Source organism: Heteronotia binoei, chromosome 6 (assembly GCF_032191835.1).
Source record: "Heteronotia binoei isolate CCM8104 ecotype False Entrance Well chromosome 6, APGP_CSIRO_Hbin_v1, whole genome shotgun sequence".
NCBI classification, from domain to species: Eukaryota; Metazoa; Chordata; class Lepidosauria; order Squamata; family Gekkonidae; genus Heteronotia; species Heteronotia binoei.
The window spans coordinates 46438154-46510242 of NC_083228.1; the positions used below are offsets into that span (position 1 = coordinate 46438154).

At 41.1% G+C, this 72089-nt stretch overlaps 2 protein-coding genes across 2 annotated transcripts in view; one reads left to right on the forward strand and one right to left on the reverse strand.

The window, feature by feature from the left end:
- Nucleotides 1-27910: 27910 nt before the first annotated feature.
- On the reverse strand, nt 27911-51764 carry GLRX3 (glutaredoxin 3). The gene is made up of 11 exons (XM_060241407.1): nt 51544-51764; nt 48095-48203; nt 41733-41807; nt 40848-41049; nt 33804-33976; nt 33646-33707; nt 31533-31590; nt 31087-31139; nt 30297-30336; nt 30124-30216; nt 27911-28180 (listed from the first exon to the last, which is right to left on the reverse strand). The coding sequence occupies exons 1-11, from the start codon at nt 51618-51620 to the stop codon at nt 28130-28132; spliced, it is 993 nt and encodes a 330-aa protein (XP_060097390.1). The 5' UTR covers nt 51621-51764; the 3' UTR covers nt 27911-28129.
- Nucleotides 51765-66033: 14269 nt separating this feature from the next.
- Nucleotides 66034-72089, forward strand: part of C6H10orf143 (chromosome 6 C10orf143 homolog) — an 18395-nt gene continuing 12339 nt past the window's right edge. Inside the window, exon 1 of the mRNA XM_060240829.1 lies at nt 66034-66203. Within this exon, the coding sequence (XP_060096812.1) occupies nt 66144-66203 (60 nt within the window). The 5' untranslated portion in view covers nt 66034-66143. The remainder of the gene's footprint in view (nt 66204-72089) is intronic.

Consider the following 72089-nt stretch of genomic DNA (forward strand, 5'->3'; position numbering starts at 1 on the left):
GACATCTATAGAAGAAAACTGGGCATCACTAGACCAATTTATAATAAATCTTTCCCTGGAACACCCGGAAGCTCAAATCTTACTGGCAGGGGATTTCAATGCCCTTATGGGAATGAATGATGCCTTCTTAGCAAATAAATTTAATTCCCTACTAAATGAGCAGAAACAAGGCCAGAATGGACTTCCCTTCACAAGAGATTTTAAAGATTGTAAGGCAAACTTTGCCGGCCTATGTTTAGCTAAATTAGCAGGAAGAAGAGAGTTCCATATCCTAAATAGGGCATTCTATGGCGATCATCCAGGCGAATATACTTTTATGTCTGGGAATAGAATGAGCACTATTGATTATATGTTGGTATGCAATTCTCTATTACCTCTGATTAAAAATTTCCAAGTACTCCCATACTTGGAGGGTGACCATCTACCTCTATGTCTGCAGATAGCTCTCCCATTAAATCCTAACCAAAATGAGGTATGTTATACAACAAGGATAGGAATTATGGGGAAAAGAGTAAGGTGGGGTGGGGAATTGGATAAAAAAAGTGAAAGAAATCTTAACCCCAGAAAATTTGCAGAAGCATGTGTTAGTGTTCACAGCTTTAGAGGAAAACCAAGACCCGTTAATAGTTTACCAAGATATAATCCAGGAGATTTACTCTATTATGACTGCCAGCAGGGAATAGACTACATCAGCATTATAGGAAAACAAAACGTTGGTTTGATTCTGAATGTGTCCAAGCAAAAAAAGAACTAAATCGTTTGTATCATCTTGCTATGAGAAGTAGCATAGAAAAAAGGGTAGAGACACAAAGTGCCCTAGTGAGCCATAAAAAAACCTATAAAGGCATTATTCAAAGGAAGAAGAAAGAGTATACTCGGAAACTATGGGAGGAACTTATACAGGCTGTAAAACTAAAAAATTCTGCGCTTTTTTGGAAATTAACAAAGATTGGGGGGTTTAAGATAGCCTCTCCCCTGGACATGTTTATTCCGGCGGAAACATGGACTGTTTTCTTCCAGAATTTATATGATGACAATGTCCAACCCTCTTTTCCAGGTAACATAGAGAACTCCCCTCAGTGGCCACCAGTTAGTACGCAAGAAATAAAAGCCCATATAATGCAACTGGAAAATAGGAAGGCTCCAGGTATAGATGGCATACCAGCTGAGTTGCTTAAAGAGAATGTAAATTGGTGGGCACAATTTCTGGCATCTTTTTTCACTTATGTTGATCAAACAGGCCGAATCCCAAAGCAGTGGGGGACAGCTATAGTTGTCCCTATTTTTAAAAAAGGCAATCGAAATAATCCCGCCAATTATAGGCCCATAAGTCTTTTAAATATAATAAGTAAGATCTATACAAGACATCTTTTAGAAAAACTAGAAATATGGATGGAACAAGAAGAAATTATTCCCCTGGAACAGGCTGGATTTAGGAAAGAAAGGTCGACAATCGAGCACTGCCTGATATTGCAACAGCTAATTGGGAAGTACTCTGCCAGAGGTACAACTGCTCTATATGCTGCTTTTATTGATTTAAAGGCAGCATTTGATTCCATTTCAAGGCAACGATTGTGGCAAAAACTAGCGGCTTCTAACATTGATAAAAGGCTGCTTTTTCTTATTCGTGGACTCCATGAAGAATTATTTCTTAGAGTGAGATGTAATATGCAGGGATTACTTACAGAACCAATAAAAACTCAGAAGGGTGTAAGACAGGGTTGCCTTTTGGCCCCCATCCTATTTAACTACTATATCAGTGATATGGTGGAACATATGACTGATACTAAATTTCACCCCCCAAAGCTGGCTCTTCGCCATCTTCCAGTACTGCTATATGCAGACGATGTGGTACTGTTATCTAGAACACCTATTGGGTTGCGGAGAGCATTAGACAGCTTTGTTAAGTACTGCGAAAATGAACGGTTGGTAATAAACTTTGAAAAAACAAAAGTGATGGCATTTGGCAAAAAAAGCCAAGAAGAGGTATTGGACTATGAAAGGGGAGAAAATAGAACAAGTAACAAAATTTACTTATTTGGGAATGGTAATTCAGAATACAGGTGCCTATACTGAACATTGTAATATGAGGGTGGAGAAAGCTGAGAAAACAATGTACGCTATCCTGAGATTTTTTCGCTCTAAGGGGGCCTTCTATGTTCCGGCAGCACTGAAACTGTTCCAATACAAAGTGTTAACACAATTGCTCTATGGTATTAACCTGGGCATTTCGGCTAAAAAACTGAAGGCTCTCGAGAAAGTGCAATCTAAATTTCTTCGTAACGTTTTGCAGCTCGATCCAGATGCCTCCAGAGGAACTGGAAGCCCCTTGCCCATCTTCAGGTCCAGTTTTGGACCATTTCACCCTGCTCTCCCAGGATGAAGTTGACAAGACCCTGACTGTTGTGAAACCTACCACTTGCCCCCTTGATCCTTGTCTGTCATGGCTGGTTAAAGCCTGCAGTGACAGCATACAAACTCCATTGAGGGAGATCATCAATTTGTCCCTCTCAACAAGGACATTCCCAGGGGCTTTGCAGGAGGCAGTGATCTGTCCTCTCCTGAAGAAACCTTCTTTGGACCCTACAGTCCTAGCAAACTACCGCCCAGTTTTGAACTTGACATTCCTGGGTAAGGTAGTGGAGACGGCGATGGCAACACAGCTTCAGGCTTTCTTGGAGGATGCTGTTGTCCTGGATCCCTTCCAGTCTGGCTTCCACCCTGCCCATGGGATGGAGACGGTGTCGGTCACCTTGGTGGATGATCTCTGGAGGCATCTGGATCGAGGCGGTTTGATGCTGCTGATCCTTCTTGATCTGTCAGCAGCATTTGATATGGTCGACCATGAAGTGTTGGCCCACCGTCTCCCTGATGCAGGGATATGGGGGCTGGCCCTACAATGGCTGGTCTCCTTTCTCCAAGGTCAGGGACAGAGGGTGGAGCTTGGGGATGAATTATCCCAGTGCCACCCATTACAATGTGGTGTGCCACAGGGAGCAATTCTCTCCTCAATGTTATTTAACATCTACATACGCCCCCTTGCCTAGATCATCCGGAGGTATGGGCTGGGGTGTCATCAATATGCAGATGACACCCAGCTCTATCTGCTGATGGATGGTCACCTGGATTCGGCCCCAGAGGAATTGGGTAAAGCATTGGAAGCTGTGGCTGGTTGGTTGCAACAGAGCCGGCTGAAATTGAATCCATCAAAGACGGAGGTGCTGTGCCTAGGTTATAAGGGACTGGGATCAGAGATCAGGCTTCCGTCCTTTGATGGGGCTCCATTGATGCCTGCATCAAGGGTGAAGAGCTTGAGGGTATTTCTGGATGCCTCTCTAACCATGAAGGCCCAGGTTACCACCACTGCCAGATCAGCCTTTTTCCATCTGAGGCGGGTCAGACAGTTGGTCCCGTATCTCAACCTCTGTGATCTGGCCACAGTAACCCATGCAATGGTCACTTCCAGGCTAGATTATTGTAACTCTCTCTACATGGGGCTGCCCTCAACCCTCCTCCGGAAATTCCAGCTGGTGCAGAACGCTGCTGCACGGATGTTGACTTCATTGCCTGTACAGGCATGGATCAATCCTGTGCTGCATGAACTGCACTGGCTACCCATTGAGTACTAGATCCAGTTCAAGGTGTTGGTACTTACCTTTAAAGCCCTATACAGCCAGGGACCGCCTCTCCCTGTATGAGCCCCGTAGATTCTTACGATCAGCAAACCAACAACTTCTGGTAATACCCGGCCCCAGAGACATCCATCTGGCCTCGACGAGGGCTAGGGCCTTTTCAGCCCTGCCTCCTGCCTGGTGGAATGATCTCCCCCTGGAGATCCAGGCCCTGTGGGATCTGCTTCAATTCCGCAGGGCCTGTAAAACAGAACTCTTTCGCCAGGCTTTCAGCTGAGGCAGTGGGCATCACTTGTTATTGGCCTCCCCACTCATTCCATCCCAGCACTACAAGATCTGCTGGACCTGGACAATAGGTCACATCTCTGAGGCAAAATCTGCCATCTTAATCTGTCTAATTTTAGATTTTATATATTTTAAACTGGTCTTTTATTGTTTTTACTGTTGACTGCTTTATGATGTAAGCCGCCCTGAGCCTGTTCGATGGGAAGGGCGGGCTAAAAATCAAATCAAATAAATAAATAAATAAATAAATAAGAGAGGAAATTAATTCTCTCTGCAACACACCCACAACAGTAACAATGGCTTTCAAGAGAGAGCTGAAAACTGTATGATACTAATATCGCCTGCAATGTACACATTTCTTTTGTTCCCCTATTATCTCTGGCCAGATCTTTCAAGTTTAAATCACTGCAAAGCCTGCCTTCCAAAGATGAAAGAGACAGCTTTATCCCATCACCTTCATCACTTTGAAAAACCATCATCTGTCTCTTCTCTTTTACACACACACAAACCAAGGAATTAGTCTTGTAACCACACAGTTACGGGTGATGACAGAAATTGATCCAAGCAAGCAATATGTTGACTTTCCCACATGGCAGTCTGTTGTTCATGAACATATATATGAATGAGCCAGGAGGAGATATTACACACAAAGAAACCTTTTCACCCTGTGAATAATGTCTCCTCTTTCAGTGATTATGTGAAGGACTTCAAAAAGGGGGGAAATATGCAAATAAACCTACATTGGGCATTAGTGATCTCCAGTATCAGTATTCAGAGAGAGTGAGGTTGTCTTCCAGTGCCCAGGGAAGCAGTGGAAACACTCTTAACTCAGGAGGTACTGAGGATAAGTTAGGAATCCTGGTTGCCACCTGGCACCCTAACTGAGCTGATAGAGGTGATCTTAAGAGATTGTGTTGAGAACTCCAAGGATGTCTGTCCATGGAGACGTCAACATACATGACAATGCGATCTTGTTGGGTTATACTCAGGACTTGGCAGCTGCCATAACAGCCATGAATCCATCCTGGGGATAGGCTGATCATATAGCAGGGGATACATGCTGGATCTTTTTTTTTCCTATACTGAGCAGCTTGCTGGTGAGATGATTATCTGCTGAGACACTAAGCTTCTGAATACCAGTGCAAGGAGCCAACACCAGGGAAAGGCCTTGACCTCTATATCCTCTTGGCTAGACCTTCAGAGAACCTGGGTGGCTGGCCATTTTGTGAAATAGGATGCTGGTCTAGATGAAGTACTGGTCTGATGCAGCAGTGTACCTGTTATGTTATACCTGTTATGTTGCAATTGTTTTATGCAAAATCATGGTGTATACCATGTCTTGTTAGCCGCCCTGAGCCTGCTTCGGCGGGGAGGGCGAGATACAAATAAAAATTTATTATTATTATTATTATTATTATTATTATTATTATTATTATTATTATTCTAAGTGGGGGGGTATTTTCATAGTCATCATGTATGAAAATAAAATTATGTGATAAAAATAAATAAAATTATTCAACTCTGACTGACTTCATCTGATTTCTCCAATTTGTATTTTAGAAAGTTGGGGATCATAGATGTAGCCACAACAGAGGCCATTGTATTTCCCATGGAAATGGAGATGTCTGAAGAATTTGCAAATGTTAAAAATGGCCCCTCATGACACTTGCGCTTTGCTTTAGAAAGGAGAAATCACATCATTGCATGCTTATGACAGGCCTTTCCAAGGCTCCAACTGAGCAAGCTTTGCTATAGTGAGTTTTTAAGCTGATTGCTTGCTTTCTTAATGACTATTTCCACTGAAGCCTAAACTAGCAGGCCAGCACATTAGGCAAATCATTTTTTTAAGTCCTTCTGGAATCAGGAAGTTCAGAGGATATGACAGAGGATATTTTTGGCTAAGTTTGGCTGCTTGTTGACAGCAGCCCAGCACAGACATTTCACATTTTATAAGCCAATATTTGTGGTTCTGTGTGACTCTCTATTACGAATACTAATTTTAGGCTTAATGGAGAAAAATAATACAATTTCATCACATCTTTTTATATATTTTCCCCTCTGCATGAGTATCTTTCTGCTGTTTATCAGTATCCTGGATCCATTGCTTTCATGCTACTTAAAATTCCTTAAATGGATTAAGGAAGTAGTTGCACTCCTAATGAAGCTGTCAGTCAGTGTTCCAGACTGTGATCTTGAATGAAGAAGCTGGTCTTATTATTATTATTGGTATTTCTTTATTAACTGTTCTAGTACATGGTGATGATTACATTTATTAACCACTGAATAACAGAAATACTAAATTATCACACAATACATTGTGTCACATCTATTCAGTGGGTTGGATCCAAAGGCACTTTCATATATGCAGAGATGACAACACAATTGTTGCAGATTTCCCACCTGAACTTCCAAACCCTGTACTGCAGCCCACATTGCTCACAACGGTCCCTCAGTCTCAGAAGTTGGGCTTTTTTGATGCTGCAAAAAAACAGAAAGAATCTTTTTGGCTAATGCAGCTGAAATGGCAGTTCTTGGGCTCCAACTCAATATCCACTATTCAGAATCTCTGCATACTCATGCATAGAAATTCCAGCAAAGGAATTCCATAATTATGTTCTACTTATAAGAAGATTTTGTGTGTTATGTGCTGTCAAGTCGCTTCCAGTTCATGGCAACCATATGAATTAATGAACTCCAAAATGTCCTATCATTAACAGGATTTTTTTAAAAAACAAAGAATTGAATCCAATCCACATTGGAAGATAGATGGGGAAGATGCATCCCTAACTACCGTTAGAGGATTACATCTTATTACCTGTATTATTATGGTCACTCTTTATTATTATGGTCACAACTGAATAGCCTTAAGAGACCTTTCCTAGCCTGAGATACCCTATTTCCAGGCAGCTGTCTTGCAAATGATTCTGGAACCCGTAAATGTGTTGAGAACTTTAAACTGTAAGTGACTGTTTCAATAAATGGATGTTTCATAAAGGAGCCAATCTTTATGAAATTTTCCCTTGACAACTATATCTCCAGTAAGAAGGCAGATTATAACAAATACCTTGCATGTAGATTACTATCTGCATCCACACTATGAACGCAGTTTCATATTCAGCAAGAAATCACACGTTATAAATTTCCCTTTCTGGATCAAGGTATGTGTATGCAAAGGAAGGGGCACATGGAGCTGCTTCCAGCATTGAAAGGAATGGGACAACCCTGAAGGGATTCATATATGCACCATAACAAAACATTTTCTTCGGTGTAAGTAATGTACTATCATTTGGGTAAACAACTGGGCTTTCTTGAGCTTGCTTATGTCATGAATAAGTCACAGCTTCAGGTCTTCTTTCTGCAAAGTGGGAGTTACAAGGATCTACCTGACCAGTTTGGTAGATAAATGAGATAAAGACTGCAACCACTGTGAGTGCAGCAGAAATTATTAGTGTTAATAAATAGTTGATATTTGAAATTATTTTTTCATATAGACATAGGGAAACTTTTGGTAATATAATTCTTCCTCTACGTATTTATTTATGGAGAATATGGTTCTAGTATTAGTTTAGCATTCCTCTGAGAACACTCATTTCTTATGTCAGGAACAACCATACACTGGGGGAGTTTTCCCACTGTTTTCCTTCCTAAATGAAAAAAATATATTCATTTCGACAGTTCCAACTAGAGCACAGAAAGCCCCATCTAGTGTTGCTCATATTTATTCTGAATTCAATATAAGCAGAGTGAACAAGTTTAGAATAATTGCTAAAAATGCCATCCATTTTTAATGTCAGGCATAGTAATCTGATTTTTCACTGCACTGTGTCATTTGACAGCTGAGAGACAACAGCCCTGTGCAGACTAACATCTTTAAATCAAAGGCAATTAAACTATGCAAGTATATAGGGACGAATAACTATGCATGCCTACCCTCCACACACACACACAAACACATGATCACATTTTATTACTACTTTTTAATGTTAAATTTAATGGCTTAGGCTAGCACAATCTTGCCAGCTCTTGGAAGCTAAGCAGGGTCTAGCCCTGGTTGGTATTGGGATGGAGGACCATCAAAAAAAGTCCAGGGTTGCTACACAGAGGTAGACAATAGCAAACCACCTCTGACTGTCTCTTGCCTTGAAAACCCTGTGGGGTTGCTACCCAAATTGGTTGCTTATTAATTAACTGGGGAAATAAGCTTGGCAAGAGGCAGGAAAATGGGCAGCCTATGTGTACCAGAATTGTTCCCTCAGGGAACTCTCAAATAAACTAGGCTGATGTTCAACTGGTAAGGTTTTATTGAAAAAATAATAAAGGAGCAAAATACACACAACAACACACAGAACATGCAAGCTAGCTAGGAGGAAAACAAGGGATGAATGGGAACAGAACAGATGTTTAGAGGGGGAATATTTACCAAGCTAGTAGCTTTGGGTCCATGGGGAAGATTGTGAAACAGCCCTCATTTCATGGAAAGAGCTAGACCCACAGAGTAGGGATGTGCTGTTTAGCACTGAGAACACAGAGAGAGAGCTCTGTAGCTGGGTGCTACCTTTATACCCAAAAGTGTCATCTGAGGGCATGCCTACATGTATGATCCTAAAAACAATGACCAAGTGGCTTTTCTGGGGATACCTTTGGTGTGATCATGGGAAATTTTTTAAGTGATGTTGAGAAACCTTTGATGAGTGATCAATACATGTGAACTGATAACCCTTAAATACAGGATGGAATGTTAGCATTTGAGTGCAATTCTTCTTCTTTCCATTGTCCTGATAATGCATCTCCTTTGTAGTGGGGAGGGGGTTGTCAGGTCATTGCAATTCGCCTTCCAAAATAGTTTCCCAGGCTCTTACTTGGCAGCAACCATTTTATGTGTATCAGAACCATTTTGATTCCATTTTAGGCTAAGCAGTGTACTGTACAAATGATTTTGGGATTATATTTATAAGAAGGGCAACTGGGATTGACATCTCTGGGTGTCAAACTGGCCATCTACAGGAGGGGTTACATTAAGTGAGCTATGAAATGATGGAATTTTCCAGTACCAATGTTAAATATAGGACATCCAGAAAGCTCAGTTTTGTATTATAGTTTTGTATTACAGTGGTTGTCACCTCCTGTCTATTTATTGAGGTAACTGGGATGGAAGGGGGAGGATGTTTTAGAACTAGGGTATATGCTAAAAAGATGCAGCTTTTAGTGATTCCAGGAGCATCTTACCCCAGTTGTACAGTCCTGTCAGCTAGCTACCAGTCACACAGAAGATAAACGCCTAAAAAGGAGAGATTCAAGGAGGTTTTGAAACTTTGCAAAGTCAAGAAATAAAGCAGATCTATTCCACCAGGTCACTGTAGCCTCAGAGGCAGTCTTAAATGGTGTCAATTCATCATGTTCAGTGACAGAATAGAAGAAAACATGTTTCACAGGCCAAGGATAACTTAAGTGTAAGGGGGGGGGGGGAGCAGTTCATAGAACCTTACACCAACTTGTTATTTATCAAACATTGTTGTTACTTATTTCAATCACATAGCAAGCCACAAGCAGAGTTACCAGGCGCCCTGAATGATCTCTACCTCCAAAATGTACAGCATTTTCATTTTCAAGCTGCCCCAACATTGACAGCTGATAGATTATAACTAACTCCAGCATAACATAGTCATGATCCTATACTCAACCAACATCAGAAGGAAACAGCACAACATTAGTGATCAGGGCAGGGAAAGCTAACATAGTGACAGTGACATCCTCAAAGCATTCCTCATCAACCATTAATTCCAATTCTGCATTGCCAGTGACAACCCCCCACATTACTCATACAATGAACAAATGCTGATGGCTGCAAAATCACAGTGATTTCATAGTCTACACAGTGGACAATGTCCAGTGATTTCATTGTCCACACAGTGCATAAGCATGCTCCCAGGAGAATATCACAGCACCTCTTCTTGTCAGCCACCAGGGCTTTTTTTGAGCAGAAACGCAGTTCTGGCTGGCTTGGCACAGGGGGTGTGGCCTAATATGAGAATAGGTTCCTGATGGGAAAAGCCCCGTATGGAATATTGGTGATGTCAGGGGGTGTGGCCTAATTTGAAGGGCTTTCTCTACTAAAAAAGCCCTGTCAGCCCCTAGGTAGCAGACAAACAACCTGCAGCCAATGGTTCTCAGGAGGAACTGGTTAATTTGGATGGTGGGATCTACGGCATTGTATCCGTCTGAGGTCCCATCTCTCCTCAAACCCCGCCATCTCCAAGTTCCACCACTCAAATCTCCAAGAATTTTCCAACCTGGCATTGGCAACCCTCTCTCCTTCCCAGCCAGCCATCAGCCAGCCAACCATGGAATGAATGCACTCTCTGAATTTTGGGTTTCTAGGTCCAGGGTTGGACATTGATGAGTCAGTCAGGAAACCTGTTCAACTGTCTGCAGTCTCTATTAACTGATTTTCACCTCAGAACATAGAGCTCCACAGCTGACCAATCAGAGAGAAGTGTTTGCAAGCAGGCAGCAGCCTGCCAGGCACACAGCAAAGCTTTATCCCTTTGTGAAAACACATTTTACCCCTTTTCATCCCCTTCACGGTGGGCACTTACATCATGGAAGGAATTCATTCCCCAGATTTTGGAATTCTAGGTCCAGGGGTTTGGGTTGGGCACTGATGAGTAAGGACACTTGTTTTGATAGACAGATAAACAGATGTGTTTTAACTTTTGTTGTATTTATTTGAATGTTGTAAATTGCTCTGAGCCTGCATCCTGGGGAGGGCAGTCTATAAATAGAATAAATAAATACCAGCCCTCCAATGCTATGACATCACTTCCAACACAGAACTGAAAGTGACACCATTACTTTGAGGTAATGCTGTAGGACTGGACAATATGGAATTGCAATAGAACTTATATGTTGGATCTCTATTTTTTCCATCCACCTTGGCTCATATCTTGCAACAAAAGAAAAGTTCACAATAGAGTGTTATGGCCTTTGCAAATAGAGGTTGCATTTCTCCCCATTGCTCTCATTGTATGTACTGGGAATTGCCTACCTTGGACAACACCTCATCCTAGAAATTAGGAACTTAAATTTCATACCCTAAAAACTTCTGTTTTCCTATTTTACTTTTTATAATTTATGCTTTGGGACTGTTTAGCTTTCTAGTCCTCGGAGAGGTTAATGCTTGGACTCAGGGTTCCATCCAGCACTCACTTGGCCTATTATGAGAGGATTATAAGCTTGAAGGAACTACACAGTAGACTTGATGGTCAAGTAAGAAATAAGCTTATTTCAGAGGTTTGGTCATTTCTCTGTTCTTCTTTTCTCTAGTCCCCTCAGTATTAATATAACAAATCTACTGGAGAGCTGGAAACTCAGAAAGCATAACAGTTACAAAGCAGGTTTTTTCTTTGACTGCTTCAGACTTATAACATGGAACAGGAAGACTTTAAACTGTTTTTGACTGGGACATTGTGCAAACCTTTATAACACAGAACAGATAGGCTTCCTGCCTTTAAATTGTTTTTGACAGTTAAACCCTACCTACCTTTAAATACCTAAAGTCCCTAACGAACTCACTGCCTGAGCAGCAGACCTCCTAACCTTTCCCCCACCAAAATACAACAACTTTCAACTCTGTCCACTGACCAGCAATTAAACTGCCAAATTCCTTCTCCCCCACTCCCTTACCTGTCAACATTCCAATTCACAATTTTAAACTGATTGGCTGAGACGTCTGGAGGGCAGAACTTGAAATTATTCATCACAGTCCCTCACTGAAAACCACCTCTGCCCTGTGTAAAAGACATTATCGCCACCTGCTGTGATTATGATGGAAGATTGCTTAGCCAGGATGCAGCTGTTTCTAACTGCAAGGGAGGAAGACATTCTGTAACTATGGCTGTACTTTGCACACTGTCTGCTTTCTTAACAGGTAGTGGATATGGTGCAGGTGTCCTCTATTCAAGTATGTTCATCCCTATCCTTGGAGAGCACCCTCTTCCTTTCTCACTACTTCTGTGAGAAATTTTGCATTTCAGTCCCCCCTGGAGGTTCCTAGGGTGTGGGTCTGGAACTTTGAAAAAGAGTTGCTATAAGGACTTTGAGAAAGGACTTCATGTTTTTCTTTTTCCTGGATACAGAATCTCTTTACACCAAAATCCAGCCGAAGCTAAAATGTCAGTCACAAAGCGTTCATTTGTTTGCTGAAGACCTGGGGACAGAGTGGTGTGGCTCTTTGTACTGAATCTTAATATCTATGATTGCTTTGCTTTGCTGTGGCTTCTATGCACCTGATAATATTAAATATGACAGGCTGCACAGTTAGCCCTATCCTGCACTTGTAGGTTAAAAGGGGGGGGGCTTTTTGCATCTCCATTTGTTTGACTGGAGAAGTTTTTATTTTGTCTTTTTATTTTGTAGACCAGCACTTGTGTGGACACAAGAATCTGTCCAGCTTCAACTCCGCTCCACACCCTAAAGTCCAGCTCATTTTCCCCTTTCCACAGAGGGAGTTTTGCCAGTGCAGTGGCACACTACACCAGAAAAGATTCTCTGTATGAGCAGCTCTTTGGCCTCTGCTGTCAAAGGAGGTAGTTGGAGCAATCTTTTCCTTTTTTCAAAAGTCAGACATCAATGGTAGAATCACAATTAGTCTATCAAGACTGGTGTTCATGCAGGTTACTGTCCATACTGGCATCAAAATGCCACAGTCCTTGTCATAGAAGGGAAACAAACTATACCCTGACTGAATACATATTAAACTGCTGAATGGAAGAAATGTTAGGGTGAAACTGTAAACACTATTCTATCAAACATTTTTTACAAGAAAATAATGGGGTGATAAGAAAAACCCTGTGGCCTCTACTTCTAAGTACAAATTAAATTGCAACAGATCCATTTGGTGCTGAAAGATGGATTATTGCTCTAAATAAGTGTAATTAATTTTTCTTTTATTTTTTGTCTAAGTGTACATGAAAGTTCACCACTGAGTAGCTCAGTTCCACAAATGTTAAGAGACTTGACATGCAAACTCCCTATTTATTTCATACCCTTACATTGACTGGGTTGTCTTTGTCTTTAATAGAGTCTATGACAAAGTTGTGGAACCACCTTACCACTTTTTATTGATTAGGTGTGTCTCCTATAATTTAATTTAAAAGGAAGAGATAAAGAAGATTGATCTTCAGAAAGTTACGCAGATGCTAATAAGCTTGAATCATAATTTGTAATTGCATATGGACGACTTATGGTTTAGGGCAGTGATATTCACTTAGTGCCTCCAAAGCCATATGTAGCTCTTCTAAGCACCATTCCCCATGTGGTACCAGCTTGATATTCCAGGAAAGTGGGAAATGTTATTGCCTAATGGGAAATAGTTGTCAGGGGCTTCCCCTTTGAAACACTTCCTGCTGGAGAGAAAGCTGCAGACTCCATGCTAGGGATGGAAGTAAAGGGCCTGGAAAATCATACATATGTAACCAGGGTTATATATTTGATAGTTATATTATTATATATGCATGTTCTAATGGGTGGCAAACAGGACATACAGTAGTCATATGGCTCTTTGGGTTTATGGAAATTGAGAGTGTGGGTCTCTGGAAGCCACAGAGTGTGTGCTGCTGGTTTAAGGAAACCATTTTGGAAACTGCAGTTCTAGCCTGCATACTGGTGACCAACTACAGAGCTCAGTTTAAATGGTAATTCATACTCAGGAATTGGCCCCAAAGGCTTTCTAACCTATTGAAAAGAACCGCATATGAAAAGGAGGACAATTTTTGCTGACCCCTCCCCCCAAGCAGCCCTCCAACTCCACACACAGACTCAATGCTGCTGTTGGAGCCTTTCTCCTTCCACTGTAGCGCAAAATACTGCAGGGGTAGCAGGGAGGTCATCATGCCAGTGATGGAATGGGACTTTTCAGCTTCCTTCCTGCTGCAGAGCTCTAAGCTCTCTGAACTGCTGCTTCTGCTGAAAAAGGAACCATCAGGAAGAGCAGGGCAGTCACAGTAGGAGATGCAGCCACCCACCCCCACTTCTGCTGACCTAAGCACCTTCATTTCTCAGGAAACAAGCCTTGGATCCAACCAAGCATCTTTGTAGTTGCACATTGTTTGTGTGTCCACTCATGATGAACAAAGTATATAATCAAAGCCTCCGTAAACAAAGACATGGAAAACTGTCAGAGACAGAGCCACTGTGTTATTTGCTTGGTTGCTAGGCAAAGAGAATATAAGCAGCATCCCTGTTTTAATTATGGTTTGATTTTTCAAGAGAACACAGCAGCTTTTTTTTTTCCCTTGATGATTTCATCATTTGATAGTGAGTATATTTGCCCTGCTGCAGCTCTTCCTCAGCTCTATTGCCTCAGAACTAAATATTCTACAAAGCAGGATTCTCATTTTGTCAAATATACTGCTAATACTTAACTATGATGAGGGGAAAAGAGTTCTATTTGAATAACTAGATTTCTGTTCCTTTACATATATGCATGCATGCATGCATACATAAATACATACATATGATAGCTTAAGTGATAACTTAAGAAGATCTGAACCACTGAGTGAGTTATCGGGAGGAGAAAAACAGCAAACCCACAAGATATTTCATGCTGCTGGAGATCAGCTACAGAAAATAGTAATTTACCACTGGAAGATGTAGTACACATGTTTTCTAAAATAACCTCTAAGCATGTAAGGTGCAAATCTCATGGACATGTGTATTAACCATTCCTTTTGCAAATTTTCCATCACAGGAATGAGAACCTTGAGCTTCAATAGCAGCAAAAATGTAATGTTGGTTAACACCCAGGTAGACTTTGTTTTTTGGATACACTCAGTCCTACACTGACATCTTGTGATGAAAGGTATTTTTGCATGCATCACTATATTTTGCAGAAGCCTGTCTGGAATGGTGGTATGCAGTACCCTCTTGTGGAATAACAGCATAATTACAGTTTTTTGAAACGCTTCCTATAAAAGAAAAAATAGAATAGGTAGAATATGTCAGGGGTGGCCAACGGTAGCTCTCCAAATGTTTTTTGCCTACAACTCCAATCAGCCCCAGCCAGCATGGCCAATGGCTGGGGCTGATGGGAGTTGTAGGCAAAAAACATCTGGAGAGCTACCATTGGCCACCCTGGAATATGTGAATCCCTGTAAATATATATAGAGAGAAAATAATGTTCCACGCAGTCATAGTATGCTTTTATAAAAGCATTATAAATATACAAGATGCATGTTAAAATCATATACGATCCAATTAACACTATCGGTATTCCAGGATTTCATATTTGGCTAGCATGGATTCTTCCTCATCACTTCCTTGCTAGCATTTTCTATTCTCTTCTCTTTTTCAAGTGCGTCCCAACAGACTAGTATTCTTCTTTGGATATGAACTTTCAGGCATTTTTTGCAGGTTCATACACTTCTCTCTCTTCCTCCCCTATGAAGAAATCAGCAATGACTCATGAAAGTTCATAACTTGCCACAAATTTTGTTAGTCTTTAAGGTGCTGCTGGACTCCTGCTCTTTTCTAATGCTACAGACAGATTAACATGGCTACCCATCTTGGTCTCCCCCACCCCTATAATTTCTACAAAGTTATGACTGACTCTTTTCCCCTCTACCAGCACAACTTGTGTGTGCTTTAATTGCTTTGACACAAGAGAAAAAGAGAGCTCTTTCATAACAGGTTTTCCAATAAATACAAAATATGATCGCAATCTCTCTAAATATTTTTTTAAAAAAAACTCAACATACTCCAGTCAGGGACACAAGAGTCATGTAATATACTGGTTGAAATATACACACCAATAAAAAGGTAAAGCCAACTTTTGGAAGCAGCGTTAAGACACTTTAGAGTTATAGAAAAATGAACAAAACCAAAAATTACAGCATGAGATAGATGTGTAGGGAAAGCTCTCCCCAAAGTCACAGAACTGCAAAATGCCAGAGGTGATGGCAGGCTGCCTTTTCAATTTTATTTTAATCTTTCCTTGCCATTGGCTGTCAGACTGTCTCACATTAACAATCAGTTCCTCTAACTACTGATTGTAGGCCAAGTTACTCATTACCCAGTGGTACCATCTCCACAGCTTGTGGAGAGCACATTTGCAATTGCTAGCCACCAAAAGAAACCCACGACTAATGTATGCCCCATGTGCCATCCCACCAGACATACATATACAATAATACAATATAGAACTATAACTATAGCCTTTTAAAAAAATTATACAGTTTGTCATTGCTACAGAGGTTGAAGGGGTGGGGGATCAGCCTGTCAGTGCTCAGACCATACGCCGCACGCTGCATCAAACTGATCTGCAGGGCTATCATCCCAGAAGGAAGCCTCTTCTAAAGATGATGCACAAGAAAGCCCACAAGCGGTTTGCTGCAGACAAGCAGACTAAGGACATGGATTTCTGGAACCATGTCCTGTGGTCCGATGAGACCAAGATAAACTTATTTGGTTCAGATGGTGTCAAGTGTGTGTGGCGGCAACCAGGTGAGGAGTACAAAGACAAGTGTGTCTTGCCTACAGTCAAGCATGGTGGTGGGAATGTCATGGTCTGGGGCTGCATGAGTGCTGCTGGCACTGGGGAGCTACAGTTCATTGAGGGAACCATGAATGCCAACATACACTGTGACATACTGAAGCAGAGCAGGATCCCCTCCCTTCAGAGACTGGGTCATAGGGCAGTATTCCAGCATGATAACGACCCCAAACACACCTCCAAAATGACCACTGCCTTGCTAAAGAAACTGAAGGTAAAAGTGATGGACTGGCCAAGCGTGTTTCCTAAACCTAAACCCTATTGAGCATCTGTGGGGCATCCTGAAATGGAAGATGGAGGTGCGCAAGGTCTAACATCCACCAGCTACATGACGTCATCTTGGAGGAATGGAAAAGGACTCCAGTGGCAACCTGTGAAGCTCTGGTGAACTCTATGCCCAAGAGGGTTAAGGCAGTGCTAGAAAATAATGGTGGCCACACAAAATATTGACACTTTGGGCTCCATTTGGACATTAGCACTTAGGGGTGTGCTTACTTTTGTTGCCAGCAGTATAGACATTAATGGCTGTATGTTGTGTAATTTTGAGGGGACAGCACATTTACACTTATACAAGCTGTAGACTCACTACTTTACATTGTAGCCAAGTGTCATTTCTTCAGTGTTGTCACATGAAAAGATGTACTTAAATATTTACAAAATGTGAGGGGGTGTAGTCACTTCTGTGACAGACTTATAAGGATACCCCTCCCCACCTGCATTTGCATATCTGGAGTTTGGAAAGTGTTTCCCTCACTGCCTTCCTTCTTTGTTTCTTCCTTCCTCCGTTTGGTGTAGTGGTTAAGTGTGCAGATTCTTATCTGGGAGAACTGGGTTTGATTCCCCACTCCTCCACTTGCACCTGCTGGAATAGCCTTGCTCTGGCAGAGGTTGTCCTTGAAAGAGCAGCTGCTGTGAGAGTCCTCTCAGCCCCACCCACCTCACAGGGTGTCTGTTGTGGAGGAGGAAGGTAAAGGAGATTATGAACCACTCTGAGACTCTGAAATTTGGAGTGGAGGGCAGGATATAAATCCAGTCTCCTCTTCCTCCTTCTTCATGAGGCATAGCAGATTCAGAAGAGAGAGATTGCTAAGGCATCCAGGGGAGAGCAAGGTGGTCATTAAAGCTGCCACCACCCCACTGCATCCACTTGCCATTTCCTGAGTGGCCACCACAGTGGTGGTTGTACTCTTTCTTAGAATCATAGAGATGGAAGGTACCTCCAGGATTGATTATGCAGGAGATTCACAAATACCTCCCCGCCACACACACACACACTGCTCCATGCCCAGATGATGACAAAAAAAAAACTTTTAGGATCCCTGGCCAAACTGGCCTAGAGAAAAATTGCTGCCTCACCCCAAAGAGCAATCAGCATTTCCCTGGACATGTAAAAAAGGCCCACTAGGTCTAAGCACTGATGCAACCCTTCCTGCCCTCCTTCTCATGATCTGCCTAAGTTCACAGAATCAGCATTGCTGTCTGTTTAAAAAAGGAGAACCGACCACCTCCCAAGGAAGCCTGTTCCACTGAGGAACCAATCTAACTGTCAGCAAGTTTTTTTCTAATGTTTAGCCAAAAATTCTTGATTTAATTTCAACCTCTTGGTTCTGGTACAACCTTCTGTGGCAACAGAAAACAACTTTGCACAACAGAAAACAACTTTGTCCTCTATATGACAGCTAGCAACCAAACACATCAACAGCAGTCACACTCCCAGTCTTGTATGTGAAATGATGTTAGTCACTTCTCCACTTCTAACATACAATTAAAATAAAATAAAAATAAAGCTCCAACAATGACAGCAGATAAATCAGTTGATACCAAAATAGCAAAATAGAATAAACAAGAAATTAGGCCTTAAGAAGAAAACAGCTCCTATACTATATTTTTAAAGCTGAAGTGCATCATGAGTTAGTGTGGTGTTATGGAATGCTCATCAAAATGGCTATTTTTCTGGAAAAAGAGGTGCAGGAACTCTCAAGAGGGAAATTAAGGAGAAACACATGGGTTCCCTCCTCCCATGAACTTTTAAACATTTTTTTGAGAATTTTGTTTCCACAAAAAGGTTCTGGAATTCTATTTCATCATGTTCCCCCAGAAAAATCCCCCCTGCTCATCAACATTTAAACTTCCACCACTAGAGTTCACCATCCACTAGGCTTTATCTTTGACCTGTTTTGTTCCCCATGTTCAGACTATCATGAAGCCATGCCAATACTTTCCTTAAAAAGCCTATTATTAACAGTATCATCCCAACACAGAAGTCAATGATCTTAGAAGGGTGCAATGCCTTAGGATGGCACTGTAACTTGGCCACACAGTTTTAGACACATTAAAAGATTTTGAAGAAGTGTGTCTCGGATGAATTCCAAGTTCTGTTAGTTGAAAGTCTTAATTTGATATTCTATTGGTTAACAAAAGAACTTGTACATGATTAGGGGAATTTGTAGAAATTAGATTGTAACCTTGTACCTAGTTGAACTGGACCCTTTTCTATGGTGGGGAAAGTGAGAAAAGCAGGAGTTGGGAGTTCATCTTTTGTGCATCTGTTAAGACAATGGGGAAGTGATAAAATCAAGGGTTGTTCAAAAGAAAAAGAGGTGTTATTGCTTATATTTTTTTTTATTTTAGTATATTCATATTCCACCCATTCCCCATGGGGCTCAGGGTGGAGTACAATATATGATAAAACAATAAAATACAATAAAAACATTTTATAGACAAACAACTTAACAGCACTCAAAAAAACTTTACCATATCATCACATATTTCCCTGCCTGGCCATCTCACATCATGATATATCATAGAAATGGCAGATATTATTCCGTTTTATAGCACAGGTGACAGTGCCGATAGGGGAGGCCAATCAGATCAAGAATAGATGCTCGCAGCCTCAACTAAAAGCCTGGTGAAACAGGTCCATTTTACAGGCCCTACAGATCTCTGTAGGGAGCTGATTCCACCAGGTTGGGGCCAGGACTGAAAAAGCCCTGGCCCTAGTTGAGCGTCTCTTGAGCCAGGGATGGCCAACAGATGTTGGGAAGCCAAACATAACGACCTCCTGGGCACATATGGAAGGAGATGGTCCTGCAGGTATGCTGGCCCCAGGTCACGTAAGGCTTTAAACGTTAGAATTAAAACCTTGAAGTGGATCTGGTACTCAATAGGCAGCCAGTGCAGATTGTGGAGCACTGGCCAAACGTCCACCTATAAAGGTGGTGCAGTCAGCAGGCGACTGCCGCATTCTGCACCCACTACAGTTTCCAGATCAGTCTCAAGGGTCAGCCAGCATAGAACAAGTTACAGTAGTCTAGTCTGGAAGTGACCATTGCATGGATCACTGTAGCTAGATACTGGGGGGGATAAATATGGTGCTAGCTGCCTGATCTGCCGAAGATAACAAAAGGCAAACCTGGCAACCATCGTGACCTGGGCCTCCATGGAAAGGGGAGCATCCAAGGTCACTCACAAGCTCTTCACCTGTTGGGCTAGCACCAATGTGGCACCATCCAAAGCTGGGAGCTGGATGCCAATACCCACCCCGACTCAGGTACGGGACCTCTGTCTTAGCTGGATTCAGCTTCAGTCGGCTCTGTTGTAACCACCCAGCCATGGCTCCCAATGCCTTGGACAACTGGTCAGGGGTGGCGACTGGCCGGCCACTCATCAACAGATAGAGCTAGGTGTCAACAGCGTACAGGTGGCAACCCAGTCCAAATCCTTGGGCAATCTGGGCAAGGGGGCGCATATAGATGTTAAATAATATTGACGAGAGAATGGCTCCCTATGAAACTCTACATATAAGTGGATGTCGCAAGGAAGTCTGCTTGCCAAGCACCACCCTTTGTCCCCGTCCCCAGATAAAGGAGGAAAACCATTGTAAGGCCACCCCACAAACTCTGGCAATGGTGAGGCAGTGGGTCATAAGGTCGTAATCGACCGCTTCAAATGCTGCTGGCAGATCAAGAAGTATCAGCAGCGCTGACCCACCAGGTGCTGTCTTATGTCGTCTGTGAGAGCGACTAGGACAGTCTCTATCCCATAGCCTGGGCAAAAGACGAACTGGAATAGATCCAAGGCAGATGTCTCATCCAGAAAAACCTGTGACTACTCTACCACCACTTTCTCAACTACTTTACCCAGAAATGGTAAACTGAAACTGGACAGTAGTTGGCCAAGACCCCAGGGTCTAATGATGGTTTTTTCAAAAGCGGACAAACTTTTGTTTAAAATAGTATTGAGTAAAAAGGTTCCAATTTACAACCTTTTATCTTTATTTCAGTCTGTTCCTCTCTAGTCTTCTGGCCTCTCTTTGAACCCCTCACTTCTGTATAGCATCCTGCTGCCAAAATATTTAAGTCCCTCATAATTCTGACGATGTAAAATTTGTTTCTTAAATCCCATCTGCTCCCAGGTCCAGCACAAACTCTTTGTCAAAGCTCTCAGTGGCCTGCAATCCCTGCACTCCTTTCTCCCTCTCTTCTGAATCCTGTTTTAGAAATTAGATTCACATATTTCCTATCATAAAATTAGCCATACATGTACAGTTGCAGAAGTGCATATTACCCTCTGATATTGAAGGCATTCATGGCAAAAGCACATTCAGTGTGGCCAATCTCCAGCTGAAGTAAAATATATTGAAAATGTAACTAAAGCTTGCTGTTTTCATTTTTACAATCAATACACATTTCCAAGGAAGGAAAATCATCCAGTTGTTCCCACATACACCAAAGTTTTGATGGCTGAGAAAACAAAGGAGATCAAAACCCTATACTTTCATTTCTCTCACACATCATATACTTTGTGGCTTGATAATGAGAGTGAACAAGCAATGAGATGTAAGTTTGGGTGGGTGGGAGAAGGATGATACTCTGCTTCCCTGAAGTCAAGGTAGAACATTCCCTCCCCAGAACATGAAAATCAGGATAAGTAGCCAACAGCTTTTCAGACTCAGAGAAAACATGCATCCTTGCCAAGAAATCAAATCCAGTCACATAAGAATGTTTGGCTGGCATTTTAAAAGAAAAGTGCAGCAGCACAGCTGTGTGGCTTCAGTGATACAGATATCAGGATTGTGCCTGATCCTTAATGGAGACAACCACACATCTATGACACTCAAGGGAAGCATTTGACCACAACTTTAAAACACGTTTAGTTGTTTTCTCCACTGCTAGTGTAATAAGTTTTCAAGACAGAGAGTGCCATTTGAAGAGACTCCTAAATGGCTACCAGCTTTGAAAGTTCCTGCTCTAGCAGTCTATGGGTTCATCCCTTCCCCTTGATCGCCACACATCCAGGATTCAAGCAGAAAAATAAAATTAGGATAGTCAAGATCAAGTCTGTTTCATTAACCTACCATCCACTTGGAGATATTTTATCCCAGTTCTAGCCACGGACTCTGAATTCAAATTGATTACTAAATGTGCTTGGGAAACTAATCCTGAGATTTGCTGATAGGACCAATATGTTCTGCTTTATCCATTTTCCATCTTATGTGTCCCAGTACTGGAGAAACAAAAATGCCTGCTGGACTTCTTCTTCTGACTGCTGGACTTCCAAAGCATTGCCACTTTTCCCCTAGAGAACAGCTTGCAACTTTTCTAGGTTATACATAGATCTTAAGGCTAGAAATTAGTTGTACTAACTTGCTCTCTGCGTCTTTGTCCTGAGCAGGGGACATTTTGTAGAAAAATAGGTGGCGGAGCTCATCCAGGAATTGTTATGCAGCTGCACATACAAGTCAATGGACAAGGAGGTGGAACTCTCAGGAGGAGCTGGAACTCTCAAAAAGGTTCGGGAGCTGTGCTCCTGTGAGCTCCCACTGAATCTGAGGCCTGCCTACATGTACTAATAATGTGATGCTAAGCCTGAGGAAAAATTCTATTATTCAAGTTGGCTTGTTCTAGCTCATCTTCATGTTTTCTAATCTATTGCCAGCCAGTAGAGCCCTTTTCCAACCCTTTGCTGTTGTGTCAAGCCCCACTTGCACCTCCTTCCCATGGGCCATTTCCCCACTTGCATTCCTCTTCCCCACTACTGACCTATGCATCCGTCCCGTACTAGCCCTCCCAGCACTCACATACCTTACCCTAACAGTGCTAGCCTGTGCATGCAGCTGAGAGTCCCACTGCTGTAAGTAATGCTGCCATGTACCATGCAAACCCTTCCCTAGCAGTGTTGGGCGGTGTATACAGCCAGGAGTGTGGGTGGTGGGAGAGCTCACAAGCAAGCAAATGGGCAACAGGGAAGGCAAGCAAGTGGGAGGGGGGTGGCAGCAGTGTACCCTACAGAAGCCCTAGATCTCAGGGTATCTGACAGTAACCCAATTACCCAGTGTGTAATCCTATAAATTCATTTTTTTTCCACAGGACTAAATTTTCAAGTAATTCCTACTTTATGTGTTGCCATCACAACGGTTTTACCAAGATCACCTAATTTTTAGAATGCTCCAAACAGCATTCTCTGGACACTGTGCCTTCTGAGATGAGGTGGGGAGGGAGCTACAGATGAGAGTGCCTTTTCTGCTATGGTGACTTGACTGGTAAAATTCCTCTAAGGAGATATGCCTAACACCATCTTTGCTATTACTTGCTATAACGGACCCATCTTTTCCCTACTCCCAGATTTTCCTGCCAAAACTTTAGTTTCCCTCAGTGACTGAGTCTTCTTTGTCTTAATAACATAAACTATCCCATCCTGGCACAGGTAATTGTTTAAGCTATTGACCCACCCAACACAGGAACTTGAAGGAAAGCATAGAAGCATATTATTAAACCCTTCTGAAATGGTACTTGAGGCAGAGTGTGTGTGTGTGAGGTATCAAGATTTAGAAATGCTGAGATAAAACTTTATAATATATACTGGCTTGAAAATTTACATATGTAAGAGTATGTAGCTTACCTTCAGAGTTTTCTCACTCTTTTTAGTGGAAGATACTTGGCTTAGTATAGTTAAAAAAACCCCACAGCTTCTTAATAGTTTCCTGGAAAATAACTCTTTCTTAAGAGTTTCTAGATGTTTTCCTTTGAAATCTGGTTTCTCCCTTCAGAAATTACAGCTTTCTCCTAACACCTGAAGTGTCTGCAGCTTATTCGCTAAACTACAGGCCCTAGGTTCTTCTCAGAGCACAGCCCTTTACATTGGTAGGAATTCTTCTCTTCCCTAAGAAGAAATAACCCTTTTCTATTTGGCTTGATTGGGAGTTTCAGCCTAACAGCCCAGTCACCCTTGCTAAATCTGTCTTCCAGTACTTTGGTCTGTGTAAAGCAGTTTGTAGCTTTCTGGATCTAGGATCTCAATTCTCCCTCAGAGTACTTCTCATACAGCTTAGGAATCTCTTCTCTCCTTTCTGTAGGAGAATCTTGCTGACTAACCCTGTCACAACACTGACTCCTGTTATAGATGAAAACCTAAAGACAACTCTGTGACCACTGACAACTGAATTCTTTTCCCTCCGAACAGCTGATGTTATACTTTCTCTCAGCTGATGCTGGCCAACAGAGAGCATGTAGAGCAGTCTATCAAACAAGTTCTCAACTCCAGGGAAGATTAACTTCTTATCTTCCAGCTTCTCTGAAACAAGCAGCATTTTAAAGCCTGCTTTTCTGTGCAAACTGTCGCACTTGCCCTTCCCCCCAAAGAATTTAACAATAAAGGCCAATAAATTAGTCCATCCTCTTTCTCCAGGCTTTTAATATTTATTTTATTGTGCCAGGTTTGTCTTTTATTGAACATTCTGGTGCTGTCAGTTTTACCCCTTTAGTGATCTTTAATCAGCGTGCTATGATTTCAACACATTCCAAACTGTTGGGGGGTGCTTCAGTGGAACTGCACAATAAAATATTTCTGGAATAAAGCATTAATAATGATCAACACCTGAAAGTGTATTCAGGATCACGCAATCACTGCTGACAAAGAACAAAATCATATACAAAGTTCTGTTAATTCAGTATAAGTATTGCCCACCTCCTTTGTGATTAAGTATGCATTACAAACAGGTTGCAGCAATTAATTAGTTCCCCACATTATACAATGCATAAAAAACTGATATTGTTTCAGCTATGAGTGTTTCTTTTATTCACATCTACCTGCAAAAATTATAACTAGAGGATTTTCTCTCAGCAACAGGTAGTATCCACAAATGGGGGGAACCCTCAAAGCTTATCAGCTAGCCCTTAGCTCCTCCAGGGCAAGCTTCCCAGAAAGTAGTGGAGGGAAGCCATTAAAAGTTCCTATCAGGGCTTCTGAGAGCTGTGGTTTCCCTTAGAGCCCACCTCAAATATTATACCTTTGCTTCATAAGCATGACTTCTGCTACATGCCCAGATATCATTTCTGGTTAATTGATAACCTGGTTCTTGAATAAGACCAGAGCCCAGCTAGATCAGACCCACCCCCAAGATACCTCTGAGAGACCCACAGACTTTGTTGTCATAATCCTAATGTTGTGATAATTTTGAAATTTGGGTATTGAGCATGTGCAGAATTTTTTCTTGAATTTTTGTCCCTCCTTTGTCCTACAGCAAGACAGGTTCCCAAAGCTTCCATACAATTGCTGCCTTGTTCAAGGAACCCTCCAAAATGGAAGCCAGCAAGAGAAACAGGAAAAAGGAAGTCCTTTATAATGGCTTGGTTCTCTTGAGGACCTAAAAGGTTAGAAAGGGAGAAGCCAGTCTCATTCTCTTCACAAACTATCTGCTAATCCAGTCTCTTATTAAACTAACAAGCTTCTCTTTTTTGTGGGGTAAAGCTTTTCATCCAACAAAGGCAACAGTCAATCTGAGATACACAGAGAATGCTGACACCTATTTGGAATATAGTACTAGCATTGCAAGATTATTACTTTGCCAGGGCAACAAGCTTAAAAGTTGTGACTAAAAGAGAGGAGGGTGGCTTGGTCTTTACACAAACAGAGTTTGCTAACTTGACCAAATATATATATTTTTTAAAAATTTAAAAGTTGTGGTTTATGACTATAGTTCCCTCAAAGCTGTGTTAAGGAGGGTGCTGGTGCATGAATTTAACAGGCTGCTCACAGGTTTCTGCTCTCTACTCTGGAACAATAATGATCCCCCAAAAGCTATAATTCAGCCAGGAAGACTTTATTTTCCAAATCTCTATTGTTTTTCAGTATGCTTTGTAAGCTGCCTTGAAAGGAATAAACAAGTAGTTTGGGCAAGTTGATAACATTTAAGCAACTTCCTGTTAGGTTAGGCAGGGTTCTAACAGTGATCACGCCTCCTCTGTTATACTCGACCTGTAATGCTGGTTGTCATATAGGCGGCAAGAGTCCCCTCCCCCCCTCCAAGTGCTGGTATGTTTTTTAAAGCTCAGCACAGGGCATATCTACCAATATAGTGGACTGGGATGGTAGACCTGTTCTCTGGAGGACAGGTCTATCAATATAGTGGAAAGGAGTGGGTAAATCTGTTCTCTAAAGGCCGTCGACCAAAATAGTGGACAGGGGTGGATGAAATTTGATTTGTTTTCTCTTAAAATTTTTAAACTATTCGTAAAATATGGGTTAAATATAATTTAAAATTATGGGATTTTTACAAGATTATGGAAGTAATTTAAAATTAATTTACGCATTTTTGTTATTGTTCAGTTGCATAGTTAAATCCAACTCTTTTGAGACCCAATGGACCAAGTCATGTCAGGCCCTCCTGTCTTCCACCATCTTCCAAAGTCCACTCAAATTCATGTTAGTTACATCAGTAATGCTGTCCAGCCATCTTTTGCCATCCCCTTCTTTTGCCTTCTGTCTTTCCCAGCGTCAGGGTGTTTTCCAGTGAGAGTTGCCTTCTCATTTGGTGGCCAAAGTATTTGAGCTTCAGCTTCAGCATGTGACCTTCCAGGGAACAGTCAGTTGATTTCCCTTAGGACTGACTGATTTGATCTTCTTGCAGTCCAAGGGACTCTCAAGATTCTTCTCCAGCACCACAGCTCAAAAGCATCTGTTCTTCTGCGCTCGGCCTTCCTTATGGTCCAGCTCTCACAGCCATACATTACTGGGAATACCATCACTTTGACTATATGGACTTTTGTTGACAGGGTCATATCTACTACCTAGGTTTGCCATAGCTGTCCTCCCAAGGAGCAAACATCTTTTAATTTAATGGCTACAGTCACCATCTGCAGTGATCTTGGATCCAATACTCAAATGTAAACTCGCTCACTTTATTGCTACTAGCCTTTTTTGCTCATGGGGTAGAATTTCTGCTCCCAATGGTGTGGAGCTTAGAGTGAACACTGTTCATGACTGTGTTCCTGCTCAAAAAAGTCCTAGTGTACACAACAGCCAGAGACCAGGGTTCAAAATCCCTGCTCTGCCGTAAACCTTTGTGTGAGCTTCTGCCAGTCAAAACATAAGCCTAACTTATCTCACAGGGTTATTGCATGAATAAAATGGGAGACGTAAAGGGAAATGTATGCAGCTTTGAGGTCTTTGGAGAAAAGAATGGGATTAAAATATTATATTTGTTATCTTATTAGCCATCCTGATTCAAGGATTCCCAGAGAAGATCTTCAGTTCTCCTGGGTGTTTATCATCCTGAATTGTTTTGCGACAATCTGCAAACATGAATATTTGCTCCTTCAGCAGCTTATTTATGAAGAAATAGCACCTGCCCAGTTCAGAGCCTTGAACTGGCAAGAACCAGTTACTGATCTGTTAGAGGACCTTGTTCCTGCACCCCATGACAGAACCTCAAAATTGTCAAAACATTCTCAAAAGTCCAAGTGTATCTGCCAGCCCACTCAAACCCGGATGCTTGCTGGCAGTCACATGTTTCCATCCTTTCCTCAAAGAAGCTCTGAGCAGTATGCATGGTTTTCACCAAGAGATTAGTAAAGCATGACTTGTTGCAGAAGATAGGCAAAGCTTGTTGTTCTAGAACAAGGCCATATCAATAATAGTGCTTTCCACACAAATTTCCCTGGAGATACTTTAGGTTAAATGATCTGCAATCTGCGATTTTTTTTTAAACATTTTATTGGCTCACCCTTCAGTAACTCTGGAAGAACACTCAGCGACAAACTCCATTTTGGTTAAGATCTCAGTAATTTAAGAACTCTCAGGTACAAAGGCCCAAGAAATGGTGACTGGTTAATTTTTTGTTAATTTTTCTATTGCTGTTATATGAACCATCTTGTGCTTCAGTTCTTTGGGTGATAACGCACCAAAAAGTTATTCAGGCATGTGTAACTTCCACCTGCTTTGGTTCAGTCCCTTCACTACTTTGTCACCTAATGGACCAGCATTCTCCCTGTTAAGGTTTGATGCACTCGGGAGCTATCTCAGCCCTATTTCACCAACCCCTCTCCACAGTGCAAGTAATTTAGATACCAGCTGTGAGACACCAAGGAAGAAATTATTTTCACAAGGCTTGAATGTAATTACCAGCTACTTTTGCACATAAAAGGAAAATAATTATACAAAACACACATTTTGAACATTCAAACTTTAATTCAGTTTGAAGATGGTCACAACTTTACAATCAGGGCAAAAATCTACATTTACATACAACTCTAGCATGGCCTTGTGAAGTATGACAAACAGTCAGAAGCTGTGTTCTATTCCTTCTGTCAGGGTTCAATCATGAATTGTTCCAGTGCAATTTTTTGTATATTTTTGTTTTTGATTTTTATTAATATGTCCATTTGCATTAATTTTCGCCTTTCAAAACAGATGATAATTCTCCATTTTCATTCAATTCCTGTAAGGAAGAATGGGAGAAAGAGGAACATTTTAAAGTGATGTTTCAACAAGGTCAGATGAACAATAATATCCTCCTCTCTGACAGAACTATTTTGTTACCTGGTACTTTGTAGCTCTATTGCATATCTTACATGATTACAGGCATTTTCCCCTAGAAAGTTAGTTTAGAAGAATCCCTCATCTGTGGAACCACTTTCAACTGGAAATGATGTCTGGTTCAAGAGCCAGGCATAACAGGACTATAGACTCTGCAGAAGTGGAACATGCTCCAGATGAAGGAAATATTCTTTGGTGAAAGGCCACAAGGTCAACTGATGGTCAAGATGAACCAAGGCATTGTCACCTTTGGCCTTGTTCACTGCCACATTCACTTCCTAAATTGAGCACACTCCCTAGAAGCTGGGAGGATCTGAGAAAGCATCTCAGGCACTAGACATGCTCATGTATCTTTCTGAATATGCAAAAACAGCATGAAGAAAGAGCTACACATTACAGGAGATGGGCAACTGTTGCCATAAGTTCTAACATAAATTCTCCCTCTCTTTGACTGCAATATATCTCAGTGCAAACCACGTAATGATATTGTTCTTTGCAAGTGTCCCCATCCACATTACTAGCAGCCAAGTATTGGTTTTCTTTTCTTTTGGGGGGGGAGGGGAAGAGAAGGAAACATCATAAAGCAGTGACAGAAGCTTTGTTTTGCTAAATATTATAAGGAAGACAGGAGGCAGCAAAGATTTGAAGCTGTCAATTAAGTTAAAAAAGCAAAGAAATTCCTTATCCAGGAATAACTAAGAAAATATGAAGAGATCCTTCTCGTTAAAGAAAAATATTCAACTGTAGCCCTTAGCCTGGCTGTTTGATCAATTTCAGTCTGACTGTTTGATCAATTTCAGCTAATCCATGGTCTGTAAGATCTGCCTTCTAAAAGAAAAAAGCAAAAATCATAGAATACACATTAATCATGGGCAAATGCTAATTTTGTCACTGTTTTAAAAAATTACATACGTATCAACAAAATAACCTGCAAATGCAATATATCTGGAAATAAATATTTTTTTTAAAAAAAACCAAGATCAGCTACACAAGCTAACACCAACTTATTTTTAAAACCTAATGAGATTTATTGATTCTGTCTTCCCAGGAGTTACAATGCCTATGGAATTGGCTATAAAACATTCAAGACAAGAATAGGCTCAAGAGCATTTGGGTTGAAAAGCCTGTGCCTGTTGTGTTCCAGAAACACACACACACAAGATGCAGTAACAAACGCAGATCTATTTTTGTTGCTTTGGGGCTTTTTTTCAAAAAAGTGTACCATACAACCTTACCTTTCCTCAAGAATGAGACAGTTTGCTAGGTAAAATGTCTTCACCTTATTCAAGAAAAACCAATGTCTAAAACTAAGAAGCGAATGAAACCTGTGAACGCACCCACACGGGGGAAATGGTTCATACAGAAAGGTAACTGACTGCTGTCAAGAAAATACATTTCAGTGTACATTAGTGGGCCATGCAGCGCCACGCTGGAGATTTAAGACTCCTTTCACCAATATATTAAAGCTAGTGACAGTCACAGAAAAGCCAACAAAGTCATTCCATTTTAAATCAAGGGGTGTGGGGGGGGGGGGAGATGTGAATATTAAAATTCTCTCGCACACAAGCTAGTCATCCTCTAACAATATGCCCTGTTCTCAGCCAGTCTATGATGTTTGGACAAGCAGCAGCAAAGGACATCTCAATGTGCCATCCAGCTGATGTATTGCAAAGGTAACCCAAACTGTGCTTGGCCAGATCATAGTAATATGATGAAGGGATAACATGGAAAGCAAATTTCTAAACTCAGTACAGTAAGAAGAATTAAAATGGGAGAGATCCACCTCAGAATTTTTTTGAAAACCAAGGATGACATATACTTGTTAACAAAGAGTTCTTTCCTTACCTTAACAATATCAAGCCCTCCAACAAGTTCACCTTTTACATATAACTGCGGGTAGGTTGGCCAGTTTGAATACTTTTTTAAACCTTGCCGCACCTAAGAAAAATAATCCTGGTCAATATACCTCACTATCAATTTTCAGACAAATTAAAAAGAATGAACTAATGAAACATTACCTCTTCATCCTCCAATATATCGAATGTCTCATAATCAATACTAAAACCAAGGTAAAACAAAAACAAGGAAGGTTTTATTATACGAGTTGTTATAAGAGTTTTTAAACTCAAATATAAGCACTTGACGGTACTTCAATGTTTGATCTGTATATGAGTATTAAGTTTTCCAACTGGAACACAAAGAAACATGTACTGTAGAGAGCAGATGCACTAATTCATTTAAGTCAGAGCACACTGCAATCATTTAAGTCAGAGCACACCCATGCATGTACTACCAGTGTTAATGATGCTCTGTGATAGGGAAGACCCTCATTCTTCTTCTCATATTACAAAAGAGCCAGCAGGAATTTTTACACCGCACACACGGTGTAAGCAAGAGCTCAGCATTAGGGAGAGTTGATCATTCCAATCTGCTGGGGAGAAGGTCACACAAAGCACCAAATTTGTGGTAGGTGCTTCTTTGACCTTTCCATTGCTTATCACATGATCAACATTCTGGAAGGAGTAGCCACTCCATAAGCGCAGCCATGGGCATTCTACAATGCCTGTGAATTTATTAAGCCACAAGCACAAAAAGGCACTGCAGAAAACAACATGGGCCAGAGAACACTGAGGGGAAGAAGCAAGCTGAGAAGATAAGGAAGTGGGCCAGGAGAGGCAATGCATTACAAAGCTGAAAGGCCACTGAGGAATGACAACTAGTCAGCTTAAGAGAATCAATGCGATGGGTTTGTCTTATGTCCATTTTTGAAGAAAAGGATGCATTTAGAGCTGGAAAATATCTCCATACCCAGTATTGTTTAAGATTTCTATGATTTGCTTGCTGAAGCCACACTTTGCCACCTACAAGAAGAAGAACATGCTGAAGAATACACTAGAAAACTTGACACAGATCCCAAGTTAAATTTTAGAACCTATGAACACTCTTTCCTTGAATCATCAGGATTTGAGGCACTTAAGATACACCAAATATCTCCCTGGGCTTGTTTTATTGTATTTGCCTTGAGGGTCCAGAATGAGTAACAATTTGACTCCAGTAATCCACTGTCCATTATTTTAGCCAGAGATTTCAGATATGGCTGCCTTCTCACTGAACACCCAGCCTGGTTTAGAGTGACCTCTTTATGCCATCACATAACCAAGGGGATAAACTTGCTAGTGTCAAGTGCCCAAGGAATTTATTTGGAATGTTCAGATAAAAATCACAAAGCAGAAAGACACTTCCTTGTTTCTTACCTGCTTATTTCCTTTCATAAACAGCATCACTGAAGCTTTAGTGATCAGCTCTTTGAGTCTAGAACAGGAGAGAGAAAATATTAAGTTGAGTTGCTAAAATTTCTGCACTTCCTGTTTGCTTCATACTACCTTCCAAAACACTGCTGTTTAAAAGATCCATCCAAAATTACACTCGTATCTCATCAGATCTCGGAAGCTAAGCAGAGTCAACCCTGGCAAGTGTTTGGATGGGCGACCTCCACAGGATATCAGAGTCAGGAGGCAGAGCCAGACTATCAAGCCACTTCTCTGAACATTCTCCATGTCCCAACAGGAGTCAACAGAGGTCGCCATGACTTCCAGACATGGGCATACACACACACACACACACAATATGAAAAACAAATTACACTTGTACCTACTTACACTTGTGCATACTTACTTCCAAGTATGATACTTCTTGTAAAATTAATTATTTATCATTACATAGAATTATCTCAAACACATGTTAAAGAAGTCTTCCACAAAACTACTAAGTTCCACCCTAAAATCATGAAAACTGACATCTGGTACAGTTAAGCACTACACTAAGTTTAAGCAGTAAGAGCACTATACACACACACATAAGCAACTAAAAAGAGAAACAACTATTAGCCTGCAACTGAGAACAAGCTTCATCACTTATCGATAGGATGATTATTATTAACATAATATTGCAATCACATACCTACACATTAATAACCAGTTTAAAGAAGAGGGTCACAATTCAATGCACAGTGATGCACTCAATGGCACTCGCAAGCCTGCTTTAAATCAAGGCCTTCAATGTGCTTCTCTGTGAGCTGGACTACGACACAGAGCTTAATGTTTTCAGATCCTAACTTCCTGCAGAAAAAAGTGCTTCTATAACCCACACAAAGAGAAGTTCACAGGCAAAACAGAGTGCAGGGACGCCTGGGAAGTTCTCTTCAGTGGACATGACTGTGCTTACATGACTTAGGATCCTAGGCAATAACATCTTCTTGACAGTTCTAATTCCATCATAGCCCCACAAAACTTGCTTTGCAAACCCAAAGCCACTTTATGGATCCGCATAAACTTCTCATAGTAAACTATTACCTTAAGCATTTTTCAATTATGTCCCACAAGTAGTTGGGTGTGTTTTTCTTGGACACTAGAAAACTGGCTGCCTGCAATAGAGCAGCAAAGACCTCCGGCATTCCAAAATACCCTGAAGCATCTGAGCAACAGCAGTGCACCCCACAGATAAAAACAGTGCATTCTGCCAAGTTCTCTTTACCCAGGTCTCCTCCCATAAGATGCCAACCACATTAGGGGATACCAGCAGTTAGATGTGCAGGACTGATGACCAAACAGCATCTGATCACAGTCCAGTCGCAGATTTATGAACTGTATAAAAGGTAAACTAGCAAACACAAGACTCTCCTCCAATCTACGCCTAGTGGTGGTCAAGTAGCATCTCAGAGCTAAAGTAGCCCCCAGTGCTGAAACTGCAGTGTGAATACACACTCACCATAGGTCCCTTTTAATTCTTGAAAAAATTCTTGAAATTCTAACTACTGGTATAACCTGATGTGCTACCCACACCCCTACATCTTAAAGGGGTTCTCTTAACAAAGTTCATCAGCTCCAAACTGTCAGAAGCCCCATATCTATGATGTATAGATATAAACGAATCATATCTTCATGTGCCAACCCTCTGGTGCAGCAAAGGGGAGATGTTTAATAGAATTGAGAGACAGTTAAACAGAGAGGGGCAGAAGCTGCTGTTTCTGCCCCAAACCAATTACTCTGATTTGAACTGACTTCCCCAGATAACCTGCATAGGGTTTTCTGTTGTTGTTTTTTACTGTGACCATCAAATCTCTGAATACTGGCACTGGAAGGTAACATCAGGATAAGGCCTTGGCTTCTTGTGCTGTTTGCTGGACCTCCAGGTTAATTGGTTGGCCACTATGCTTAACAGGATGCTGGACTAGATGGACTACTGGTCTGATCCAGCAGAACCTCTCTTATGTGCACAGAAGCTTAACTACAACAATTCCAGTCTTCAAAAGTTCACTAATATTTACCTTCCTGGTAATAAACCAAGAGAACACAAAATATACCATACCTGTCCTCCAATTTGTGTGCCCTGGGACAAATGCTATCCAGTTCTCCAGAAGCCTCCAACTCCTGAAAATAAATTATTTTGAGTTCACAAAGGACACATGTGGCTTAACAAAACAAAACTGATAGTGTTTTTCAAATGCAGATCTAGTCTTTTCTGACCTTGACAATATCCAGCCCACCTATAAGTTCTCCAGCCACATACAACTGTGGATAAGTAGGCCAGCTGGAATAGATTTTCAGTCCTTGACGTACTTCTTCATCAGAAAAGATATCGAAGCTGCTAAACACAATGTTACGTTTGTTAAGAATCTCCACTATTTGTCTGCTGAAGCCTGTAAACAGAAAATAAGGAAGGCACACATTTGAATAAGACTGTACCAACCTTTGACTAAGGAAGTGTCCTAATTTAGCATGATTTATATTAATGATGTGCAAACAATAAAAAAGATTACTTGCAGGTTATCACATCTGTCCAATTCACCTACCCTAAGAATAAACACTCCTTATTTAGGATGGCTTGCCTTTCAGTATCAGTTACAGATAGTACTCAATTTGCTGATTATTGAATTTACATTTTTGTCATTCTCTTCCATAATGCTGTGTTTGGTAGTGGAAATTTAAGTCTAACCAGGAACCACTCTACCATGCTATCCTCTAACTAGGATTTTATTAATCTGTGCAAAAACTCAACAAGATCCTGACAACAGATGTTAACTTCCCAAGAATCAAACCTGGCATTTTTAAGTTGCCTTTCAATAGCAAGACTAGCACATTGACCCACACATGCAAAATCTCAAAAGTGAAAGTGGCAACTAAATAAATGTTTTAAGGATCAGAGATCTGGGGTGGGAACCAATAGTATAGGATCCATCTGGCACACAGAAGGCCCTTGGGATCTCCAGTTTTAAAAAACAGTGATGTGAAAGACCTCCAGCTAAGACGTGGGAGAGTCACAGCTGGTCTTTGTAGACAATACTGACTTTGAGGGGCCAAAGGTCTAATTTAAAAAAGGTGGCTTCATGTGTGATTCAGTACCCTGTATCTTTTTCTATGCCCAGCAAAAAGAGAACTGCAATGTTCAGCCGATCCAACTGATCTGCAAATCTGAACATGTCAAACAATTCATTCTTTCCTGGATATGCTTTTAATTAACATACCGTGCAAGGATAGAAGCAGAAGTGTGCTTTAGTTCCACATTGTTCTATAACTGCAAATACTAGACAGATGATAACATAACACCTTTAAGTGGATAGCAAAAGTAATATGCTTGGTTCAAACATACCTTGTATTAAAAGCTAAAAATGTCTTGGTCAGCTGGTTATTCTCCCCCAGTCCCCTCACTGCAATTGTAATAAACACTGTGCTACAATTCCCAAAGAAAACTGCAAGACCCACCTGGCCGGTACATAATTATTTTCCCCTGAACAAGCACCTAGTTTACTGTTGGACCCATATGTAATATTATGTAATATTATCCCTTTAACTCTAGATGGGGAAGAAATGTTATTTCTGAAAACAGCCAAGAACTTCTTGCCACTGAAAAATACTATAGATTTATTTAGTATATCTATTTATCAAATTTGATTTCGAACTGAGGCAGGGCTCAGGGTGGTGTACAACAGTCTATAATAAAACAATTTAAAACCATAAAAACACAGTAACAAACTAAGAGATGCTGGTGAAAATTTCAGTCGTGTCAATTGCCTTGTTGGGAAGGGGGGCGCAGGAATGGGAAACGGGAGTGCTAGAAATACCTGGTAGAAGAGAGTTCCACCAGGTTGGAGCCAGGATAGAGAACATCTTGGCTCTGGTCAAGGACCACCGGATATCCCATGGGCCAGTGACCGCCAATAGATTTTGATCTACCAAGGGCAACATTCTTCTGGGGGTATACTGGGAGAAGGTCCTGGAAGTACATGGGTCTCAGACCGTTAAGGGCTTTAAAGGTCAACACCAGAACCCTGAAACAGATCTGGTACTGGAAGCCAGTGCAGTTCACCACTGGAAGCCAGTGCAGTTCACGCAGCACAGGACTGATATGTCCTGTAAAAGGAATCCCCATAAGGATCTGTACCACTGCATTCTATACCAGATGGCATTTCTGAGTCAGCATCAAGAGTAGGTCTACATAGAATAAGTTACAGTAGTCCAATCTGGAGGTGACCGTTGCATGGATTACTGTGGCTAGCTCTGGATGAGACAGATAGGGAGCCAGTTGCCTGACCTGGCACAGTTGAAAAAAAATCAGTCTGGCAACATTCGTGACCTGGGCCTCCACTGATAGGGAGGCATCCAGGATCACTCCCAAGCTCTTGATAGCTAGTGCCAGTCTTTAAGGTACACCATCAAAAGCTGGGACTTGGCATTCCAAACCTGAATCTCCATGCCCCAGCCACAGAACCTCCGTCTCAAAGGATTCAGTCTCAGCCGGCTGTTTCAGCCATCCCACCACAGTTTCCAATCCCTCAGCCAAGTTTACTGGAGCAGTATCTGTCTGCCCACCCATCAACAGATAAAGCTGGGTGTCATCAGGATACTGGTGACATCCCAGCCTGAAACTCCACACCAGCTGGGCAAGGGGGCATTTGTAGCTGTTAAACTGCCCCACACACCCTAAGGGGTATCTATATGACACCCTCTCTCCCCGACCTTGGAGAAATGAGGTAAGCCACTTCAAGGCTACCCGTCATGGATTTCTATGTTGGCAATGCAGTGGGTCAAAAGGTCATGGCCAACCATGGAGAACACCGCTGTAAGATCTAACAGCAACAGCAGCACTAACCCACATTGATCCAGCTGTCTGTGGAGCTCATCTGTGAGGGCAACCAAAGCTGTTTCTGTTCCATGGCCAGAGTGGAAGCCAGACTGGAATGGGTCCAAGGCTGAAGTGCCTTCCAGGAAACTCTGGAGCTGCTCTGCAACCACTGTCTCAGTTACCTGACCCAGAAACAATAGATTCAAGACTGGATGGTAATTGGAAGGATATGAAGAATCCAAGGTTGGCTTCTTTAAGAGTGGTATGACCACAGCCTCCCCTCAAAGCCTCCAGGTAGACCCCCAAATCCAGGGACAGGTTGATAATGTCTACCAAGGGACCCTGTATTTCCTCATCACCAGCTTTCACTAGCCATGAGGGACAAGGATCCAGGAGGCATGTGGTTGGCCTAACAGCACCCAGAATCCTATCAACATTAGCCCTGGAGAGCCGGCTGAAGTTATCAAATGCTGAATCCAAAGACGGCCAAGGGGCCTCCACTTACTGTATCAAAACTAGCTGAGAGGTTGTGGCGGAGTGACAGGACTTTCTCCGCAAAAAAGCTCATAAATGCCTCACAGCTGATATCCAAATTCCTAATATTTTGAGTTCTTGGGCAGTCTTCCTGTGTGCAAATGCCTTCACATCCACACCTGTTGAAGAAATATATAATGCAGTATCGGTCATGACATCAATCTTCTGGAAATTGGAGATAGCAAACAGCTGATTTCAGCCCACTAAACCTCTCCTGAACAGTTAGTATAGTTAAATTAACCTGTTCTGTTTGGGGGATGTTTAACAGAGATGCAAAGATCTAACATTGCAAAATCACATAATACAGAGCCATTTTGACCGTATCATAAAATGAACTTATCATGGAAATACAATCCAATTTCTGATTATTTTTTTCCTCCACAGCACCAGACTCGCCCACAATATCAACAGCAAATGACTCCTGAATTTCCATTTCAGGAAAATATATTTTGAACCTCATCTAGCTGGAATTAGGCCCGAGAAATTTTAATAGCATTTACTTCTAAATAAAATGTGCTTGGAATTGCAGCCAACAAAATAACTTGTTAGCCACAGTGGACCATTTCTGAAGGACTACTTGCTGAAAATACACAAGTCTACCCCACTCCTTATCTGCAATGAGCCCCAGTTGTACAAAGTTCATTAAAAGAAAATTGCAAGGACCACCTCCCATACCCTTGAAAAAGAACCCCACACCAACACCTTTAAAATCAAGTATATCTAAAGCAATGGCCTAGCTAATATTGTCTTACAATTCTCATGGGGGAAAAAAACACCAACTTTCTCAGCTAACAAAAGAGCTATTCAAAGTAGCTTTACTACTATTTGGAAAACTTTAACCTATGTTCAAAAGGTTTCAAAAACCAGAGTTTTAAATGACAAATTGTAAAAGTTTAAGAAGCGCACACACAAAACAAACCTTTACATGATCTCTGCCTGGCAAAGACATCCATTACACTTTTGATTTGTACTATAGCTTAAGGTCTCCAAATCTGCATTTTTGAGCCATGAGCAACTAACATTTATTTATACAGCTAGGCTGCTTTGCTTCCCACAACTGAAGCATTAAGTTCTTGTACAGCCTGGAGTGAAACAAGAATTCTGAATTTTCTCCCCCATTCATCTGGGGAGTTCATTAGTAAACAGCTACAGGCTGATTGCTGATGGTTATTCTGCTGCCAATATATTAACTCCTTTCTACTGTAAGAGTTTGAGAGAGAACGCTTCATTTTAGCTGTAGGCAACTACATACAGATGAGAAAGATTGATTGGTGGGGTTTCATTTGTAAGGGTTAAAGTAGCAGGCTGGAAATGTTATGCTTAGGGATAAAGTGGCAACACTGCTTTATTCCCACAGCTAAAAAGATTTAGGCCAACTTTCTGAACAGCCGCCATCTGAGCAATATGAAAGCTAATGAAAGCAAGAGTGAAGTGCACGTATGTGAACATGCAAGCCACCCTACGAGTAAAGTGAATGCTGCTCTGGCTAGCAACAGAAAGCTAAGTACAATTATAATACTAATGATGTAAGCAAGCAAGAAGCCTGTGAACACGGAGCCAAGGGGATAGACCTCATTTAACATTGTTATGAACAGGCTTTCCATAGGAAAGGCTGGAATACAGAACATAACAAGGATTTCTGATTCCATACCAAGATCCAATTATATTTCGTTACAACTGACAATCTGCTATTAGTATGAAAATTAGTTTGGACACAATCCATCAGGAACTTCGCCATCACAACCTGCATTGTGCAAAAGCTCCCAGTTGACCCTGCCTGGGCCCAGAGCTGCTTTGCAAGCACAGATGCACTGAAGGGCACAGACCTCACTGGAAGAGCTAAGGAAGCAAAGGGATATGAGGCAGTCACTCTCCTGCAAGTCTACAGTTAACTCCCTTTGTTTCCTACTGAGCTGCCACTTGTGGTCTCTCTGCCAAATCTGGATGTTATTTTGGTTACAACGGGTAAGAACTGAGGGACAGGAATAGAGACATACTGCCCTGAAAAGGGCCCATAGCTAACACACAGCCTAACCAAGGTAATTTCTTTGCAGTATATTTAAGAAAACATATGCCAGGGGAAAAATACATCTGACAAAATCCATGTTCCTACATGTGCTTTGGATAACTATTCTACACCACACAGAAAAGTCTTTCCAACTGAGAACTAAAAAAACCCCAGAAACAATCCAACTATGTCCTTGTTTACATTTTCAGCAGACAATCGCATCAACAATTAAACAAGGTCTCTTTGTTTGGACCCACAAACCTGGGGCCCAATGACTATTTAATGGATTATTAGCGCCAAAGGACACATTCATCTCTTGATCCGCACTGCTTAGATTCAACCCATTAATTACAGTAGACCCTCACTGTGTGTGGATTCATAATTTCAGTTCTCTGATGACATGATACATCTCCAGCCTATTTTTACTCATGCTGTGTCATCACCGTAACCACTGTATCATTAAATTTTAAGTGAAATTTAGTTACTTCGCTAATGGGAAGCAGAAGAAACCTGGCTCGTAGTATTCATGGTTTGCAACATTTGTGGTGATCCCATGAACAGATATCCCCCACAAAGGGCAAATGTTTTCTGTATAGCCATTTGCAGAAAGATAATGAAAGGCCTGGCTATGAAGATTAAAAATACAATGACAGTCTTCTGGCTTAACATTGAACTGATGCAAAGAATCAAATGTTTTTTCACAGGACTATCCAAATATTCAGTGAGTCCCAGTACAAAAGACTAGTTTTTCCCAACCAAGATACATAATCAGAATCAACAGTGCAGCTGTTGTTTTTCCTAACAACTACTGATGAAACTTTGTCCATTATGTCTAGCACTACTTAAATACAACCTGAGGCCATGTTTTCTAGAACAATCCCACTCAACACTGAGATGACTTTTAAGAATGCTCCAAACTCAGTGATTCTTAACTGAGGAATGGCACCCCTTGAGGGATACAGAGCAGCAGGAAAAGGATGGTGGTGAAATTCTAGGACCTTAAGGCAGGTAGGTTCTGAAGTCACATTACTACCTCATAAACCTAGAGAAATGGGCAGGTTGGATACCTTCTAGCAGAGAACTCTCATTGATCAGTGCTGAATTTGAAGGAGGTGACCGTCCCTCCATTTGTCCCATCTTTTAAAATCTGATGAGCTGCTATTTTGTTTTAATGATCCCCCATGAGATGTTTTGGAAAGATCGTATGTTCTAAAGTGGGCTTCCCCCCCCCCCTTTTACAGCCAGTGCTGGATCAGTGCCCTAGCCCTCAGATCCTCACACAGCAGGGAATCAAAAGCTCATACTCAAAAAAACTTGTTGGTCTCTAACGTGCTAAAGGACTCAAATCTAGCCACAAGGATTCCTGAACACTAAGCTGCATGACTTTTCAGTGATGAGTTAGAGGTCATCCAACATAAATTTTAGAAGTGGAGCTCAAATTTTGAAAGTCTGCAAAATGCTACTCTAACTCAAAGCAGTCCTAAATCTTGGCTCATTCAACACATCTATGTCAACATGGCTAGGTTTGGAAATGTAGACACCTTTGACAGGGTATTTACACTAACCCTAGCTAACTCCTAACTGCAAAGGCCTGCTGTTTCCTCACATCACATACATCTTTCCCTGAACTTAGCAAAACGGCAGGCCAGACCACAGCCCAGCAAGCTGCAGCAAGTCAGGACTAAAACAATCAAGCAAGAGGGGGAAGCAGAGGCATGACAGCTAAAATGTGCATTCAGGTGGCCTGGACAAAGAGCCCATTCATCTAAGTGTTGCCAAGGAACACCATCTCTGCAGCTCTGCACCACACAGAAACCAGTCAGGAAAACTCAAGTGTGATTTGTACAGCTTTTAGTTTGTGAAGCTGGCCCTCCTGTATTAAACAGACATGTAAAGCTCTTCTTACCGCAACGAGGCTCCTGAGGTGTTCCCTTCATAAATAACATGCAAGGGGCAGCGTTAATCAGCTTCTTGAGTCGCACATTAAGATCCTCTTTAGCCCCATCATTAGAACCGGCTGGAACGGATGAGCTAGTGGCATGGCGCTGAACCTTCTTGGTCAATTCAGGTGCATGAGCACCATCTAATCGATCGATCTTTTGGGAATTCTACCAACAGAGAACAGCAGATCTAGTAAGTGTTACTGCCCTCCTGACAACTAACCCCCCTCATCCTCACTCTTCCTGTATGTTATGGTTGAAGAAACTGTTCCACCGTACCTGAGGAAGTATGCTTGCACATACTGTGAATAAAACTTTGTTGGTCTTAAAGGTGCCATTGTTCTGCTGCTTCAGACCAACACAGCTACCCACCTGAATCTGCCTTCCATAAAGTACCCAATGCTGAAAAATTCTCTTCATCACATCCAAAACATTATACCGCAGAATCTGAAGCAAAGCCAGTTCAAATTTCCTCAGCTCTTTCATTGGGCAACCTCACTTCAATCAAACTAATTTTAAAAAACCCGTGAACACAGCACTAACATGTAGTGCTTTAGCTAAGTCAAGCTCTATTTGCAGTGAACCAAAATCTGTTAAAAACTGCTCCGTTAGAAAGAGAATGACCCACAAAAGCCTTTTGGACAATTTAACGTAAGAAATAAAGATGAAAACAGTTCCATAAGAAGAAACAGAATTGTGTGTCTCATCAAAATGCTTGTGAATTTCAGCCCAAAAGAACTTCACACATTTTAAACTAGGCCCCAACCCCACGGATAATAACAAGACACTCAAAAAGTCCTAGCAATTCCAAGTACATTATTCCTCCCCAAAAAAGCTTCCCTTGAACTTACCTTAAAAAACAAGAATGTTGGAACAGAAGTAATTTCATATTTCTCAGACACTTCAGGAACCGCTTCAGCTTCCAGCTGTTAAAAAAAAAAAGCAAGTCATAAAATAGGGTTTTATTTTCATATACTTATTTATGGTTTAGACTGTGCTGGCTGATCTTGTCTACACTGTTCTTTTTAGTCATGTTAAATGTTTTAAAAGGATTTCGGTGCAAAATTTTGTGACACATTTGCATTTAAATGAAACTCACAGGGCAGGCTTGTCATCCACCGAGCCTGCAGTGTCAAAACAGGTTCAGAGGTTTTTATTTTGTTGCACATTTCAAAAGATGCCTGGAGGCTGTGAATAAAATTTTTGGTGCACTAGTGACCTAGTAAATTTTCAATCATATGCAGCTACTACTATATTGAAATCCATAAATCACTGACCCCAGTTATGTCATGATTACAGTGCTTATTTTCTGCCCACAGCAATTCTTGCTGTTTGCTCTATTGACTAATTTCAAGAGGCAGTACATCATGACTGACATTTGCAGCCTTCTGCAAATTATGAAGCAAAAAGGGAGTATTTCTTCAATAAACTATTGATGCCTGCTAAATTTTAGCTTTTAACCCTTGCAAGTCTGTTAGATATTAATATACTATTGATCGAGGTGCCCGTTCAGATAATCAGGTATGAAATGGCAGAAAATGCAAACAGCTTTTCATACTTTCACATAAAAATTTCAGGTATGGGCTTCATTCACACAAAATACCAAGCCATGGTGTAGTGTTATATGAGCCACACCTCCAGCTCATGCAACTCCCTCCTACCCTTGCCGCTATTCTCCTGCTTCTTTAGATGGTTAAACACAAACCATTGCTTGTCATCCCAAATGGAATGCCCAACAAGAGCTTGCTCAAATTGGGGAGAGCTGTGGTGCATGATGGGAAAAATAAGAAAGAGCACAGGACAGCAAGGTTCATTACCGCAACACCAATTCACGACTAACATTATGTATACACCCCATTGCTCATTCAGATTTGTGAAACACCAATGACAAGACTGAATAGTCGAGAGAGAAAATAAACAAGGAAAGTTTAATTATAAAAATCGACTGAATCATTTCAATCAAAATGAGTTGCGGTCTGAAATGGACGATAATGTGAATATCTGAATGCCAATAGCCCAAATAGACGTCACGAACATAAAGACAATGTATCTATTTACCCCACTTTTCAGATTATCATGCTAAATTAGAGGCTTTCAGACTACAGATGCAGGCCAAAAGTGATTTGCAACTTTCTGACAAGCAGGTCCCAACACCATGAGAAAGGAGAAAGATCACGGAGTACTAGGAGAAAAGCTCAACAACAGCTTTAACTTACACGTGGATAACATGTAAAATGGTCACAAAACAAACTGTTCAACAATGCTATATGTTTAAATGCTGAACATGACAAACAAAATATAAACTGGATTAGCATTAACTGAGGAGAAGGTAAAATACTGTAGAAATACTTTGCAAGTGGATCCTGAAAGTTTAGAAGTGGGTCTCATTTCCAGGATGTTTGAAAGCCACACTGTCAACATTCACTGGAATATACAAGTACCCAGTTATTCACAAAACACATCCAGGTGCAAACTATCAAGCTGCTTCTCTGAATGTCCTCCATGCCCAAGAAGGAGTTGCCAGAGGTCACCATGACTTCCAGGCATGGTGGCACAAACACAAAATGCAAATATATATATATTTAAAAACCCCACCATCCATCAGTATGCACTCGTTAGCGCTGCGAGAAACTGAGCAAATATCAATTTTAAATATTGTACTTTACAAGTGTATGATACAAGTTAAGCATTACACTGGAATGTGCTTTTTACATCTACATTTAAGAACAGGAAGAAGCTAGATGTGAAAATAAATTATCAGATATACAAAACAGCTTCCGCGTTCATTTGGTAGGTGTCAGTTTTTAAGTGCTAACAGGAGCCCTAGAAAAGACATTACTCTTAAACTCAAAAGATAATTTACCATAGGATGGCTGGTAGCCCAATCTGATGCAGTTATCCAAACCCACTGAAATCTATGGGCTTGGATCAGAGTAACTCTACAAACTGCACTGCAAAGCTTCTGACAACTCCTTACACTGATTTGAAAGCTTTGGTTTAGTCTTTGTTTTGACTGTGAGTTTTGCTAGAGATTCCCTATATATTTCTTTGTTTTGCTTTAGGGCAATTGCCCTTTTATAGAACTAAGACCGACCAGATTTCATTTGTGGGGAAAAAATAATGAAAGCCTCTTACCACAAGGAAAGTTTTCATATCACTGAGAAAGCTGGCCATTCTGAGGAGGCACAGCCACTTCAAAAGTATGTTAGGCTGAATTGGCTCACTGAGTACCACTGAAGAGACCAATACGCTCTCTGTTTAACATGACTAATGGTATATGTTCACATTTCTTTCCTCTTCATAATAATTCATTCTATGGCCCATTAGTTCTCTTTTAACCATTAGCGCAAGTATGCAAGCAGATTACAGCTTATACTTAATTTTTCTTGACAGTGCAGCAATAGGCATGAAGGATAATATAACTTTCTACTGTAGTTATTAGTTATTGGAAGTAACCTAATATATACCTCTCAATTACAAATAATACTCCTATCCCAATAGCAGATCAGTTCTATACTGTAAATTCTCTTATATGGTACGCTGACCTCAGCTGTTTACTATTTGAATGTGCATGTTACAATAACTTGGGTATAATCTGGAAAGTGTAGTGTGTGTTTAAATTTCAGTTTCTTCAGCACTACAGCATTCTATTAATTTGACCGCTAGGCTAAAGGCTACAATGTTGCTTATTGAAAAGCAAGTACTGATTTTAAAAAAGTGACAGAATAATTTATAGTTTTTAACTGAAAGCAACTGAAATTAGTTTAACTGGCAATACAACAAACAAGTTTCTATGGCCTAAAACTTCTGAGCATGGAGTACAACCTCCCTGCCTCCTCCCATCCCACTGAAATGCACCACAAAATACAACTCCTGGAGACCCTAGGGCTAATATGAGAGGGAGAAGCTGGAGAGATTCTAAGAAGGGGGAAATTGGCAAAAATCACACACACCTTGCACACATGGATCTCTTCCATGGGATCCAATCCTACTGGTGAATTTAAACTTTAAGATGTACAAGTATAAAAAACATAATAGCAACACAACCTTGGAACATGAAAGAAAACAACCTGGTAATTGGCTTGCAGCACAGGACAGGTCCAAATATCCTCTCTTTTCTATGCTTTGGCCCTACCTATAATTTGCAATATGCAAAGACATAAGGACATAAGAGAAGTCATGTTGGATCACGCCAATGGCCCATCCAGTGAAACACTGTCACACAGTGACCAAAACCCAGGTGCCATCAAGAGGTCTATCAGTGGGACCAGGACACTAGAAGCCATCCCACTGTCCCCCCACCCCCACAATCACAAAGAATATAAAGCACCACTGCCCCAGACAGAGTTCCATCAATACGCTGTAGCTAATAGCCACGGATGGACCTCTGCTCCATATGTCTATCCAATCCCCTCTTGAAGATGTTTATCCAATCACCTCTTGAAGAAGCTTGTAGCTGTCACCACCTCCTGTGGCAGTGAATTCCATGTGTTAATCACCCCTTTGAGTGAAGAAGTACTTCCTTTTATCCATTCTAACACAACTGCTCAACAATTTCATTGAGTGTCCACGAGTTCTATGATTGTGAGAAAGGGAGAAAAGTACTTCTTTCTCTACCTTCTCTACCCCATGCATAATCTATCATGTCACCCCTCAGTCGACTTTTCTCCCAAGCTAAAGAAGCCTAAGCCTTTTAACGTTTCTTCACAGGGAAAGTGTTCCAAACCTTTAATCATTCTAGATGCCCTTTTCCGCCAGTTCACACCCCATCAACTTGTATTTATAGTTAGGATTTTTGGCCCCAATGTGCATTACTTTGCACTTGACCACGTTGAACCTCACTTGCCACAGTGACACCCACTCTCCCAGCCTCAACAGATCCCTTTGGAGTGTCTCACAATCCTCTCTGGTTCTCACCACCCTGAACAATTTAGTGTCATCTGCATCCACAAACTTAGCCACTTCACTGCTTACTCCCAACTCCAAATAATTAATGAACAAGTTAAAAAGCATCGGACCCAGTACTGAGCCCTGCAGCAAACCACCCTCCACCCTCCGAAAATTGCCCATTTATACTCACTCTCTGTTTCCTATTAATTAGTCAGTTTTTTATCCACAAGAGGACTTGTCCTTTTACCCCATGACTCAAGCTTATTTAGGGGCCTTTGATGAGGAACCTTCTCAAAAGCTTTCTGGAAGTCAAGGTAAATAACATCTATTAGGTCCCCTTTGTCCACATGTTCAAAGAACTCTAACAGGTTAGTGAGACAAGATCTTCCCTTACAGAACCCAAGCTGAGTCTTTCTCAATAACTTTTGTTCATCAATGTGCCTACTCATTCTGTCCTTGATAATGGTTTCTACCAACTTTTCTGGTATTGAAGTCAGACTGACTGGCCTGTAATTTCCCAGTTGTCCCCTGGAACCCTTTTTAAAGATGGGGGTGACATTAGCTACCATCCAGTCCTCAGGAATGGAGACAGATTTTAATGAAAGGTTACATATTTTTGTCAGGAGATCCACAAGTTCACCTTTGAGTTCTTTCAGAACTCTTGGATGTATGCCATCTGGGCCTGGTGACGTATCAGTTTTTCAATTGTCTATCAGTCGTAGAACCTCCTCTCTTGTCACCTCAATCTGACTCAGGTCTTTCAACACCCCTCCCTAAATGAGCAGTTCTGGAGTGGGCAATCTCTAGCATCCTTAAAAGTAAGAGTAGTTTCAAGATTCTCTTTGGAAAACTGTTAGGAATTTAACTAAAATCAGATAAATGTTCTGTGGAATACAGTCAGAACTCATTATTCTATTGTTTCCCATCTTTATAACCACAAATAAGTCCCCTTGATAAGAGAAAAAAAATTGGAAAATCTTACCACTATTCATTTAGTGTCTTTGTTTGGTCTTCTGTTACTGGGCACAAACATTATTCACACATTATTCCCAACAAATTCAGCATGCTGCCTCTAAATAGCGACAACATTTGTGAAACCATATTTCACTGTATTATTAGTTAACAGTTACTTCTTCTGAATAGAGTACCAATAAATGGATAAGATTTGCCTAACCAACCTAATCACTGGCTTGATTTAATAAATGCTTAACACTGCAATTATCCTAATTCCAAATTCTGGTAAAAAAACAGATTTACACTCAAAAGAAGAACATTACATTCAGAAAGACCTCGCATCCAAAGATATGGCTGGTTTTTCCAAAGGGGATTTTGTTTTGTTTTCTGCAATTTAGAGCCTTCCACATCTGTTTCTATCCTCAGGCCCATGGGCCCAGTACCTAAGCACCCAGAGACCCCTTGCTACCACTTACCATACCACCTCCGGCCCCTGTACTCTGCATGATGTCCCCCATCAACTCCAGCCTCATGAATCTACTTTCTACTCTACTCTCCTTCATCTAATCTACAAGCCGGGCCCCTTGTCTGCAAACCTGGCAAAAGAGTCCAGCCCAAGTTCTGTTTTTCTTCCAGCAATCAATAGTCAACATTTCTGCAACTGACTGAAGACAGTTTTCACTTAGTCTAGCCTTCACATGGCAGCCTTAGAGATACCTGTTGCCGTGAGAATTAACTGACAGTCCAACTCATCACACACATTCTGTACAGAGTACTAGCCACACAGAAGAGCTTGTGTCGGTGGCTACAGAAATGGCTGAGCGCATAACTTTATGTTCAATTCTTTTTCTCCCAGACTTTCAGAAAAATCATGTGTATAATGCAACTATTGTGACTAGAAATAGAAAATCAGACTAGAAAGAGAAGGGTATATTTATTCTCAGTTTTTATGCTCAATGTCGGGGGGGGGGGAATAAAAGATATCAAAAAGAATAAACTGTAAAAGTTAATCTTCACTATATTTTATCACAACCCATTTCACAATCCCATCCCCACATCTGCCATTTATATCAACCATGCCATTGAGATCATAACAACCAAGGAAAACAGGCTGACTGCCGAAGCAAAGGCCTTCTAATATCAGGCACAGACTAAGTTCCTAACACTGGACTATTTAAAGCAAGAACAGGGAATACAACATAATACCCTTGGTAGCAAAAAAATGTATCTTGCTTGAACAGCTTCTGGTTTTAAGAAATCTGGAAAATCTAGAAAAATTCGTTAAAAGTTTATTTCCACCTTCCCTGACCTTCATGCACATAGCCAGCAATCATGCTACACCATAATGTATTTAGACAGACTAACTTACTTTCACAAATGTAACACGTGTGTGTTCTTTTGCCAATTCAGCCATTACATTGTTCATTTGAACACATTGAGGAGCCCATGGGGCCCAAAAGTGAACCACCACTAGAGACCTGTGACAAAAGAGGGAAAACACAAAAATTAAATATTTTGCAGATTGACAATATGAAATAAATGTTAACCAAAATAGCAATCATTTATATTGTTAATGGATATCTAGCAATAGTCTAGGAAAGACCTTTCTCTGCCTGAAACTTTGGAGAGCTACAAACAGTAAGGGCAGACCATTGAACCCTATAGCAAATCCCAGAGTCTCTCCCCCATCTCTGTTGAGGTCCTGTATTCAATGGTGGAGAAACTAATTCCATTCACTCACTGGGCTTTCACCCACATTCCTTTTATAGTCACCAGTAAATGTGCAGAAACACTTCAATCAGCCATTTTCCAAGATGTTATGTCCCAGAAGAGTGTCAATGCAACAGTTCTCTGGATGATTATAGCAGAAGTCATGAGCTGAACCAGTCCTTTTACCTTGTTATCAGTGGTAACCTTTGGCACTCCACAAGGACTCCCTCAAGACTGACTAATCAGTCATGAGGGTTTCACAGAGAAAGCTGGGAAGTACTCTGAGTTTTGCTTTAAAAGTTGGAGAACATCTAAGGAGAGGCCTAGAATATCCATTCTCTTCCAGTCTTTGAGTACAATAGCCCTGATCTTAGCAAAACCTGATTTAAGTCAGAGAATTATTCACAGTGCTAAGACTCGGGAACCTGTGCTTTATATGTGGCTTCATGATTTAAAGAACACAACAGAACAGAATGCCAAAGAGGAAACACAAAAGCAACTTTCAACAGAAAGGCAGCATGAAAGCGGAAAGGTTGAAAAAGCCCTCTCCTCCTGCGCTGGTTTCCCACTTTTTATTTGCAGCCTTTACAGTGTGTTGTTTAGAAATCTTTATGCAATGTGTAATTCTGCCTTCTTGGTATAGTTACAAGTATTAAGAATGTATCACTTAACACCCCATTTCTTTAATATGCTATAAATTCCCAACACTTTTTTAAAATTTGGTTTTGAAATTACCATAAAAATGACATATTTTTATACTTTTTTTAAAAAAATGTATTTGAGCAAGATTTGGAGACACAGATCAAACCAAATGATTCAGACAACTTTAAATAAATCTTTGCCCCACTGAAGTCAGTGACAGAACTCTGACAGATGTTAAATTGGTGCTGTATCCCTCCAACTCTCCCTGAATGCAGAGCTGCTGCCACAATCTGTGCAAGTATATTCCTAGGCTGCAAGACTTCATCAAGACCAAACTCCCTGCTTAGCAAGGTCAGCATGCACATCTTACACAACAAAAATCTTTATAAAATCCAATGAAAGCATTTAGCATACACACATTCAAGTTCATTTCTGTCTCAAGAGAACACAGCCAGAGATCTGTAAGGACATTATACATTTGATTTTTTTCCCTCCTGAATAGGTCTTAAGTGGTACTAGAACTGCATTCTCTAATGCTCACACAACATAGGCTACTGTTGCAGATAATAATGTCATATAGTTTAAGTCATTGGCACTAAACTCTGGCAACTGAAGTCAGAGAGACTTCATCAGAGAGAATTCTTAGCATATTTCCTTACCCCTGCTAACTTTGATTTGCTAGGCAGCCCATAAAAGACAGAAGAAGAAAAAGAGTGGATTGAAATGGGGATAGATTTTTAATTGTTTTATATTTAAAAGTTTGTTTATTATATTTTTGTGTTGTCTTTATTGGGTGTATGTAATATGTTGTCAGCTACCCCAAGACCCATTTGAGGAAGAGGGAGTGGGATATAAATGTGATTAATAATAATAATAGTAACAACAATAAAGAGTTTCAAAATGCCTTCTCTTCCTCTCTCCACAACAGACACCTTGTGAGGCAGGTGGGGCAGAGAAAATTCTGAAAGAACCATGACTGGCCCAAGGTTACTCTGCTGGCTTTATGCAGAGGTGTGGGGAATCAAACCTGGTTCTCCAGATTAGAGTCTGCCCCTCTTAACCACTATGCCCTAGTTCCAAAGAATTACAGTTGTTTCAGGAGGACTCCAAAAGCCAATTCTAAGAAGTAGAGGCATCTGATGATACCTGTTAGAACTCTCCACATCAATTTGCCAAATCCCTAGAACAGAGAAATTTCTCTACCTAGATATGTCATTAATGAAGATGGGATACATGCCCTCAGAAAGAAAAAAAGAATCAAACATTATTAAGGACAACTGATCTACAGAATTTTTTAAAAGTGGTCTCTAGACAACAGTGACGTACACTTTTCTGCATGCTACAGTCCCTATATAGCAGATCCTAAGATTGCACCTTAAACAAGAAAAAAAAAACCCAGGGTTTTAATGGCACTGCAACATTCTGAAAATGATTTTTTATTAAATAAAGCTGTGAAAGCTAGAGTTAGAAAGATTAGGTACTAGATAGGTAGGGTTTTTCTCCCCCAGGTACACTGTACAAGTCACAGAAATTAGAAGCTATAGATGCTCACCGTGACACACAAGTAATCACAGCTCTCCAAAAAAGGAATGACAGTACAAAATGCATCATACATTGTGGAAAACATTTCAGTGCACATGTGCAGACATGAATCTACCAGCCCCATGGTATACAAAGTGGTGATTATCATCTCTTACATTTACAACCACTCCATCAATTTCAAAAGTGTTTCTTGCTAGATCAGGCATACAGGATTTTCCTCATTATTTCAAACTACAGAACTGCAGGCAATCTTTACCTCTGTCCTCGCTACCTCTGGTCTTCAGAGGAAAAAACGAGTCATCTTGAGAGGACCCACGGCCAGTTACAGAAAAAAGCCTGGCGGCAGAAAGCAGCATGAGACCCTAAACACGGCCCTTATCCTTTCGGCTGCTTAGGTGCCACTCCATGGAAACAAGAACTTCTTGCACTCCAGGGGGAAGCTTCCTAGAAGAGAGCTACCTGGACGCATCCTTGAGTCACCTGACTTGCAAGCTTAATCCTACGCATGGAGAAAGGAAGGGCACCATACGCCTAAATGCTATACCACGCATTCATAGACTGGGATCAAAAACATCCCCAGACAAAGTCTAGACATGCATTAAACCTCTGCTCTTAGAAATGATTACGCTGCATTAGAATCCCCGCACAACCAAACCCAAAAAGGATATGCAAGATAGCAAGATGGGCATCTTTTAATCATCCCAATGGCTCGGGGGGGGGGGGGGGTCAGAAAGCAATGGGAGGAGGATAATTAAACCCCGCAGGAAGTGATCGTGTACAGGCAGCACCACTGCGGCCTTGCCAACACGCCTTGGACTGCTTCCCGAGACCGGCTTCTCTTCCCTCTCCCTCCATCAGCCCCCAAGAGGTAACCAATCTGCAGCGCAACTGTAAACCGGTCACGCAACAGAAGACCCAACGTACCTGCCCGGCTGCTGCAACAGCTGCTGGAACCGATCGGAGGATTCCGCTTCCACCACAGCCGCCTCCGTAGCCGCCATCGCTGGTGTTGATCCCACCCTCCCCCACACCGCAACTAGGCAAAGGAAGGGAGACAGGGCGGCGCTAACCTATTTCTCAGCCTATCGCCTCATCGACGGCGCCCCGTTGCGCATGCTCACCCTCACGTTCTTTTCCTGAAATCCTACGCCATTCTCGCGAACGCTTGCTGAAATCTCGCGCGTACGGATTGGGCCGGCAGTTTTGTTGTTGTTGTTCTGCTCAGAGTTCTGAATCAAGATCGCTGCCTCCAGAACATAGGCATATAATCCTACCTAGTTTAATGTGATTTGCTCCGAGGTAAAATGTTGATAGCGGTAGGCTGCTATTCCTTGCACAAATCTCATTGCTAGGACTGCCTTCTTGAACAAGTATGCGGAAGGATCCAACTGTTAGCGCCTTTAGAGCCTCTTGGGAGCGGAGTGAAACTACATTTACTGCTAGTGAAGGAATCCTGCAAGCTGCAAGCAGAGGTCGGAGTTCCTTGCTGTATCATTATGAAGTGCCTGAATGTAGCTCTTTGTACCGTCTGTTGTGAAGTAAACGAAATACCTGTTGTCGGTTTTCGAAGTCTTCCGACCTGTTTGCTGGTGTGCCTCTCGCTTCTGAGAGAGAACGTGCCTTATTTTCAGAGTTTTCTAGTAATGTGCGTCTTGGGAGTGTTTACCAAATTCCTCGGTTCAGGATGGCCTGGAAGTACTTCAACTTGGGAGTTCTCGTTTGGTTCATTTCTATGTAGAAATGATGCCTGATGTGTCTACTATCAGGCTATTTTGGGTTTACACCAAGTTTGCAGATATACCTTAACAAGCAAAGCCTTCCAGAGGTGCTGCCTTGCAAATAGGTGAGGTTGGCAGTTGCCGGTTCACCTGCATTCTCAGTAGTGGCTTTAGTTATGAAACTGGTTTGGCTGCCAGCAAGGTTCCCACAGTCATTCTGCAGAATGTGCAAAACTACAACGCAATGGATCAAGAGGGCATTTAGAAAAGAGATTAGAACTGTAGCAGAATGGAACAGCCCAAGAGGCCACTTTTATAATGGAATAGGACTGTAGTCAGCTGCAGTGATTAATTGTAGGCATCATCTGCTTTTACTACTTTACTTGGTAATCCATTTTCTTTATTGTTTCTGTATCCTTGCCTTGCAGTTTTCACATTGTTCCCTAATTCTATAATCTTAGTAGAGAATATCTTCCTGCAATGTGTGCTGAAAACAGGAATGAGCCCTTAGTTAATAGCATAGAGTTTATTTTTCCAGCCGCCTGAACATTAAGTTTGATTGAAGAATAAAATATATTGCCATATAGTTCATTGCATTTGGCAACACAGAGTCATCCTATGTGCAGTGACGGGAAAATGTGCCATCCTTGGCTGCTGTCCACAAAAGGAAACCACTTATGCTAAAGTAGTAACATAAACTAATACTGTAATATGAATTGTATTATGGGATGGGCTCTGGATATATAACAGGGAAATAACAGAGGAAACTTTCCCAGTATAACTTTGTGGGTCTGCGGCTGCATCCACATGGAGGCATTTCTCCACTTTGGCTTTCAAAAAGCAGGGAGTTGGATAGCTGGAACATCCAATTAAGAACCAAAAGGTTGAGGAAGTCAATATGAGGGCCAATTATTTCTGTGATTAAACTTGAAACACAAATATTACTAAATATGCAAACAATTTGCATGTATTTATTACAAATTCAATAAAAACAAATATTGTTAATTTTACATTAACCTTATTATTGATCCTGACGAAATACGTTTCAGCCCATTAGCCTTCTTCAGTGGTCAAGCAATGTTGTAACGGAATAACTCTGGACATTACAGTAATACAATCATTTCTTAAACTTAGAACAAGGTGAGATTGTTTTATAATCGTTATTTGTGACCTAAGGCAAAGTTATAAATCACATGCCTAATAGGACTATTACATTACTGTCTGCTTCAGACTGCATCCAATTTTTTTTTTTTATCAGGAGAGAAAGTTACAGAATTGAACCATTATTCAACGGAAGTGTACCTGACCATGGCAGGAAGCTATCTAGAATGAGGCCTCTGATTTATATCTTCTCCTTAGGTCACAGATAATGATTATAAAACAATTTCACCTTGGTCTAAGTTTAAGAAGTGTATGTGTTATTGTAATGTCTGGAGCCATTCTGTAACATTATTTGACCACTGAGGAAGGTCAGCTGGCCAAAACATGTTTGGTTAGGGTCAGTTATTGTCCATCCTTGGGGTTAATATAGAATTTGATTCTGAAGGGAGACTTTTACTCAGACCAATACTTTTTTATTTTATCTGTAATAACTTAATGCATATTTGGTAATATTTGTTCTTCAAGTTTATTCACATAAATATTGGGCCCTTATATTCAGATTTGTTTAACCTTTTCATAGAATCATAGGGCAGGGAGGGACATCCAGGGTCATCTAGTCCAACCCCCTGCACAATGCAGGAACTTCACAAATACCTGCCCCACACGCATACATCCCCAGTGACCCCTGCTCCATGCCTACAAGATGGCAAAACCCTTCAGGATCCTTCACCAAACTGGAGAAAAATTGCTGACTAGCCCCAGAGTGGCAATCAACGTTTTCCTGGGCATGTAAGAAGGTGCCACAAGACCTAAGCACTGATGCAACCCTTCCTGCCCTCCTCATGATCTACCCAATTCACAGAATCAAAAATGCAATGGAGAAAACCGCAGAAAAGACAACCAATTTCACAGAAGTTGACTGTGGTCAAATTACTAACAAGAACCTATGTTTTCAAAATATAATTTTCAAGAGTATTCAAAGTCAAAAATTCCAATTACACAAAAGTAAACCATGGTCATAGAATCAGCATTGCTGTCAGATGGCCATTTAGCCTCTTTTTAAACACCTCCAAGGAAGGAGAGCCCACTACCTCCTGAGGAAGCCTGTTCCACTGAGGAACTGCTGTGTCAGGAAGTTCTTCCTAATGTTAGCTGAAAACTCTTTTAATTTCAACCCACTGCTTCTAGTCTGACCTTCTGGGGCAGCAGAAAACAACTCCCCACCATCCACCATATGACAGCCTTTCAAATACTTGAAGACAGTATTCATATCACCTCTCAGTCATCTCCTTTCCAGGCTAAACATACCCAGCTCATTCAACCGTTCCTCATAGGACTTGGTCTCCAGACCCCTCACCACCTTTTTTTTCCCTCCTCTAGACACATTCCAGCTTGTCTATATCTTTCTTAAAGTGTGGTGCCCAAAACTGAATATGATACTCTAGGTGAGATCAAGCCAGACCAGAGCATGGTTCTTTATTCAATTTATTTTGGGTTAAGCCCCCCCTCCTTTTGTTTTTGAATTGGAACATTCACACACCATCATCCTCTAACTGTCTACTTCTTGGGCTTTCTGCATCCTTAGTATGTTCTTTCTCAAACCTGTTTGGATATGATCTTTCTGTTAAAATACAGTATAAATGCATCAGCAAGCCATCTGGATGGGAAAACGCATGTTTTCAAAGGTCCCACTCACATCAGTGCCATTTGTCTTCCATCAGCCTCCTCACAACTGCTGTTTTCTCTGCTGTGCCACTGGAAGGCTTTTTTCCCCTAATCAGTATTATTGTTGTTCCACAGAAGGAGGAGTCCTATGAGAATTTGAGAATTAGCATGTGCAGTTTTTGCTGCACTGTCTTTAAAGGGCCTACGTGAGTGAAATGGTAAAAAGACACACACACACACACACCCCGGCACCTAGGCAGGGTCAGCAGTCAGTCAAATGGGCAGCGGGTGGGATGGAAAGTTGCCAACACCAAAATCAGCCACACAAGGCTACTGCCTTAGGTGGCCTCGTTAGGGGGCTAGCCCTGCCTTGGAGCATGAGTAAAATTATTTTTGTTTCTGTTGTCTCCCTCCCCAAGTCCAGTCTATTCTTCAAGTGGTTTCACAGAAATAAAAGAGTTTAATATTCCAGATTGATCTTTGCAGGCACTATGCACTTGACAACTTTTTGTATCACTAGTACAAATTTCTACAGATATTATGCTTGATTTTCCATGGACTGCACAGATGACTGCAAACTCCAAGAGATGTATACAACCTTAACTATTTTAATATCACATTTCCTTTTCATCTGGTTCTTCTTTTGTCACTGTATCATGCTGCTTTAGATCATGTTCAAAACTGATTTCTAGATTTAATAAATTCAGTTTTAAATGACACTGGCACACATGCCAAAAAAAGTATATATTTTATGTATTCAATTAAAGATTTCTTTTCTGCCCATCCATAAAAGAAGATGATATTGGATTTATATCCCGCCCTCCACTCCAAAGAGTCTCAGAGCGGCTCACAATCTCCTTTAGCTTCCTCCCCCACAACAGACACCTTGTGAGATGGGTGGAGCTGAGAGGGCTCTCACAGCAGCTGCCCTTTCAAGGACAACCTCTGCCAGAGCTATGGCTGACCCAAGGCCATTCCAGCAGCTGCAAGTGGAGGAGTGGGGAATCAAACCTGGTGCTCCCAGATAAGAGTCCGCACGCTTAATCACTACACTAAACTGGCTCTCAATCTACTCTATTTTCTCTTTAAACTGTTTCCAATTACAATTAAAACTGCTCAATATCAGAGCAGAAGACAGAGTTAATCAGATTTTAAATTTCATCTCATTACACACAGAGGAACAAAATAAGAGTGAGATGAGATGTTTTTTAAGAGTCCTGTGAGTAAGAAGTGGGTAAGAGAAGTAAATTCTGAAGCTCAAACTATGCAGGAAGACCAATTGTGTGATTCTCACCCAACCACCATATCCAGTGGGGTTTTTTTTTTCTTCAAGTGCAAGACATTCTCAAAGGACTCAATGCTGAGCAGAAGAACGGTGGACCGCTTTTCACAATTTGCTTTATCACCTGGTCCCTCAAGCTGCTTATGCACCCAGGGAGCAGGAACAGACAAGATATGGGCTTCCAATGTTTTGTTGATATGGAATTGTAGAGTACTGTGGGCACAAATTAAGTGTTTGTGCTCTATAGTTGATAATGAGGAATCCCCAGTTGTACAGGTGGTTTCCTTTGCTGGACTGGGGCATTAACATGTAAATAAATAGTGGGACATTTTTAAGCAATATGTAGGACCATGGTGTTCTGCAGCTGAGAAAACCAGGATTTCAGTCCTCTTCCATATTTTTTTAAATCCTACCATATCTGATCCTCAAACCAGTTAAGCTCTTATATACTCCATGCCATTATCCTCATTTAACATGCTAATGACACTATTCAGCAACCAAGCACAAACCTGATGCCACTGAATGTTAAGGATCATCTGGATAGGTGGATGAATCTCCCTACACCAATTATGGAAAGAATACAGCTTCCTAAAATAAATACCCTCCCTAGTCTCTTATATCAACTACAACTGTTTCAGAAAATTTAAAACCTCACACTTTAATAAGCTCCACAAGACCTTTTCAAGGTTCATTTAGTAGGCAAAAAACAAGAATTGTCATTAAAAATGTATAGGCCCATTGAGACATGGGAGAACTAAATCTCCCTAATGTTAGGCTATATTTCTAGGCATCCCATATGGAATATCTGGCAGCAGGGTCCCAGAGAAACCAAGGGCTTCAGTGGCTCCAGATTGAACAACAGGCAGCAGGCCAAATTAATCTGGCAAACCTCCCAGACAGTATAATCCTCCAACCGCTCAGCCAATACAAGCACTGCTGAAATGAATGGGGCAGCTCTGTGAGTAGGAAAACCACAGTTTCCAGATGTGCAGGTATTCACCTCAAATTAAAAGGAAACAGATTAGAGAGTCCATATCCAAATCTACGTAAAACACATTAAAGGGGACAAAATATCTTTAGGACCACATGGCCTGTCAGTTATAGTTGTATTCTTTAACCAACTACACACGAGTAATCCAATTGGAACACCTGGGATTATATCTAGAATTTTTTTAGGCTCATGATTCTTGACTGCAGCTGAAATCCCACTCACACTTGCCTGGGGGTAAACTCCACTGAATAAAGTGGGACTTATTGCTACATAGAATTGCTCTGGGCTTCATCAAATTTTGTTTTCTCTGTAATGTTTTAAGAAGGGCAAATTATTATAATATGGCAGTCTCGTTTTATAAAAACAATTTGGGAGGAATTGTTGAAATGGTTAAAACACATTCCTGACAAAATCAGTTTTTATTTCACTGTATTCACAAGAGAAATTCCCCCATTAAAAATTAACAGTTAAACAGAATTCTGTTCCAGTACTCCCTTTGGAACCACTATTTTTATCTGAAGGAGGAAAATAGGATTTACTTCTTTAAGCTCTTTGGCCTTAAAACCGCTTTGCTCACACAGAGCCAGTCAAAGTCATCGCAGTGGACGGAGGACGTGTCTTTCCAGATCACAGAAGAGAAATGATTGAAGTCAAGGGAAAATGCATGACAACAGAGTTAAAATTAATTCAAGGCAAATACAAGGTTACATTCTATACATAAATTTTATTTCTCCATTGCTGTATAATAAAATACATAAAAATTTAACCAATTGTCTACAAGGAATACTTTAAAACCTCTTCTCTTTCATTTTCTCTGGTAATACACCCTTTTTCAGATCTGGGAAATTGTAGCACTGTTGGGAGCATCCATGTTGTTTATTATGTATTAATTGGATTGGGAAGCTCATATATACAATCCTTTTATAAGTTAAGTATTTTTTGTAATATTTTACCAGAAATCTACTATGCATTTTCAGTTACTGAATTCACTTGTAAAAATATCTAATTCTAGTCAAATTTGTGGATACTGAAACCCAGAGATTCAGCCATGAACAGACAAGACAGACTCCAGGTTTGCAAAAACTCTGAAATCTTAAAAGGATGGGTAAACCCTCCCCCAGTAATAGAAGCAATGCCCATTGTTTTAAGAAATTATGTCAATAGCCACTGTGGGGGTTGCTATGCAACCACAACAGCACTATCAGCCTTCAAGCCTTTTCTCTCAGTAAAAGGCAAGCAGAATGAACAGGGATTCTGCTAAGGTTGTTGGAAGACATCTCAGTTCCAGTCCTGGCACCAACTACAAGAAAATTTGATACCATATGACTTGCATGACTCACCCAGGACTGGCTGCTCACTACTGTTACACAGCAGTCTACCCCCCTAAAACCTGTGTGGTGTTGTGGCTACAATTTCAGAAGAGGATCTGGAAGACCTGGTTTGAATGTCCACTCTATCATGTAAGCTTACTGTGAATGACCTTGGCCAGGCGCACATTCTCAAGTTTGTGGTGAAGATAAAATGGAGGACAATAAAATGATGTGAGCTGCTCTGTGTCCCTGTTGGGGAGAAAGCTCAGGTGTAAATGAGTAAATAATATAGCTGAAGAGTAGGGTAGATTAAAGACTGGTAAGTGGGAAGGAGACGAGGAATATGGGGATTGCTACAAGGAAGGAAAGAGGAAATAGTGTGGGCAGAGAGATACAGAGGAAAGTAAGATCCTACCCACAAATCCTTGCAGGTTCTCTACTGCACAACTGGACGCAGCCCAGCTGCTGGCACCATACAACTCAGCCTAGGATGGAATTTTCCAAGGATGAAAACGCTAAAATAGTGAGGTAGGGAAATGTGATGGCTTGTGGGTGCTGCACTTATTTCTAAAATACCATGTCAGCCAATGATCCCTTTAAGCTGTGGAGTCTTGTGAGCAAAAATTCTACTTTGTGAGTTACTGGCATTAAAGTTGTAAGTGAGCGATTTGGCTACTGAATAAATCAGTTTGCTCTGGAGCCATCCTTCCTGAGCTAAGACAAAAAATGTGTGAGCCAGAGGCTAAAAAACTGTGAGCTAGCTCACACTAACTCAGCTTAGAGGGAACACTGAATTGGAAGCAGTGAAATTTTGGAAGCAGTGAAAATGGGGTTTTATTTGGTGGTGATGGAAAGTGCCATCAAGTTGCTGCCAAACTATTGTGAGCCCATAGTGTGTTCAAGGCAAGATATGAGAAGAAGTGGTTTGCCATTGCTTGCCTCTGCACAGAACCCTGGATATCCTTGGTGGTATTCCAGCCAAGTACTAAGCAGAACCAACCTAGATTAGCTTAGTTCTGAGAGTTCATGAGATTCAACAAGCCAAGACCAAGGCATTTATTCAGTACCTTCAAAATACCATGTTTTCAAATCAGTGGGCTTAAAAGGGTATAATTCTGTTTGGGATTGCTCTGGTTGTAGCTTAACTTACATATTATGTACCTAGTGTAGAGTTATTTTGGTTTATTACAACAAAAAAGGCATACTTCAATTGCCTCGCAGAGTGATGGATATCCGTTCCACATTACCTATACTAAAGTATGTGGTGCCAAAAAAAGTGAATTAAAAGGCATTTACTTCTAAGTAATATATTTATCTGTTATTTACAGTACCTACCAGCATATGCTCTCAGAGCATTTTACACAATATATAAAAATGCAGAAGATAAAACTTGGGGGGCGGGGATGAAGCATCAATAATACCATACAATATTAGCAGCAAGATTGAAAATATAGGGAAGGATTTTCGTAGTAGGATGGGAATGATAAACTGTCTGCCTCCCCACCTAATTCCTCAGTACCACCCAGCTTTTTCAAACCACAGTACTAGCCCCCCAAACTATACAAAACTCAGGGACCTAATCAACAAAAACATCTTTAAAATTTCAACGTTTCCCATAACGCTAGAAAAAGTAAGGACAAAGCATTAGATATAGATATGAACCTGAAAATGATATAAAAATGCTACAAGGCAAAGTATCACAACAGATTTTTAAAAAATCAGTAAAACATTTTTCAAAGTGTGTATATAACTCCCGGTTCTGTGTATTCAAGTACATTTGGTGAAGGAAATAAATAACACCAAATCCTTTTTAAAAAGAATCCAGAGAATTTGCTAAAGATAACACACTTTAACTCCACATTGTCCTTAAGATATGAGGGCCTACAGAGTCATGCTGTAATTGAGCTCAGAAATTAGTCTTTTTACACATTCAAGTTGTAAAGATAGCTGCTTGTCTGTAGATGGCATCCACAGCCTCTGAAGATGAGCAACTGTCTTGCTTTTAGAGATTTTTGCTATCTCTCTTTTATTAACAGTCTTAGGGGAAAGTTTAAAATCAGCATTCATTTCAAAACAACAAAACTTTTTTTGTTACTAGGCATTGGAATTTGTGGTGTAGCTGCAGGATACAAATGCAGACTATCAGCTCTGTACCGACATTTAAGATAAGGGAAATTTTCAATACTAGCACAGAAAGAATAACCTATAGTAATATTGTATCCAGCAAAAATATTCTGAGCTGTACATAATTTACATTTGTATGGGCAGATGTGTTGCACAGTTGAAAATGACTCAAAGGTAATCAAAAGTATCATTCCGTTTTATAAGACACTGATTGCTCTATTTCATATAAGGTGACAGAAGTTGGAGAATGGTCTTTTTGTTGGGGTGTAACATTAGTTACAAGGGGTGACTTGCAAATACCATGCAATGAAATACCCCATCAACTTTACCCCAACTTAGAGAGCCATTCTAAGCAACTTCATTCAGAAGTCCCATGCTATTCAATGGGGCTTGCTCTCAGGAAAAGGCCTCAGGACTGCAGCCTAAACCACTATGCCTGATTATTGAATATGGCCCTGTCATTAGACTACGGGATACATCAAATGCAAACAACGCACCCAGGAGCATAGAATTCAAACCATTGCCTGTGTGCCTCAAAGAATGATCTTTCCCAGTCTAACTCTAATTTCAGCCTGTGATTATTTCATGCAGATCCAGGGATCTTGGACTGATCTTTTGTTTAGACCTGAACTATTCCAACTCTGATTGTAACTTAATACAGCCTTCTGTTTTTCACCAGATTCTCTCAATACCTGTAAAACAAACAATAGAATAGCTACTTAGAACACAGAGGCAAGCAAATTTTGTTTCATCTTTGTCAACTGTGAACAGTCCATTAAAATAAAGCACATAAGAGAACGTAAGTAAAGCACTTTGAACATTCCAAAGCACTCCATAAATAAACTGTAATTACTACTACTGTAGCAGGCAACTATGCACAATTCAACAGTCTATCTTAGGATACTTTGCACCCAGAGCATCCAATGTGTAGTAGTAGTGCCTTATTTTGGAACCAAATAATTTCCTAACTAGGTTTATCTAGGCTTGGGACTAAATGGTTTATAAATGAATGCTTTCCACCAATTATAGGTACAATTAGCAGAAGCTCTACAATGAGAACAAGAAGGATAAATATTTGTTAATATATTAATGTTAATTGTGTGTTAACAACGAATGAATGAACAAATGCACCCCTTTTGATTGTCCCCCCCCTCCCCCCCCCCCCCAATGCACTGTCAGTTTTGGCCCGTAGTTATTTTTGGAGTTTACTTACTCAACCAGTTTTCAGTTTTGGTAACTGATTTTCATAGCTGGCATTGCATGTTTGTTTCATTTACATATTTTATGAATTTATATATCCAACAAATGTCATATAAATATGTATACACAATGTGTATACACACATTGTATATACACACACACAATGTGCAATGCGGTAATATAATAATATATATATACACACACACACAATGTTCAATGCTGATTTACTGATGCACAAATAAAATGGAAAATATGTACATTTTATGGGGGGGAATCAATGCAAGGAATCAGAAAACTGCAATAATAAAAACTTGTGGGTTTTATAGAAACAGAAGGGATAAGAAATTCAGTTGCAAATCTTCTGTTATCTATGATAGTAGAATGAAAATTCTGTGACTGATTTCCCACTAGCCTTATGCCTCTCTCACACTCCTCCGCAGGGCTTCCGTTGGATTTCACACTATCTGTCCCAGGGTTGCGACTAGCTTCGCCTTTTTTTGCGCAGCAAACAGAAACTGGTTTTTAGAGGATCTTGTTTGCTGCATAAAAGAGGCAGAGTGAGTTGCAGCCCTGGGGCATACTCCCTTACAAAGCCCCATGCTAACTCTGACAGTGACTTAAATAAAGGATAATAGTGGTCCAGGACAGGGATGGCTCTTTCCTTGAGGCAAGTAAGCCCAAATATCTCCTGGAGTCACATACCAGTTATCCTGGCTCTAGATTTTGTAGTATTGGAGCTTTTATTTAGTCATAAGAACATATGGAGTTGCCTTATACTGAGTCAGACGAGTGATTTATCAATTAGACCTTGGAGAGCTGCAAGCATTAATATCCAGTATTGCCTACAATGATTTCCTGCAGCTCTCAAAGGTCTCTCCCAGCCCTGCCCACCTGCTTTCCTTTTAACAAAAGATGGCAGGAACTGAACCTGCAACTTTATGCATAAAACCCAAGTCCCACAAATTTATGGGACTTCTTTATAAGAAGCCTGGGGAAACACAATTATTTTGATTCTCATCCTCAGATACAATGTCACACACTCTTAGCCCTTCAGTCACTGTTTTTAATCATAAAATCCCCCTATACCAAGCAATATTCTGTGCAACACTTGATTAACATAACAGATTTTTGAGAAATAATATGCTCTTGAAAACAACTGTACTGAAAGCTATCATAATGCAAAGCCTCTTTAGGCTGTGTTAGTGAATTGGGATTCTCCCCCCACACACAAAAAAACCCTCATCTAGAGTTGCCTGTTTTTAAAAAAAAATAAAAATAAAATATGGTGCTGCCTGTGGATTGTAGCTTTTCCCTAGTGAACGGGAGAACATACAGTCCACAAATCTCCTAAAAAGGCAGAAGTAGAAACAACAATGATAGTTTGTGTTCTGGTTGGTAGGAAAATGCTAAAAACCACAAGGGATGTTATCTAAACATCATTATTGATCACAGCTAAAACCTGCAGAGCCAGATATTAGACACTCGCTATTAAGAAATGGGAAAAGCAGCGTGCCATTTCTTCAGAGCACGTACTACAGGGAACTGTCGTATTCAGCAACTATAAAAGCAGGTCACTCACATATAACTTGCAGTCATAGTTTTCAGTGTCCGCACCCATTGAGAGAGGAAAGGCAGGGTTCTTCAGTGTTCCCATGTTTAAAAGCAGAGCTTAGATTGGACAGGTAAGGTGTGGCCTGCCTGGCCCTTGGATTATTCCTGTCTTCTAACATGAATGGGGGGTTTGTACAGTTAAATGCTTTTGTATCAAAGGATTTTTGACCAGTGCAATTTGTAGGGGGGAAACTCCTCAGTCTCCTGTGCTGTGCAGTGAGAAAGGACTCAAGAATTTTTACCACCAAATAATTGCCTTAGTATTTGAGGCAATAAAGCAATTCATCCTCATAGTGCATCCAGCCTCAAGCAAAATTGTGATGGTTGGGTTGAAAAAGCTCACAACCAAGAAGTGTGTTCATCAGCACCATGGTGACCAGGATCAGAGGGCCCAAAAGAGCATCCAACTTCAGAACACTGCGGCTGCATCTAACCATCAAAGGAGCACTGAGACAGCCTGTTTCTTACCCTAAAACAGAAGGAAAATGTCCATGCCAGGAGCAAGCCAACTCATCCTCCTCCCTCCATCTCCAAATTCCTTAGGAGGAAGAAGAGGACCATAGATTTATACCCTGCCCTTCACTCTGAATCTGAGTGGTTTATAATCTCCTTTATCTTCTTCCCCCACAACAAACACCCTGTGAGGTGGGTGGGGCTGAGAGAGCTCTCACAGAAGCTGTCCTTTCAAGGACAACTCTTGCAAGAGCTATACACTGACCCAAGACCATTCCAGCAGCTGCAAGTGGAACAAGACAAACTGAGTACCTGTTAGAGTTCATGATTCCTCCATGGTCAAAGTCCCATCATTAGGTGATATGGCATTCTTCCAGTTCTTGGATTTCTCTCCTGGATGACTAAGTTGGTTATGCTAAAGCACTGGGGTTCCCAGTCCTTAGGCTGGGAACTTTAGATGGGTTATTAAGCCTCACCTTCAGGGTCATGATTCCCCACATTGTTTTTGATGCTTCTTGGAAGTACATGTTTCTTGTCTGCAAAGGTGTTTTTTTTCCACAGTGCTCAAAGGAGCAGCAGAATAAGTTCATTGAGCTGTGAAGTGGATTACAGTAGCTTATTACTTATTACTGTACAACTCCTGGTGCTCACCTTTTGTTTCATGTTCTTTTTGCTTCCTGTTCCCTGCTCTTTTGCTGCCAAACAGGGCATTCACTTGCAGCCAAATAAAGCATTAAAGGTTCCACAACTTAGGTTCCCCATAACAGGTGTGGGAAATGGCTATTAAAAATAAAGCAGAGCCCATTTTGGGTAGGAACACTGCCACAGGGGGGGAAATACTCCACCACCACCCCCAGCTGTTTTCTACTCTGAAACAGTGGGGGGGGGGGCTGTTCTTCACTTTCAGCTGTTTTTGCTGTTTAACATACACAGAATACTCCACACTAGGCAGCGAAAACAGAGAAATAATCCCTCATCCCAGCTCAGCTGTAGTATGGAAAACAGCTCAGATGGGGTAGGAGCTTCATTTCAAGGCCAACCGGACTTTGCTTTATTTTTAATAGCCATTCCCCATAGCTTCTGTGTGACTGCAGAGAAGCTGAGTTGGGCCTGGAAAACCTGACTGGACTCTTTTAAAAGTAAACGTCTAGTTTGGGTTGTGGTCTGTGGTTCATGGTCCTGGCCCTAAAACAGGTGAGGAATTAACTGAGGCCTCCCCACTCTTCCTTTCATGTGACCATGTTACCAGACTTTCCATCATATGCATGCATCTGGTTAAAGGTGATCCTGGGTCTGGAAAAGTTGAAGACCACTGCTCTAAAGCACTCAAAAACCACAGACATGAATGCCTATGTTCTAATGAATGCTTAAGGCACATCCAAATCTCTGCTACCTTCTATATCCAAATCAGTCATTCCATCTTCATCACCATCCTTTGAGACCTTTGTGCACCTAATGTGCAGTCTCACCTAATGAAGGGCTGAAATCCTATGCACCACCTGGGAGTTAGCACCATTGAACATAAGTAGATCATGTGCCTATGCTTCTGCTGCATATAGCCTCTGCTCCACCTTAAGGCACTTACAAACAAACCAAAGCTGAAAACATCACGTCTACAATATATTTGGTTTTGTTGCGCTGTACGGGTACCCTGAAGCTGAGTTCTGATAAACTGGAAGGCCTGGTGAAGTTTTGGCTGCTCCTTATGTACTTCCTTCTCCCCCAACCTTCCGTTTCAGTGTCATTAATGCAATTTGCTTCAGGGCCCTGCCCTAGAACTCCAGATGTAAAATGAAGCCCCACAGGTGACCTTGCTTCCCAGCAGCCTGGGTGAAATTTGCACGTCCACAGTGGCGAAAAGGCGCTCGTATCGCTGTAAGGCTAAGCCTCCCCATAACGGCACAGTCCTGCCTTAGCAAAGAGCGCGCGCTATCTTAGCGCCGCTACTTTAGCAGGATTGGCTGCTGAAAGAAAGGGGCGGAGCGTCCGGTGCACCTCCCAGAAAAGCGGGGTGCTGTGCGTGGATGCAGAACAGCTGCGTGTCTGGGGACTCGTCGCCCGGCTGAGCCATGAGTCTGTTGATGGAGCGGCGCCGCCGCAGGGAGTTTTACATGTCCGAACCGGAGCGCGTAAGTCTCCCGCAGGGGGGAAAGTAGCCTAAAGTACTGGAAGAAGAAGAGGAGGGGATGTGCGCGCCGGAGCTGCTGCCTGGCCTGACGCGTATCGCGCCGAGCATGCTCCGTAACATCTGCTGAAGCTAAAGTCCAACTGTATTTCTTTTGCCCTTCCTTGAGGGCAGGAGGATAAACTTGGGAGAGGGGATGAGAAGAATGAATGTCGAAGCCAAACGGGATTTTGCAGAAGGTTGTGTGCTTAGGCTGAGTACGTGAAAAGCGAAAGTAAAACACACAGGCCAAGGATGGGAGGTCAGAGTTTTAGGTCCTGGGTTGCATCTTTAAAAAAAAATAATAATACGGAAATGTCCCAATTGAATTGAGTGAGATTTGGACTCTTTATCAGTTTCACTTGACGGCATTCCTGGCGGTTTCCCAGGGATATTTTGTTGTAGTAGTAGTAGTAGTAGGTGCAAAAGCGGCAAAACGCAAAATAATTCTTACCGGAGTCTCCTCTGACGTAACTTGCTGAATTATTAGTAAAAGAACTTTGATGCACTGAAATATTTTTGCAAAATCACACATACGTCCTTTAAGCAGCTATAGAACAGTCTTAGCAGTACACGATTACACCTTGTTCTTGAAAAGTTCAAAAAGCAGTGTTCTTATTTCTACTGTGGTTTTATTCTTCCCTTTAAAAAAAATTTTTTCTCAAACTACAAGCACAGCGTTAACATAGTACAGATTGTTTTCAGTTCACAGCTATGCTTGATTGAAAACGTTCATAGCTAGTGTGGACCCATGAAGAGCTATCAGAAAGACAGAAGAATCTGCTGCTTCTTTCCCTTCCCTCTCAGTTCTTCATCCAGGAGCAGATGCAGGAAAATCCAGGATCTCAGGAATTCTCAAAACATGGCAATATGACATCTGTGTTCCCAGAAACCCCTTTCCCAATCCCTATAATAACTGTGAGACCAAAAGGAAAGCTTGTTCTTCCTTCATGGGAGTCCTAAAGCTGAGGATTGCAATGACTTGCCTTAGAATTGGTCCCAGCAAATGGAAGTAACTAGCTATGGCCATCCCTTTAGTAGAAGATATTCTAGGTTTGTTATTAGACAGTGTGACATTATAGGAATCTCATCTCAGAGTATTAACACTTCCTGGGGTTTTCCTGGATTCATAATGCTGCATTTCTGTGACTGGAACTCTAGATGTGTGAATTGTCCCCCCAAAAATAAAATAAAATAAAACTTCATAGGGTCTGATATAAATCAGGAGTGCTGTGAGAGAAGGAAGGGTTAACATTTCCTGCAGCACCTTCAGCCCATATAGAAATTGCAGGTAGATAAGGGCCAGTTCTGGAAGCCAAATTGTACATTGGGAGTTTGTCTATACATTCCAGCCCATGGTTAAGTAGTTTGGGCCTCCAATAAAGCCAGTTGAAATGTTTGACTGCAAATCAAACATGGTAGGGGAATGTGTACTGGAATGCTACCCTGAGCTTTTACTTCTGGTCCATGTAACTTCCCAACTAAGTATTTTAAAAGATTAGCAGTTCAGTCCATGCCACAGTTACTCCATTCTCAAGACTGCTGGAATAAATGGTTTTAGACTGAAGGAGCTCTTCATAGGATTGCACTATGAAGAACTGAGAGGGGGGAGGAAGAATCTTTGATTCATAAACTCCAGCCTCATGCACCAGTGACAAAACTCCTAGACTAAAGCATCCATGACAGATGTTTTTATTGTCTCTTCAAAACATTATGTCATTCTCCTTCCTAGGAGCACTCCCCATTCATCAGACCTTGCCATCCCTACAAGAAGGCAGACTCTGGTAAGGAAATTTCACAAGCTGTCATGGACAGAAGGATGGCAAAATATGTAGCAGCTTGTATATACATAAATGTCAGAAACTATTACCCTGTTATAAATTTAGAAGGAAAAGGCTTCTGACATAGTGCTCTATCAGTCCAAAGGCAGTAGGATAAAGGTCAAGGCTGCAAGACCACAGTGAATTATGTATGCTAGAGAGATAGATTTCCCATTACTGGAGGGGGGGAGGGGAATCCCCAATTCCATGAGCATTTATAGGTCTTCTGCTTGTACCTAGGAATCTGAAATATTTCACCTGCAGAGGTGCCATTCTCACCTGCTTGAACAGGGTAGGCAATCATAAGAGTAGAAGGAGGTACCTAGAAAACTGATAGTGAATTGTGGCCCATATTTCCTTAAAGGATAGCCTTTAAGGAATAAACCCTCTACCAATCTAATGGACCCTAAACCTGTAACGTACACTGGGGACTCACTGTGCCTTCCTTATCTATACATCTGTTTCTCCTTCTGTATATTTCCCAGATGTGGCCTCTATCTGTGGATACTTAAGTTTGCAGATCGGGGCCACGCTTATTCAAAACAGATTTTTCTGCATGATTAATGATCCATAATAATGACTTGGATGATCCTCAAAGCTACAGAAAAATCTGAAACCTTAAAAAAATACATGGGGGGGGGGTAATTCCCCCTAAAATAAAATATCACTCTCTGCACAAATATCATCAGAAGAGCTCCAGTGGTCATCAGAAGAGCTCAGGAGTTGCACTGGACCCATCAGCAGCAGTGCAACTCTTGGTAGTCATACTGGACGTGGTGAGAAATTAGAAGGAGAATTCTCTGCTAGGGTGAGTCTCACAAGCCCACACTTGTGTCCTTCCAAGTCTCTTGTGATCAGTGGGCTGATTAGGATTGCACTGCTAATCTGTTCAACAGAAGCTACCAATGTTTTCTTTAATGAAAGCTGCTTCTGAGTAATGGGAAAATATCTCAGGCTACCTGTGCTCCTGGCATGGCACCAAGTTTCATTCTGTCCGTATCACAGAACATGGGCTAGGAAGAGCACCAGAAATGAAGCTGTCAGCTAAACATAACGAATTAAAAAAAAAACCCTCTATGAAACAAAGAGCTTTTTAAAAGAGAAAGCCTAGAGCAGATCTTTTTGTCATCTCTTTCTGGGTCTTCCAGGGCTAACAAGCTGCTCTGCAGCAGCCAAAGAGTTACTAATAGCTCACACAAGATACCTGTTGCAGACTCCTGCTATATAACCTGCCACAAAAGTCTGTAGCAATTAACAATATATTTTGTAAGGCATTTCTAACACCAGTAAATTGCATGTTAGACTTCAAAATATGGATTTGTTTTCTGCTTTTGTGATCAGTTACCACATAACAGATTTAGGCTTAGCCCTCTAGTGTTAGTATCTCAACATTACTGTGCCCAGTCTTCAGATTTCACAGGCAACTAACTACTTTTATTTCATGGAAGTATCTGAATGGAAAAGCATCTCATTGAAAGAGCTTTTTAATTCTTTTGTGAGCAATCCCCATTTTTAAGAGAATATAATTTGGAATTTAAATGCAGCCGCATACTCGTGATGAAAAACTGAAATCACCAGTGATTTGTTATACACTAATTTTTGCAAAGCATGATGCTCCTATATCTTTTTTTTTCCTGAAGTGTTTTCCAGTGAGCTTTATAGTGTAATTAAACCTATCAGTGCAATGGCATGTGCTTGTTAAAAGAGCCACCTTTGATACTTAATTGTAGTTAGCCATCATTTGCTTTATTAAAAGGACATTTGCAAATATACAACAAGGCAGGCAAATCCTGTGGGAATTTAACCCACTATCTTCAAAACCCACACACAGCTCTAACCTTCCCTTTGGCTGAAAAGGGCTGGACATGTTTCCCCTCTAGAGCCTATTAAAACCACTCTGTTAAGTGACCAGAGGCTGTTAATGCATTAATGACATTAGTTGCTCCTTTTTCTTTAGGGACTTTACACAAAACCTCCCCCTCAGCCTTCTCCCCCTCTTCTCCTTCTTTTTTTTGGTGACACTAATAGCATTTCTATAGAGGATTGAATTTGTTGGCTATGCTGATCGGAATAATACAAGCTAATGTCATCCTCATTTTCAATGTCTGTCTGAAGGCCATCTTCTTTAATGCTTTATATTCAGTAGAGTGAGTTTTAATATCACCCTTAAGGGGTGATTGGTCTTATCTGCAGCTTTTGAGATCAGAGTTGGTAATTGGTGTCTCCTTTAATTTTTATCCCAGCGATACACTTAGCTAAGAAAGTGCTCCCAGCCATATGGTAATGCTGTGCAGCGCCAAAGTGTGAGTGCAGGCTACCTAGTCCAGCCTATCCCTCAGGTCAAACAGTATATTTTGTGCAGAAGTAACCAAACCAAAAAAAAGGAGTGGGGGGGGCAGGGGGAGATCATGTTCGTAAGACTTCCAGAAATATTACAGTCAAGCAGAATGAAAGGATTAACAGTTGCCATTGGACAAGCCTTGAACCTCAGTGTACACCACAATGTGTGCTGCTAAAGAAAGCATTAAGTTAAATTCAAAATCAGGTAGCATTATCATTTTTATGCTGCCAGCTTCCTGTCCTTGTCTCCTAGCTCCTAGTTAAGAAAAATAAAGATTTGAAGAGAATGATTGGTGAATGAGGGATTTTGCAAAATAGCAAGCAAAGAAATGAAAAAGTGTTGCGGCAAATTAATGTCTAACAGAGTTATCAGAGCATACAGTTCCATGGACTAGAGTCCACATCATCAGATGCATGAAGTGTGTTCATTTGGTAGAGATTCATTCACATGTGTGGAGGGGAGAAGTGTAAACAATGGGACACAAAGGCAGAGAAATGCAAAAGATGACAGCATGTGATATTTCTATGCAGAACACATGTAAGATTTAGATAAAAATATGGAGCAGAGGATAAAAATATGGAGCAGAGGTCCATCAGTGGCTATTAGCCACAGTGTGTGTATATATACAATTTTTTTGCCACTGTGTGACACAGAGTGTTGGACTGGATGGGCCATTGGCCTGATCTAACATGGCTTCTCTTATGTTCTAAGATAAGCTCATTCATTCAATTCAAAGACCTTTATTGGCATATCTACAGTCAAAAGCAAATAAAACATTGTAATATAGAAATAAGGTCTAGGGAAGATTAAGTGCATTTAAAAGCAGTACTGTTGGAAATTTTAAAAACTTCGAAGAAAATTGGCAGCATATAAAACATTGAGCCGAGGGAATCAGATCTAGGATTCCATACAGATAAGTATAGTAAAGAGCATTGCTATCTAAAATTTTGAATTTTAAGAACTTCTATAAGAAATTTGGCGACATTATTCGTGATCTCAGGAACCAAATCATTTAAAAGAAATTGACATTTTGACTTAGTACTCAGATACCTTTTGGGATGGAGCCAAGTTAAGAGCAGTTTTTCACGGGGTAACTCATGCAGAGGACATTCCACAATCATGTTGTGTCCAGACAGTTAAGACTACAAGGACATAGCCATTCTTGTCTTGGGATGTGATCGTATCTGCCATAGAGCATTCTAGAGTGGTTAACCATTGCCAGAAGAAAGACTCTGCATTGGAGAGGAATATCAAGATTATAAAAATATTGGGGCATTTCCCCAAAGTGATTAGTGAGACCGAGCATAGCAGGAGAACAGATATGGGGTTGGGTGAGGAATAGCTTTTGCTGCTCAATGTTAAGTAATCATTGTTTGATTAATTTAGAAATATAAGATTCTTCCAATAATGATAAATCATCGAGAGGCATGTAAGATAATCTCAGTGACCATTTACAACATCAGTAACATATAGCAACACAATCTTCCTAGAACTACTAAGCTAACTGAACTTCTATAGTGTGAAAGGGCCCCTTAAAATAGTTGGCAGGTGGATTTATTGCAGGACCTAGTTTCTGAGTATGACACCATTATGTATCCTGTTATCATTAGTAATGTCCTTCCAGGTTGGAGGGGGGGGTAGACACAGAATATCCAGGGGCCAGGCCTCATTTTCCTCCCCCCTTGCCTGT

Bases quoted from the DNA above. Each gene is read 5' to 3' on its own strand.
- GLRX3 (XM_060241407.1), bottom strand. From the start codon at position 51,620: ATGGCGGCTACGGAGGCGGCTGTGGTGGAAGCGGAATCCTCCGATCGG. The intron at 48,204-51,543 runs GTACGTTGGGTC...CTTTTGTCACAG, and splicing joins CTGTTGCAGCAGCCGGGCAG to GTCTCTAGTGGTGGTTCACT. The intron at 31,140-31,532 runs GTAAGAAACAAG...TTCTTCTTGTAG, and splicing joins TTATGAAAGGAAATAAGCAG to GTGGCAAAGTGTGGCTTCAG.